The 60,610-nt window shown below is 36.4% G+C and overlaps 1 protein-coding gene across 3 annotated transcripts; it reads left to right on the forward strand.

Annotated features, from left to right (window-relative positions):
* The first annotated feature begins 42,199 nt into the window (after positions 1-42,199).
* Positions 42,200-59,491, forward strand: bnip2 (BCL2 interacting protein 2). Of its 3 annotated transcripts, XM_069190716.1 has the most exons (12): positions 42,200-43,196; positions 48,000-48,098; positions 49,148-49,218; positions 49,660-49,845; positions 52,160-52,342; positions 53,403-53,505; positions 53,773-53,904; positions 54,310-54,396; positions 54,683-54,781; positions 55,166-55,201; positions 57,447-57,495; positions 58,670-59,491. In XM_069190716.1, exons 1-11 carry the CDS (start codon positions 42,862-42,864, stop codon positions 57,457-57,459), a joined length of 1,344 nt encoding a protein of 447 aa, XP_069046817.1. In that variant the 5' UTR covers positions 42,200-42,861; the 3' UTR covers positions 57,460-57,495; positions 58,670-59,491. The 3 variants fall into 3 exon arrangements, with proteins under 3 accessions (XP_069046817.1, XP_069046815.1, XP_069046816.1); XM_069190714.1 differs by lacking the exon at positions 57,447-57,495 and having other exon boundaries at positions 42,201-43,196; XM_069190715.1 differs by lacking the exons at positions 55,166-55,201; positions 57,447-57,495 and having other exon boundaries at positions 42,202-43,196.
* Positions 59,492-60,610: the final 1,119 nt, after the last annotated feature.

Raw genomic sequence — 60,610 nt, forward strand, 5'->3', positions numbered from 1 at the left:
AAGAAAAACTAAACAGCATTTCAGGTTTGAGAATGATTTAAAAGCAAATCAACAGTTGCAAAACAAAATGAACAGTTAATAGTTTTCTATCATTTGAAGTTTATTTGGCTTCCTGATCAATTCAATGTACTTATCTTAAATTGCATCTGACACCATTTTATCCTTCCTTGGGCAAGAACATACAAAAAATTCCAGACTTCTTTTTAAGTTAAAAAAATATTAATAGCTTTCAGATGCCCTTAGTTACTTTCAATTTTGCATCTACTGATAATGACTTTTACTGTACCATGCTTCACCACACCTAAACTGCACAATGAGCATACTGAAACCTCACTTTCTGCATAAGGCAGGAGCTGAAAACTAGTTTTCAACAAAGCCCATCAGAGATACAGAAACCCAGTTCGACTTTCACTGAGGCTCTGTCAACAGCAGACAGCACTCTCCATGACAAAGACATCACACTACTACAGCACAATTTAGGAGTCATTTATCAAAAGAGACACAAGATTAATTAAGCCTGAAGTCTGAATTACCCTCACTCTCCTCTCATCAAGGTGCACCCTCCAGCCCAGGGCTGAGAGGCAGCAGAGAGAAATGCTTGTGGGGAAGTCTAGAGCTTACCTTGCTCTTCCTACACCTTCTCTGAGAACAGTGAGCACATTCATGAGTGAAACTGTCGGCCTTCAAAAAGTCTCCAAAAGTCTCTTAATTTTTAGAAAAAAAATTCTAAATGCTACAGGGGATGCAATCTACCTGTCATTACCCAGATTGCTACGTTTGTACAGAATATATACATAACACCTCACCAGCTCTCTCAACAATACCTGGTATTATGGGACATTTTGACAAAAAATGCACAGCAAAATAGATAATCACTGCACAAATCCTACTGAAAGTAAGGACATTTTCCTGTAATACTAACACTAGTCTATGTGTACTCATGGACAATGGTCCACAAAAAATGATCTGGGTTTGCTAGGGAGAATCAAATCACTCGACTTTTCTCCCACAACAGTGTTTCAGAGTATCAGAATTTTTGGCTGCGAAAATCTGGTTAATCCCCAAAAAATTGATCCAACATTGGCAATGGGGGAATAGCTTGTAGAGAGATCAATAAAAGGTGGTGTATAATATAGAGGACCCTGCAGTTGACAAACTCTGTACAGAATGAGCCCAGCAGCACTGAGCTAAACTGTTCTGTAGGAACCATCAGTCCCCTTAGCCACCCAGTTCATTATTAAAACAAATATATATCTAAAGCTTCTCTCTATATATGTATCTAACACTGTGGCAGCATAATAATGATAAATAAATCATACTCTTATTGGGTCCGTGTTGAGCATTTAAATTCAATGTCAGTTTCCCCTTTGGCACTGATTCATACCTCAACATGTCTGGTGTGGCTTGAGCACAATCCAGCTACGCTACAGGTTTAAAGATCGCTTCTTCACAGCCTGCGATATCTGCTAAGATTGATGTATTGTGACTGAACTTAAAGGTTGGGGTAATGATAGTTTTTTTTTACTGTTTGCTGATTATTTTGCAAAATTAATCCCCTGTACAAAGATATCCCCCTCCCTCTGTCCCACGGCATATTTTTTTTCCTGTAACATATATATTTTTTTAATTTAATGAGTTCATTAGCCTATTGTATCTTCTCCCTCATCTGAACGGGTCACAGCTGTGATGAATGGTTTATCTGGCATGTAGCTCGGGGGTAGGATTTCATAGCTGAGAAGACAGTGTAGGCCCTGAATCAGGAGAAACTAAGAAAAATAAGAGAGGAAAAAAAGGGTATTTGGATCACCAGAGAATTCTCTCTCCTGAGTCCTGTATCTCAGAGACATTAAGAATCTAATGCGCTATTATTCTCCATCACCCCCCTAAGCCTTAAACATCTGTCCTCTGGGCCCCTGTTGTAATAGATCAGGGCTTTAGGACCTGTTTCTCAGAGAAGATACCGGCGCTTAGAAGGGCTCTTGACACAGCACCGACTTAATGCTAGCTGCATCTGCGGCTACTTGGACAAAATTGACATTGCCTAGAGAGTAAAGCAATCACCACCTCTGGTATTACAGAGCATTTATGTTTGAGCTATGCTACCAGACAGCAAATCTTGACCTTTAGGAGCCCTGATATTAGATTCTCTTGCTGCAGCCTTTCTAACACCTATTAAGCATTACTCTGCCATTCAAGGTAGCTTTTCTCCAAGTTACCTGTGGGTTTAATTTATGACAGCAATCAGTTTCTGATAATTCAACAGTGGCCTTGAATAAGAGAAGCAAAAGAAAAAAAAACAGCTTTTGCTCTTGCCTGACACAAACTGATAAATGTTTTGATGGCAGTGTTACCTGAAAGCAAATATGACAGACAGGAACCGCAGTGAAATGGGTATTGACTTTCATTGTCTGGTATCTCTTGTGGTACAAATCGTCAGTTTAAGATAATCATTCATACTGTAGTAACATAAGGAAAGGTTGCCATGAGTATAAGAAGAAAGCATTTTATACTGAACAGATGTACAGAGAGAGGGAGCAGGAGAGTAAAAAAATATATAAATTTTGAAATAGAATAGAAATTGAAAAGCCAAAAAGGATAAATATACTGCAATCCACCTTGCCATTTTACTTTCTAGTGTGGAACTAACATTTACTTCATCCTAGTTAGACAAAAGCTGTGGTCATATACAGGTACATAAAATGGGGTCTAACATGCTGAATCATGCTATAAATTGAAATATGCAGCATATCTTCAACCATTTAATTTCTGTTTAAGAAAACGTTTTCTATATATTACTTCTGAAAATGAGTGGCACCTAGGGACTTAAAAAAAGAAAACCTAAAAAGAATTAGTATCAAAATACAATTATGTTTAGCACTTTTGAAATATTTAAAGAGCAAATTAAATAGCTATGGAACCTGCCCGTTTATGATTAGCTTTATTAAGGTTAACAACATCAAAACAAATGAAATAAAAATGGGTTTAATTTCTAATTTCTAAGAAGGTTGCACACTGCTTTAGAGATAAAACAGAAAAAAGTAGAGGCAGTGAAATGTATAGCACTGCAATGTTTGTGGTTAAACCAAAACTTTATCTAAAGTGTCTACATACCGATCAAAGTCTAAATAATAAAATCAGAATAAAGCCATGTAAAATATATCTGCTCGGTTTACAACAAACTTGAACATGCCAGTCGATTTCCACCTCAAAGATCTTACATTTGCTTTAATTAGGCATAGTAACAAAAAAATATATATATTAATGTGTTATTCTAAGTCATAACAGAAGCTGAAGGAAGAGAAATAATAGAATGGCACCTAATGCAGACACTGGGATTTAAAGTGGATATAATTTAAACTGAAAAAATAATTTATATTGGGATTTTAATTGATTTTTGCTTTTTATGAAGAGGCATAATTAAAACATATTTAAAGTCTAAGGGGAATGCTGTTAGGCATCTGATTAAAATTAAAGGGTGTATGTAAGGATGAGATTTTGAGAATTTTGTAATTCTGATGTAATTTCTACAGGTTTGAAGAAATCACACTTCGCCCAGTAACAAATAAAAATAGCTTAACATGTAGGCCTCCATAGAGCTCATAGAAGGCAGCAGATAGGCCTGCTTTCTATGGAAAAATTTTCAACCAAAGTTCACAGGAATTTCACTTATTTCTTTTATCTGTGTCCACTGTTTGCCAAGGGCAAGCATTCTTGAAAATTATGCATCTTTCTAGATAATCACCCACCAGTAAACTCTCCTTAACACCAGAACAAATGTTAAGCTAAAAACCTGGTTTAGATTTGTCATAGATTATTTATGTAAGGCTGTTTTGAAAACTTTGGTGCCTTAGTGTCCGCACAAAAAGCCCTGTGTTTGTCAATTTAAGTATCTAGAAGAAAGCAAAATATTTCCAGTACAAAATGAGCTTCACAAAATGAATCACAGCAACCTAAATTCTGCAAAATACATGCAAATTTTCACTATCTTTCAGCTGGCTAGACACAGTTTGATAAGTTCTAATTAAGAGTAGAACTTTTAAAATGTTTCCCTTATCACAAAACATCACAAAATCATATTACTTTCAATAGGTTAAGTAGAAATCCAATCTGTTTAATAATTTACCCGAAAAGTAAATTGCAAATAAATCCACTTAATACAGCAGATATTTTTTTCTGTCAGGAAAGCATCTGGAACCTAATTCCTGTTATCTTTCAAAAACTTAGGTTCTGCAAAATGGATTGTTTGCTGTTTCTTTGATCAGTTTTCCAAAAGGTTATAGCTAAAACTTCTCTGGTGCAAATATGTTAGCAAGAGAGGTACAGCAAATAGCACACAGGTACAGCACAGGCTCCCAAAGCATCAGAAAAAAGCTTGATTATCAAAGATGTTAGAAATGCTATAATCAAGCCATTAAATGCAGATAATTATTCTGATTGGGGGAAAAGGAATACACTATTATTACGTCAATATCAAATCTAGTCTTTGTTTTAATTTCAAGTGTACCGCTATCTGGTGTTATGAAATAAGAACACAGCAGGTCCTTTGGTCAAGAGTTTTATTAAATTGCAGGACATTGCTTTTTTTTCCTCTTTTCATCATTTCTCCATACAGCAAAGGCCTCCCACATTGTTTCGGTCTGTATGGAATTACTGCTGAAAATTCCCTCATTTAGTGAGATACATTCTGGCCCCATTGTTGAGCTTTGGAGTGTCATTGTCACTTACATTATAGCAGTCTGAATGCTTCATCGTGTGCTGTAGAACAAGATAAAATGATCACTTGGGAGCCAGAGGAGCAGTGCTGAAAAACCATTCATATTTATAAGTCAAGCAATTACAGTGACAAAGGAGAGAAAGACATTAACATCATCAAAGAAAGCAATTTTCACCAAACAGTCTTAAAAAGATAAATTTACTGCTTTCAGAGTCACTTAACCTTTGATCTAACATGTATTCCATAAATACTTACAGTATAATTTGAAGGTGGTAATGAGAGTTCTCTACTTTGCTTTAAATTATTTTTCATCACCATTATTTCTTAAAAACGCTACAGAAAATGTTATACAAATGATATGTTTTTACTAAAACAATACAGAATTCTGCATTTAAGGAATATGTAATTCCTAATGAAGCAACAATGAAATAGTACTGGGAATGAAATAAGTGACTGGACGCTGTTACTGCAATTTAGTGAAAAGCTTCTTGTGATACTAAAAGGTTCAGAACCAATTGTGCCAATTATCCTGAAACACAAGAACCCTTTTTCATAGACCATTCAATTGCACAGGTTTGGTTTCATACAAGCCGAAATGTGTTTGAATAACAATGATAATGTGTTTCACTAGTCGTTTTAATAACCTTAGTTTTGTGATGTTAACCAGATAACTAGATAAAATGTTGTTTTTCTATTATTCTCAGAAACAAGAAGACCATTAATGCTCAAAATTATTAATGTTTTTGGATTCAATAACGTCATTTTAAAATTTGTACATCTTTTGATAACATTGTGAAACTCTTATTTAATTTTCTAATGTGTTTCCATAAACAAAATGTTCCTGAATAGACTAGACCTCTAAATTTATGCTACTACACACAAGGGATTTGCTGATTAACTGTATAATTATGTGAATACCTCGCATGAAAATAATCAATGGTATTTGTAAAGCATCCTTGCATATATATTGGAATTTTGAAGCTTAGACATTTCCTTACAAAACCACAGATTTTAATTTCAAGCTCAATAAACTTTAAAAAATGGTCAGTTATTCATCAACAGCAAATGCAAAGGATAGCTGGAATAAAAAATGTAAAAACCTTTTCTTTAAAAAGTCAATTAACATACTTTTGTATCTGAAGTTATATTCCTATTAATTGAGATCTGGTACAAGCATAGTTAATACTAACTTAAAGGCTTCACATTCCCTCCAGGCCTAATTAAAAATACAATCCTTTTTAAACAACATTTTGATTCAGCCCATTAAATATTAACTTCGTGAAGCAATTCAGGACTCGTGTCTTGAAATATGTTACAGAAGTCAGGTTCTATGTCCACTGGTTAATATTAAGATGTATATTTTGATTGAAAAGAACGAATAAAAACCATGCGGGAATGGCACAGCATTTAGGAAGACATAATGGAGACACATAGACCACGAAACTTGGAGAATAAAGTTTAAGATTCCCCTTAATGGGTATGCAAGTCAAAAAACAACAACAAAAACAAACACTCCTGCACCCTTTCTTAATTTGCAAGCATCCTTTTCAAGCAGCAAGCAGCTAATCTCCACACAGCTAACAGATGGCTAAAACTATGCCTTTAAGTGCTGTTTCGTTCAGCAATTAAAAGTTTCTGGCTGTCATTTTTCTCCCCAAGTACAGATTGCAAACAACACGAGAGGTCAAATATCTGCAAGGGAAAAGAAGGCAAGCAACTGTTCCAGTGTGCTCACCAAGCATCAGCTGGAGTAGAAGTGGCCAGGGATGCACCTGAAGGAGCATTTTTTAATCACCCTGCACCGAAATGAATAATTAGCCGGAATAATTACCAGCCTTAAGATGAATCTGTGCACAGTTTTTGCCCACAATGCTATCAAGGATAACAGGTGTTGAAAGTGCCTGGAAGGGACAAAGATTAAAGATTATTTCATTATACAGGTTCCTTCAGGCAGAAATGTCTTGTATTTTATCCTGTCATGCACAGCAAGGTCTAAATAGGGGCTCGTTTTCCTCCTGCTTTGCAGTTTTGGAACTGGGCGTTTGACAGAGAGTGAATATTGTTTAATCTGGGAGAATGATCTGTCCTTGAGATTTCTGTAAACTCAGTGCCCACATAACCTCCAAATACCTCTTACCCCCCCCAACACACACCCCTCGGTCTGCCTTCCACACTACCAGTCCAGCTCAATGCAGAGAGAGAGACACACACACACAAGAGAAAGGACAATGTTCGGCTTTGTGCCACACAGAGCATGTCACTGTGTCAGCAACAGGTTTTCTTTAATTAGACGAAGTTATTTAGGCAGTTCTTCTGATGCACTGGCTGGCCAATTAATTGTTTGACTGGGACAGGCAACAAATCTGCATTATTTAGCACGTGCTAAGCAGAAGTTTGTTTTGTAAGCCACTGATTTATCCATATCATAGACTTTTCAAATGAACAAAAAATGATATTTTGCATTATGTGTATGGAAGTGAAAATAAGGGAAGATTGGTATTAAACTGTGAATATTTGCCTCCTCAATAAAATAACATTTATGTTGTGTCTATGTAACTATGGCCCAAAAGAAGTTTAAATTCAATAATAATTTCCCTTATGTTTTACATTTTCAGTTATAAACCCATTTCTTTTTTGGTTAACAGTTTATAACTAAAGCTTGATAAACATAGCTTCAAAGTTTATATTATTTTCTGCAGTTTAAGGATTATATGCTTGAACTACATTTAATAATGAAGCTCACTATATTAAATTTAGACTTGTGGCAAAAATTATATTGTACTTAAAAACGGTTAAACACAAATTGCACGTGTCCAATCCATCTTTAAATAATTAATTTGATAATACTAAAATGAATGTTTTTTTATCATTTCAATGAATTCTGGTCTAGCTGGTTATGTGATCAATCACACATATCAAAATATATCACGAATGAACACTTTTGTAAAATTCAATTTAAAATGTATTTTAAACTATGGTATGGCATTTAATTACAAAAGAGCATGTTAAATATTAAAAAAATATTAAAAAAAACAATTATCATCAGAACAAGGAGTTAATAGTGGAATGCTGCCATTTGTATGGGTGGTTTCAAGTGAAAGCTTCTGGGAGCTGTGCCTGCTTCGCTATGCCCAGGGGAATGTTTTCTTCCAGTTTTCTGACAAAGTGGCTGAGGCACCAGGTGGGGGTGTCATGTGGAGACAACAGAAATCTCAGCGTCCAGAGAAAATTCCCTCATTACCTCAAGAACAGGCCCCTGCCAAAAGACACTGGGGAAAAGAGAACAGTTTTCTTCTGGCACGGGGAACGGGAGGCTTTGAATTTGCCGACTGTGAAACAAAACGTTACCGTCTAGATATGTTTCATACATACCAGCAAGAATTACTAATGAGTGTGCATTAGGGGCACAAACCCAGGTAGTGATTTTCAGTGCTGCAGTATAAAGTAACATCAATGAGTCAATGAGACCTCACAGGGACACATGAGAGACTTAACCCAAATAAAATAAACTCTGAACTTTATCAGGAAAGGCGCTAGATCTTTGATATCCTTTCTAGGAAACATGTAGCCTGAACAGTACCTTTGCATCTAGCTTGCAGGACAAAATATTTTACCCTCTATGAAAGTTTTTTTTTCTTTTTAATGGACACTTTATTGAATGTAGTACTACTCCAGGCTATATAGTTCTTTTCTCTAAGCACACAGGAGAATTCTGTATTGCACTGATGAATCAAATCTGCCTTTTATGGCATTTTTTTATTCTATATATTATATTCTGAAATGAAACATTGGGATGTACTAAAGTGTAAAACGGTTAAAGATGTTTGTTATGATTAAATTAAAGGGCAAAGCAGGTAAAGGTGGAATTACATAAATCACACATTCAGTGTGCTGCATGTGAAAAATTATATAGGCTGATTACAAGAGCAGAGCACAGTTTATCTGTTACTAATTGAGCACTGCAGAGTGTACAACTGTGCACATGACTTCTTAGACAATCTCCTATTCACACACAAACACCATTTTAAAAGAAAGAAACGGAGAAACCAATATGTAAAGACAGCAAGGAATATAAAACTAAATCTGAATGTTTTGCTTGACTACAAATTCTTCTTTGGAGAGCTGTGAACAGGCCTTCTTGCACTACCGTCTTTGATGTTCAAGTCTTACCAATTTAGCAGTAAAGCCAGGATGCCTGAGGCTGTTTGTTCTTCTTGGAATTACTTTAAGACTTGTCAAGATGCCACCATCACTCCTTGCATGCTCAGCATCCTCCTTTGTTTGTTATGGAGACTTGTGTGTTTTTACAATTAGAACAACAGGTGTTAAAGATTTGCATTTCAACTGTAGCTAATGCTGTTTACATTAAACAGGAATTGGCTTCCTTTTATTAATAAAAAAGAATGTTTTCAAGGAAAGGCCAGGCAGTGTTACAGCTGCAAAATGAAGGAACTTTAAGAAAGAGGTTAGTGGGGTTATTGAAGTTAACTCTAAGAACATAGGCCCATATAGTCCATTTGGCATTTAGTGGTGAAGAAGATAAGAGAGCCACCCGGGACGTGAGATAATAATATCATTTTTTTGTTTTTGTAGTTTTTTGCAAACCATGCAGTCGCTTAACGTAGGCTTTGTGCTCAAATACATATAAAGATGCTGCCTGTCCTTGGTCAGTAAGATAAGGGGCATGTATTTGGTAAGCTGGCTGTACGCCCATAATATGAAACGAACTAACTGTTGTCTAGTCTGCAACTTAGATATAATTAATTGGCATTCGTTGCTGTCTTATCATTTGTTTAGAATGTGTCATAGTAACTCTTTTTGTTTTAAGGTATGAAGGACCATCTTCAGCTACTTATTTTTTAAGTCTGGTGGTTGCAAGCCAGACTTCCATCTGCATATGAATAAAGGGACTTCTGCTTCACAGACACCTGAACTTTGTCATTTGTTTGACACTACAGTGGTAAGTAAACCATCTGATACAACATGTATCAGATTTGTTCCAGAATGTAACAAGTCAGAGAAAACAAATTTTTGTATTAGAAACATTTATTGCATGAGGGGTCTTATGAATCTGTCAGACTGGACAATCCCTCACATTCCAACCAACACCATTAGTCATTGGCCACAGATAACAGTGGACGATCGTGAAACGGTTTTAATTGCCCTAAAGAATGACAACAGGCCAGACAACAGGCCAATAAACGACTGCTTTGGCGCAAAATTTGTATAAAGAAAAGATGCGTAAATACTAAATAAAAATAATTACTTCATTGCAATTCACATTAAAACATTTGCCAATTTTCCCATGTTAAACACTGTGTGAGGTCTCCTGCTTAATCAACATAGCTTAAACGTTTTGTGGCATTTGAAATCAAGAGCCTACAGCAAGAAAGCACAGTTCTTTATTCTACTTTTTTCCATTATTCTCTTCAACAAAAAAGTCTATGACATACAATTTAAATAAACTCTGTTATGTCATTTTTGGAAATGTTTTGATAAATTCCTTTAGTCTAAAGCAGAATATGTAAAGATGAATGTCGAATGGGAAATGGTGCTTGATTAAGGAATGAGAGACTGCACTCAATCTTGCATCTTGCTCCCCGTCTATGATATCTTATCATTAGTTTCCTTGACAATGATTTAGCAGTCAGTATTCTATTTCACTGCCTGGTACCGTGCTTAAAAGTAACCTTCTTTCAATAATAATGGCCATTTGTCAATTTTTCACCGACATGTACAAGGGCTTGGAATAAAATTGGAGACCCCATCCATGGCACATGTCAGAAATGCACAGGGACAGTATGTACAAGCAAGAACTAAGCGCCCCGACATTGCATATGGTGGTTTAAATCATCTTGGAAGGTTACAGAGCATTCCTAAAAGATTACCAACTCTAATTTCTTTGGGGAAGATGGGACTACAGTTCTGCAGCCAAGTCTATTCTCAGGGATGTCCCGTAGATGTTAAATAACATTCAGATCGGGGGAGTGGGCAGGCCAGGGGAGAGGGCTGCCTCCTGCTCTTCAGACTGGGAGGCAGTAACTCGTGCAGAAAGTTGTAATCCATCTCTAGCAGGGCGGTGATACTGCATAATGGAAGGACATGGTCAGAGACTGTTTCCAGGTAACTCTTTGCCGCTATCCTGCTGTTAAGAAGAGTGATAATGCTAAGCCTGAGCCAGAGAAATGCCCAAAGACCTGAACAGCACAAAACGTCTACTCTCATCAACAGATAAAGTCAGGATTCAATGCCTCTGCTAACCATTCCAGAGCTCTCATTAATACGATGCCCAAATAGAATGTCACACACAAGCTTTTCAAAGCTTTTTAAAAAAACAATAATACTGTGATGTTATTCTGTCAAATATTGGCAACCTTAATTAAAATGAGTTCTGTAAGGTCTAGTGTGAATCTTCCAGTTCCTATAGGTGTTATTATTGATTTTGACTCTCATAATCAGTTCATTCAGAACATTTAAGTGCATGAAATGTGTTTTCGCAACAGTATTGAGCCTCTGTGGCATTATTTTCAAACCCTTTGTTTCAATATTACTTCTTTTTGTGTTCTTCCATTAACAGGAATGTGTCACGCCCTCTGCAGCCAGAGGGCGCTCCTTCTCTGTCCTGTCCCTAGTTTCCCATCTGCTGTCCTTCCTGTCCCTCTCTTCCTTGGGATATATATTTCCGGGTCTTGCACTCTGTCCTGGCTCAGCATTGACGTTCGGATGTCCTGAGACCCGCCTAGCACCAGGGCGCCCCACATCCGCTCCCTGAGGGCATAGGTTTCTATACGGCATTCCTGAACTCTTTGCACTAATGAGCCCGGGCCTTTTTCCCGTCTCGCCGCTACGCATATGGGTCTTTTTCCGCTCTCCTGCTCCCCACGGCTAGTCCCTTTGGACGTCCGTGACAGAATGTCCAGAATCTGAATATGTCCAATTCAAAGGCCTAGTCTGATTTTATCAAGGCAATAACGAGTGTACAGCAAAAGACTTGAACATGTGTTGCAAAAAAGAAAAGAAACATATTTCTAGATGAAAAGGTTTCAGTAATAAATTGTTAATAATTAAGTAGCTAAGTTTTTTCTGCAGGGTATTCTGAGCATATTTTGGCTTTCGTTTTGAAACCATCTGAAGAAATGCACAACTTATACCTATTGTATATCAGAAGAATATAAGGTCAAATATTATGGTTAATTAATGAAGACAAACATCTCTGAAAAATCCCCCCACCTCGCCTCTGGAAATTATTTTTAAACATTGTCTGCAAGATCGTTGGACAAAATTATGTATCCACATTCTAATTATTTCTCCTGTGCTGCATTGCTTGGTTTCTGTAAGTTTCATCAGACGTCAATAAATTAAAAGTTCTAATTTATATTTAAATAATGAATTATTATAGCAGACAGTGAATTTATCATCAATTACTTTCATGATGTTTTAATTAATGGAGATATTCACATTTATTATGTTAATGTATTTTAGATATTATTTTATTTATATATGATTATGTTGCAGAAGCTGCAATGTATATCCAAAAAGATTGAGATTTAGATAGAATCCAAGATGGGGTGACATGCAGGTAGCAAAACCTAATCTTGAAATATACATTGAGAACCCTGAGACAGATCATTCTTTGTCAGGTGGGGGGCTTGCATATCATTTACAGTATACCAGGGCTGGGCAAAATCCCGGTCCTGCATTGTTTTCTGGTCCAGTGTGTCTGCAGGTCCTCATTCCAACCTGGTTCTTAAGGAGCTATTCCAGCTGGTTACTTAACTGGACCTGGAAAACCTGCAGAGACAGCAGCCCTCCAGGACCAGGAATTGACAGTCTTGTCCTACACAAGTAGAGAAGTAAAAAGTAAATCCCAAAAGCTGGAATATAAAGTTAAAAGTGTGGAGTTTATATCAGGGAAAGATCTTTTTTTTAATACACACTAGGAAGATCTCATCTAGAATATTAGGTACCATCTTGGATTTTGGTCAGCATATCACTCAAAATGTTCTTGCTCTACAATCAATCCAAGGAAGAGCAAACACACCAACTTCATATCCTGCTTTGACAGGCTAAAAAACTAAGCCTTTTTAGAAAAGACTAAAAGTGGACCTGATTTAGCTATTCAAAATTCTCAAAGGATGAGGTTCTCTCTAGACGCTTCATTAAGGTCAATAGCCACAAATGAACCAGAGGACACAGTTGGAAACTAAAGGGAAGCGCAATTAAAACCAAAAATGGGGATGGGCATGTCTTTACACAATGGGTTGTGGGTGTCTGGAACAAGTTACCCTGCCATGGTGTTGAAGCATATACCAGCTGATACCAACTTGCCACCAACATGTGTTCAAGAAATGTCAAGTTGTATTGTGTTCTGTAAGATGTGTTGCTTGTTTTGTTTTTTTAAAAGTTAGTTCCTATTGTTAATGTGCTTTTAAAAAGCTTAAAAATGTGGAAATCTTGACATTGCAATGGATTTGTGTTCTGTTGTGTGCACACTGTTTTTGCATTACAACAAGGCTGGCTTAGCATATTATATCTAAATAATGATATAGATCTGGATGTTGTTTTTCATCGTTAATTGCAATGGATAGCACAGTTGCTAAAACCCCTCACCATCTGACTGATCCTTCAAAGAACTGCTTCTATTCTGTGGCATGTTATTATAACAATTAATGAATGAAGGCACTGCTATAGTACTGTATTGTAACAAAGGTCATATGCTCTGGATATCAATGCCTTTCACACCTCTTGGAAGATTTTTGGAAAACCGACATTAAGTGATTCTTTGGAACGGTTCCATCAGAATACTGTAGCACATTTTTTTGTACATAGTTTTTTTAAAAGCAGGATCCTTCCAAAAGGTTATTTCCAAGAGAATCACTGTCCTTTTGAGGCTTGCCTTACAGCTTTAACTCAGAGCTGAATATGGATGAGAACCCTGAGGGTTTCCCAAAAAGTCTTGTATTCAAACAAACCAGAGTTGGGGAAAAATGCATTTTCAGCACCCAAAATGTAAATGCGATATTTTAAAACTCTCAGTAATGCACATCTTTCCACTAATGCTTTGAGCTGTTCATATGTTAATCTAATAATAATACTACTAATAATATAAAGTTTTACAGGGATGGAAGTTATGCATTTGCCTTTTCAAAATATGTGGAGAATGTTGTATTACGGTAAATATTATCTACCAGTGTGTTCGATCTTGATCACTAATAAAAGATTTATGCTTCGAGTCCCAGCACATGACAAGGTTAATAATTTAGGTTGCTTGACAGCTCTTTAAGAGAGTACTGTATTCTGCAGATAAGTAAGCCCAGTTTAGCTTCGGGTAGATAACTTTATTTAATGTCAGTTTTCTCTTAACTGAGTGGGGTTTAGGAGGAAAAAGATGTAATATGTTTGTCTTTCTATACAATTAGTTTACAATAGACCTTACAAGATGCTAAACTGATGATATCAATATTTTAGACAACTGCTCTTTATATTACATCTATCAAATAGGCAAGACTAAAGCACAAAAACATATCTCAGTTAATTTTAGATTTTATATCCAAACAGGGCTTTGAGCAGAGGAAAAAAATCTTAAACATGATCAGTGTGTAGGAAAAATGTAAAGGCACATGAAAAAGCTCTGCTTACAATGTTGTTTTAAATTACTTCTGATGTATTGTTTCTACTGTCATTTTATAAATTAATTATTTAATGGGTAGTTTACAGTTAATGGATGTTTATGTTAATGAAATTAAGACAATTAAAAGCGCTGATGTGCATGTCATTGTATTTCTTATTTTAATTTGCACTGATGTATTAAGTTATGCAGCGTGTCTTTTGACATAGAGTGAAGATGATATCGCAAATGGCTACGTGGATAAATGAATTCTACTTTCACACAGAACAGCGAAAGATGCACTCCTCATACATCTGCCAGTGCTGCACTTCAAACTGTTTAATTTTAAAAATACATTGATGCAGAACAAAATATTTTGTTTTCCATCACTGCAAATTATGAGCCATAAGAAACTGATTGTCTCTTCAGTTAGCTGTATTCTTCTCGATCACAGAGCAAACGAAACCAGTAATATGTGAAAACAAAACTGACAACCTCAGAACTAGTATGTGATAAGAATTTCACTGTAACCAAATGAAATGGGGGAAAGGAGAATCCTTTTAACAAAACCTTTCTTTAAGATCCTTCCCCAAGCTAAACTTTCCCTAGACTGTATCACAATACACAGGCTAATTGCACTCTATGAGTCAGTAAGCCCTCTAAAAACAGCAGTGCAATGAAATATTTGTATATTAACATATATTATTGTATTCATAATTTTTATAAACCATTATAACAGGTTTCTATGAATATCTACATTTCCAAATTAAATTTGAGAAGATTTTGCTTCAGAATGCAGAATGGAATGTTCAGGTATTAAAAGAACCTAAAAAATCTCAATTGAAAAAGACAAAGAGGAAAGTGATGTTGATGATAATTATATGAACAACTACTTATAAATGAGGTTGAGAAAGTTTCTAAATCAAGTAATGCACTAATCTAACAAGTCCAAACATTACATTAAAAAATAATACTTTAAAATGAAAAGTTGTGCAAATTCAACACATCCTACATAATTCTCAAATAAAATATGTATCTATTTTAAAGAGGTCTGCCTTTTTATGTAAAAAATGACTAACTATGATGAAAATATTTTCGTTCAAAAACATCCATAGCATAAAAATGGAGAGACCCATGATAAAAGCAATTGTATTTATACATTTAGGGAAAGAACGCAGATCATTCAAAAAAAATAACATTATAGAAAGATTATATATGCACACTGTTGCACCTTTGTCACGAGAGCTAACAAACAGCAATTTAATTCAATAGTTACAAACAGGAAGGTTTTGAAGGTTTTCGCAATTGTGGTATTTTGTCAAAAGCAATGAGGCTGCCTTATACAAAGCCATTCATTCTGTCTTTCAGAAATGTCTGAGAGCTGTTAAAGAAAATGCTCCCTGTGCAGACAGACTTGGCAGGAGAGCTTCTTTAGCACAGTAGTAACAGTGTTGAAATGTCACAACAAATGCAAATGATGAATATTCAAATTCAGAATTAACAATGGGCAGACACACCAAGTTTTAAGATGTGAAAGAGTCAAATTTTCCACATTTCCCTGCTTAATGGACCTTTTTGATCCATTTTAATCACAAAAACAGGAATTAAAAGCTTTAAAAATAAACATATGATGAATAAAATATATGTACATGATGCGTTCAGATGCCCCTTCTCATGCTTGATTCTGCAAATTCACTGATTTTCTTTGTAAATAGTCTCACAGATGGAAGAAAAGGCAGGTTTGATTAAAAGTAAGTCCATTATAATAATTGTATTTAAACTTTCTGTTAATATTTATGAGATATGCTCAGTCAAATAAAATTCAAATTAATTTATCTGCATATCAAATGATACATGTAAAAAGATAAAATTATAAGTAGAGAGAAAGCTAAAACAACGATAAATTATTCAAATATGTAGCATCCCTTATTCATTATGTGACCGTGCATCTGTTGTAAATTTCGATACACTGCACCTGTTAAAGTCGTTACAAAATCTGACTATTCTACTTTTATTGCTAAAACATCCCTCTTCCACCATCCATCATCCATCCATCTTCTGACCCTTTATCCAACAAGGGTAAGAGGCATGTTGGAGCCGGGCCCAGCAAGCAGCAGGCCAGTCCCAGGACACACTTAGACACAAACATGCACGCACTCGCACCAGGGCCAGCTTTCCTGGACGCGGGTCAACCTCCCAATCGGACTGTGTACTGTGGGAGGACGCCCGTGAGCCTGCGGAGAGCGCACCAACTCCACCGAGACAGCTCTCAGGAACGGGACCCAGGGCACTGCTGACCTTTGCGCCACCACGCCACCCTTACTGCTCAGACATAAATGGTAAAAATCTATATTTAGCCCAATTTCTTTGGCTAATTTTTGGAAGGAGTTGACAAAAAAAAAATACATTACGTTACTTTATAACAATAAATGATTATTGGCATTTATGCCAAAAGTAGTTCAGGTGGGTCGCTGCGTCAGCACGAGGAGGCTGCAAAGGAACAAGTAATAGGTTTATTCCATGCTGAAAAGAGAAGAGAGAAGACAGAAAACGCAACGTTTCGGGTCCTTTGCTTATACCCGAAGAAGGCTCAAAAGCTGAAACGTTGTGTATTCTTTCTTCTCTTGGATGGAATGGCATGGAATAAACCTATTACTTGTTTATTTATGCCAAAATATAATTATATATATTGTAACTATGAAATGTATAAAATACATTCTTTGAATGCAAACAAGCTGCAGTCGGAGTGTATTATCGCTTAACAGTCAGTGCTAGAAGCTGTTTTCTTCCCTAGTCTAAGACAGAACTGTGATCAGCACATGACTGCACTCAAAAATATAACATGGGGCTTAACGACATTATTAATAAGCATTCAGCTTTAGCCTGTTGCAACCCGGTTTGCTATTTTTACTTATTATGTTTTGCTTTCAGTAATTATACTTCCTTCGTATTATTGAAGCACTCGTTTCAATTGCAATGTTTTTACGATATATTTTGTGGGATGAACGATGGCACAGTGGAGAGCATTGCCGCCTTGCAGCTCTGTGGCCCTGGGCTGAGCTCTGGACCTGGGGTACTGCCTGCTCGGAGTTCGCATGTCCTCCCTGCGTCCGGGGAGACGTGGAAGAGCATTACTCAAAGGCATGGCATGAAAACCTCCTGTACAATTATACACACTCTGATGTGAACTGAAGAAGAGGAGCATTTTCGGCAACTGCCTGCCCGGGCGCTTGCAGGCATGGTGTGGAAGATCAGAAGATTTCGCCGCGGTCGCCTGCTGCCCTTCCTCCTGGGGACTGAGAGGTGCAGCTGCACTGGCGAGACCCGGCCAGCGTCGCTGAGACGGAGCTGCTGGAGCCGAAGGCAGGAGGACGCACCCACGAGCCTGACCTCGCACAGCCCGTCAGGGGAGGGAGGAGAGTCGGACAGAAGCAACGGCTGTGTCAGACCGACAGGAGTTAGACTAGTTTACTGCAGGATGCCGTACGACAACGACAGCACAAAAAAAAAGGTGTTCAGAAGAGAGGACTTACTTTTGATTTGATAACTGATTTTAGTGACAATCACCGGAAACATAAATAAAATGAATGTGACCATTTTTTCCCCCCTGTGATCTCCTGAAGACAGGTTTTAATAAAGCAATTAACATATCAAGTCATTGCAAGGGCAATAATTTGTTTTAAAAAGAGAAGAAGGATGAATAAGGAATAGTATGAAAAGCCTATTTAAATGTGAAAGTTAATGTGAAAAGAAACAACAACTTTCAAGTATACTGTATAATGAATTGTCCTGGAAATATATACACATTTAGCAAACAAATGTATAGAAGGTCACGAGAATATGATTAAAAACATGGTCTTGAAAATAATAAAGTTTTTCAGCAAAAGCACTCCACAAAAGTATAATATTCTTGCATGCCTTTTGAGATCATGTTCATAAGATTATAATGTTCTGTTTTTTTAAACTATGTATTATCTAATTCTGTCTAATTTGGTCAACAACAAAATGGCGAATTATACCATAACAACATTACTGTTAATAAAGCAGACAGATTGACTCAGGGGAACATTTCATTTGCAGTTAATTATGCACAGCAATAGTCACAGACCCACTGTGCGAATTTGTAGCAATAAAACTCTTACGTGTTACATTACACTGTCACGCAGCTGTATTTCAAAACAAAAAAGAAGACCCTTGATCTTTAATTTGTAATTTTTTATCTCTCGCTGGAAGCTATGTTGCAAAATCCCAGCACAAATTGTTAGAGATCCTCTCAGTGCCAGAGATGCAGAATAGTCATTTCTAAAAACATTTTCCAGAGAATAAAGACAGGCAGTATTTGGCCAGAGGTACTGTAGCATTGATAACCCCTTCCCTCTTTTGTAGCAGCTGGAGAACAATGGAAGAATGAGTCAGCTGGAGCCAGAATTCTCTGGAGCAGCAAGCAGAATACTCATGGAAAAGGTCATCTATGGGTCATCAGCAGCAGTCTCCTCAGTTCCTTCTTCTTTTCAGGTCAGCACTGTTTTTTGGCATTTCAAACGACTTCTGGAAATTTTGGTACACCGAAAAAAGCTGAAAGATTTTTGTGCACCAACCTTCCCCCCATTCAAATTAATCAATTTGATGTTGTTTTTTTTCCTTGGGGCTTTACTACTTTCTAAAGAACACACAAAAAAGATTAGGGTTTTCTTTTGCACATTACCACGTAAAATGTCTGCCTTGGTTTTACTTTTTGTCCACAGCTGATTTTATGAGCTACGTCAACCAACATACCAAAACATGTATCGTCTGCAATCAAAAATATTGAATATTGAATCCATCACAGGACTTAAAATCCATTAAAATAGCAAATGTCATTATTCTTAAAATTAGTCTTAAAATATTCATTCAGTAATGAGATTCATATGCTTTTTAAATGAGTGGAAAATTGAATACAATAATATATAAAATAAACGATTGCAATGTATGTTTTTAAGTAAAGCAACAGGAAGTTTCAAGGAGAGTAAGTACAAGACTTGTTTTAGCCCTTAATCTATCACATCAACTTAGTTTCCCACGCCAGGATGTTATAGATGTGACACATATCTTTTTGAATCTCTGTTTCTCCCGAACTGACAACAGACTGTTCCTTATAGAGGCACACACACCACTGTGCCTGAATGAAGCATGTGAGCGTTAGCTGTTGACTTTTGCGATGTGGAATGCCAGGAAGCCTTAAAGAACATCACTTACAATAATAAAGCATCTTGTCCAGATGCTGTACTGCTGACCCCCTTAAGAAGAAAAATGGACCCATAATGAGATCAGCCCCTGCTCATGTGGGAACGCTGACATTTTGTCAATATTCTATTGGCATTCCAGTTAGGCTGAGAAACGAGCAGATTATTTTGTTGTTGCGAGTTAGTAAATGGATTGTTTGTTATGCTGTCTGCCATCAATCAGCAAACAGTACAAACACAGGCTGAGGCTGTCTACTGTAATTTCTCTCAAAAGACTTGCCGCCATCCTCTTAGATTAATCTTGGCAAAGCTGCCTGCGCTAATTTCTTTTCTTAGCTCCGTGTTGACTTTTTATAAAGGAAAAATTCTTGCTGTTCTCAACAACTCAAAGCTTTTCAGCAGCAGTAGGCGCCGAACATCAAACATCTCCGCAAGTTACTCACGTTAGATACTGCATTTTAAATTATCTTAATATTTCTAAATGCAAAACAGTAAGATAGTCTGATATTCTGATAGTTAAAATTGCTGATAGTGGTGACAACTAGGTCACTAGTTGAAATGTTTGCAAAAAAACATTGCATTAAAATTTGATGATTTTCACATCACAGAAACAAAACGTTTTCGATTGCTTTATATGTGGTTCACTTTAATGCTGTGCAGTTTTAAAGTTTTTACTTTATACCCAGTTTGGTACTGGAACGGCAATTATTGTGTAGAAACCAAAAACAGATTACACCTGTTCTCAAAATAATGTAAAACATGCTCCTGTTTCTAGATCATTTAACTCAGTCAGTCACTGGTCTGTTTATTGCAAGGAAAGGGTTAACCGCAATGAGAACTATAGCAAACAGAAATTAAAAAGTCAAAACACATCATTGAAGTAATTCTGAAAGTAAAACTTTTACATCTGTAAATAACGAATACAAATCTTTGATTTGCACTGAGTCACCATTTGAAATGTAACAGTAAATGCTAATGAGAAAGTAGTAATAACATTGATGGATTGTGCAAAAGAATTTCTGTGGCTTTTGCAGTTACCATTTAAATAAGGTTTATGTCTTCAAGATAAATACTCTGTATAAATAATTTAGACTGTAGTGGTAATGAAAGATTTTTCAATTAAGTGGAAACTAGGTTGTAATAAAATATTTCAAAACGTTGGAAAAACTATTAATAAATGATTGTGCTTTTTATATTCTAAATATATAAAACTTTATAGAAATGTGTGTCATTTTAGATGGTGAAAGCAATTTCTTTTCACAGTTTTTGAATTTTCAATTATTTTTCATTCAGTCTACAAACCACCTTAGAAGATGCTCATGTATGATAACAGCTTTAAAAGCAGATTTGAAAGCAAAGAAAGGGAGGGAATGAAGGAGAAACTGCAAGGGATTTGCTTAAAATTTATACCTTACATTTAGCAAAATGTAAAAATTTATAAAAATAAAAGATAGAGATTTAATCAAGAGAAATAATGAATTAAAATGTAGGTTCACACATCAGCCTCTGTGTCACAGAATAAATATTATGAAGCAAAGTAACAGTATTCATGCATCTCAGATCTCTGATCACAGTGTATCACATGATAAAACAGCTCCTAGCACCTCAGAAAAGAAAAAAAACTCTCATCATTTTCTTTTGTAGTAAATGACGCTTGAAAAGCACAGGAACTGCTTAGCATGAACTGTCTGGATCCCAGCAAGAGTGGGCTTGTGTTTCAAAGGGTTAATCGTTCACGTCAAAGACATTGGGAGTTCAGGTATATTAATGACACACTTGATCCACGATTTCTATGGACTTCTGGCAGCATGAAAAATGACAGGGTCTGATGCAGATATGTTAAATAAAGACAAAGTGTCTGACATGTCATTGCTGATGAAATTTTTTCAAGCTAAAGTTCAATGAAACCATTCTTTCAACATGACATCTATTACAAGAGTAGTGGTAGATCGTTATTTCAGAACTGACCGTGATATTAGCCTCCATTTTATTTAAATTATACTGCAACACAGTGGGGGAGAAACTATGAGGCAGGCATGCAGAAGACACGCATAGTCAAACTAACAAAAATCTTTTCTAAAATATCTAGTTCTGAACCTAAAAATGCAACAGATATCCAAGCTTAACACAATACAAAATGTATTGTTTTGGTCATCCAGATCAGAACAGGGTTTTATCAAGATAACTATAAAGTGTGGACTATTTAAAATCCAGGATGTCCATTTCAGACCTAGTGAAGAAATATGTTTAAATTGTGGAGAAAATAAGATTCTAATTAGTTAATTGGCACAGAATACTCTGTCACACTCCAGTGACGGGTGTATGTCTATGTGGGTGGAGGTACCGCAACTTATAAAAACATTAAAAATACATCTCTGCTTGCTGCAAATGATGGACAACTTGTTTTTTGCCAACATTTCACTGCTAACCTTTCACTTGAGTGCAATGACATTTATTGATTACCACTCCCAAAAAACAACAAATTTGCACAACGCCCAGTGGCAAAAATATTTACAGTACATTACTGAATATATACAGTGAAAAAATACACTTAATACAAGGTATCACATATGCTACTCTATGTAGCCTCACTTACACAGATAAAACTGATCTCAAAGTGTAAATAAGTACGCATAAAAAGGCACCGAGTTTAAAGCAAGGAGCCAAACAGAATGGCCAACATTTTACTATTTTTCAAAACTGTAATACAGTTAATTAATCTCTTGTGAGTACTCATGACTGTCAAATTACTTTTCTAGGCTGTATCCAATGACAAGGTACACTGCAACCTGTCCCAACATGTGAAAAAATCTAGAAAGGGGAACAGAACTTGGCTTCTAGACAGACACATTAAAACAAACTTCATGTGAACATCATTCAGTCATTAGATCCAAAGCGTTTGTTGGCCATTTTCAATTGGCTATAGTTCAAACTCAGACAGCAGGGCAAAGCTACATTACCCAGGCACTTCATTAATCTTTGTGCCACTTAACTAAATTCGTAAGGAAAAAAGAAGTATTAAAGCAGATACTGTTGGGTTCACATGATTGATATGTTAAATTACATTCATACAGGAAGCGCTACAAAGGTTGGGCATGTCATGTATCATGAAGGGATTAGGATACTTAATTAAAAAAAGACATTTGCTTACATTTTAAGTTACTTTAATGGAGGCCAGGGGATAGCTCAGCCTTATACCATAAAAGAAAGTTAATATGTGATTTGTCTCGGCTTGTTAGATTTTTCCTCCTATCCTCCCTGTCAACTTTCTATTTAACCCTTTACAAAGACTGTGGAACAGTATAAGGGGAAAAAGGTAGTCTTGAGTAAGAATGAGAAATATTGGCTTTTAACAGGCACATAAAAGAACAGGGATGCTGCAAGCTGTATCTTCTTGTTAAAATCGCCTACAGGGATTACTGTAGTCAGTGCAGTCTCCCAGAGATCTAACTACTCAGCTCCATTCACACACGAGTTAACCAGACAGATAATTACATGGGGAATTGTCAGCAAATAGTTACTATTACCAGCATGTATAACTTTTTTGATTCTGTCAAGCCTCAAAATAATAAAATATTGAAAGATGCATTAAACAGAAATCTGAAACAGTTGCTATGTCTGTCTCTTGCTAATTGAGTTGCTACCAAGAATGTTAGGGCTCTGGAGGATAATTTGTCAGAGCGAAACATGGAATAGTCCAATTTAATACTTGCTGCAGGCTTCAGAGTTCCAACAGTCTTTGATCAACCTTTTTAGGTCAGTTTCACCGAAAGAAAAATCTCAGGAACCAGAGAGAAAATTATTTCCTATTTTTATAAGAGCAAAGGAAAAGTATTTTTGCAGTTTTCCATTGCCACAAGAGAACTAATGAATGCAGTACAAAGCAAGAAACTTAAGAATGAGAAAAACTGCATTTCTATTCATTTGTACTTTTACAAAGTTATTGGTTAAACATTTATAATGAATATGATAGCAAGAACAATTATGAGTTAAGATCTATTTCTATAACCCACCTTGTGAACATCAAAATATTGAAACTCATCAATAAACTTCCAGCACACAAAATCTAACATTGATGGCTTGTGTTTGCATCTGGAGGATTTATTTTTTATGTCTCACAAAAGGAGCTTCAAAGGTTATCATCTGACAGCTTTGTTGTCAAGAAACTGTAAACTGCTGTTACTCTATTTTTTAAACCAGAATCCTCTTCTGTAGGAGATGCTCCAGAACTTCCATGAACAGAAGAGAATAACAAACTCAACTTTACATTCATGTAAGAAATAATAATCAACTATCTTTGTGTAATGTATCTTTTATTTTTAACACAATTTAGAAATCACAATGCTATAAATTATTTACCTGAAATGTCATAACTACATAAATTTAATCATATTCCATCCACCTCGTATTTCTTTCTTCTTTTTTTATGAGCGAAAACATTTCTATTGAACAGTCTAAGGTGATTACGTTATTACATAAAATTTCCTTTGCTTGGTCAATTTCTAATTATTTCATTACTTTTTTTGGTTGGGATTCATTCATTCTTAACTCTTACCATTTCAGTTAAAAAACACCTCAAGTCATTTTTTAGTTAATGTACATTTCCATGCTTAAAAAATAATAACCATGTTTCCTGAAATAGATGTTTTTCTCCATAATAGCTCATTTCTAGCTCCCACAATCATGACTGATACAGATTTGTGGATCCTGAGAAAGCGTAGTTGTGTGGAAGTCTCTAGAATCAGGTATCACGTAAGGAGGAAATATCTAACAGGTCACACAAGACAATGCACTACAGTTTACAGTTAACTACAGCAAATCTAAACTCCAACATTTTCTTCTTCTCCTCCCCAGCCTGTCTCAATCCTGGCATGACCTTGAGAATGTTGTGTCGTGGTTGTGCTTCCTTGGACAGTTGCAGTTGTGTCTACGTTGATTAACTCTTGATCTCATTTATTATCTCTGCAAATGGTCTCAAGGTCACAGGGCTGGAAATTTAATTATGGTCGCAGTATATTAAGTGGCACATTTAAAAATGCTGAATCGGAGTAATTAATTTTTTTGGACGGTCGTCCCAGAGGAGCCAGAATTTTTTCCCCTTCGTCTTTTTTTCCCCTCACACTGGGGTGTCTGGACATTCATCAGAGCCATTGTAGCTGACAGCTGTCTTTTAGCTGTAAACAGCATCGTTATTCTTGTTTTATGACCGCTTTTAAAAACACTGTACGGCAGTCTCCCTTTTTAATATATAATATATGCCCGTCTGTGTCCCTGCGCCATTCTTCACTTTTGTTGTAAAACATGATTTGAGGGTTCCACTCGTCTTAGCCTTTAAATTGAAATCGCATTCACCCTTCACTTCCATCTAATGTCAAAAAATGAGCAATGAGACAGGGCACTTTGCCCACCAGCCCAGAAAAGCCAAGCACAGCACACGGAATCAACCTCCTGGCCCTCAGGACGCTGCAGCACTGGACATAATTAGAAAACACTTGACGTTAACTTGGCACTTGCTGTTGACTTCGCAACAGCTATCAGTGGTTGAGCAAAAGCATTTCCCAGCCTGCATTTACCATCCAGCACTTAGAAAGCTTGTAATGTTTAATGAAGTATTTGTCATTACATTTGCGGTAATTTGCCATTTTAGTATTACGTGTAGGTGAGATATGGTTCATATATATTTAATAAAGACCTGTGAAAGCAGCCTCTGACATGTGCATCCCTCTCATGGACACTTGTCTACTCCCGTTAAAAGCAACCATTTGGATTTATTTCCTGGAAAAACCGCTGGGGGGGGGAGAGAGGCTTAAAAAACAGAAGGCAATGGAAGAGTCTTTTGCTCGGGAGTAAAGTCAAAACCTGCCTGGTAGCTACGGGGAAATTGTCTACTGAGCCCTAAATTTAAGAGAATTTAATTTCCCACACAGTTTTAGGTTTTGTTAATCTTGCTGTAAAAAATAATTGATAAGCTTCTTTTGCCTTTATTAAAATATAGAGAAACAAATAAAAAAGTGAATGTTAACGATTTGCCCGTACCTACTAAATTGCAAGTGTACACGAGCTCTAAAATACATCTTGTACGTTATGACAGCTTCAAAAAGGAATGAAGTTTCATTTAATTTATTTCAAATAACTCAATTAAAATAAGATGCAGACTGTTCAACATCCATAAAAAATGTGCACCTTATTTGCTGCTACCTGTAAGATATTTTTTTATTTTTCAAAAAAGAATTTTATTTTGAGAAGGAAAATTAAATTCCTGTTTTATAAAGTTATACTTTAACTACTAGTGGCCGACAATAATAGAAATTAACAATGATAAATTCTCTTCAGAGTACAAATCAGCACTTGAAAACAACTGCAATCAAAGGCCATTTCTTTTGGAAAGAATCGCATTCAGATTCCCAAACAGAAGAATGGATGAAAGACTCAATTACATTTTTACAATTTAGAAGAACATTTTACTTCACAGAGATGTTACACGTATATTACATTAGAAAAGCTGCAAGGGCACACTAGCAGGGAGCATTGTAAAACTGGTTGATTATAATTACATTCTATAAGATCCTATAAGAGATGAATGAGATATATAGTACTCAAAAATTCACTTCACGTATTTAAAGTCTGGTTCTAATGCTCCAAGCAAAAGTATTAAGACAGTCATTACAAAGTATTTCACTCCATGTGCATAATTTTTCCTATTAGCATGAACAACAGAAATGTTGTTGTTTTAAGGACCGTGCTTGTATTCCTTGCTACAAAAAATAAGGTCCTGCATAATATGCCAAAGCAAAGATCTTATAGTCATTTTGTTACCTTTTGCTAAAAGCCAAATTTTTATCTGTTACTTCTTGCAGTTTTTTGTCGCATAACAGCAGAACAGTACTTGATCTCCTCAGCGTTACCCAGCACGCTGCTCACAATAGCGTTCTCTTAACTTGTGTAACTCCAGATAGCTGTGGTTCAGCCTGGGTTTGTAGGAAAAAATCTGTTGCAAATTGGAATTCTTCCGCTTGGGTACGATCATGCAAACAATCACACAGAATTTATTTAACCTTCAGCCAGCTGCTCAACCAGCCTGAAGTTATTGATAGCCCATCAGCGATGATCAAGATGGAGCAGCTAAATGAAGAGGCACATTTTTACGATAGAGCCATTGAGCTGGTAACAGGACTTGAAAGGTTGTGTCCGCTGAGCTAGCATGGTCAAGGAGCTCAGCTGCAGGAGGGAAATAAAACTGTTAAGTCACGGCTGCCCTCCAATCAGTCACAGGGGTAATGATCTTTGACTTCGGCTGGGTTATATGTCAGCAAATATTCGTCTGTCAGACAGCCACAGCAAAAGCCTCCAGCCCCGACGCATTGTTATCAGAGAGACCAGGTCTGATATATGGAGCTCACAGGCCAGTGAAATAAATTTCACAGCCTTCAGCAGGCATACTGAATTTTAATAGTGAAGAGTTTAATGTGGGTCCCAGAAGAGTATTTTGTTATGTGCCAGTAGTGGAGTTTTGCATCGTATTTCATACCACAAGGATAAAATGGGTTAAGCATACATTTTTGAGTAAATTAAAACAAAAACCTATATGTGATAAAAGGTAAAGGGCCTGAAAATTATTTTTAATTATCAATTAAGAATCATCTTGGACTTAACTATGTAGAATTCTTTTTATATGTGTATGTCCAAGGCTGCGAATACTGCTAGAGTGTAGGAAAGGGGGTATAAGGATAATAAGACATGTGTACTGTAGGTCCTTCAAATCCATCTAAAATAGTGTTTGACCCTAAAGATAATACAGAAAATCTACCCTTTAGGGAAAGTCGGTGAATCAGGCAATAGAAAATGACTTATTTGCAGAAAGAAAGAATAAAGTTTTAAAATTCTTTACATTGATTACAACAAAGCAAAAACCATAACTGTTTAATGGGTACTTGTTATATCAAACTCTAGCATAGTTCTACACTTCTACAGTAGAAGACAGAATAATAGACTATTCAAGAAGCAAGGAAAACACCATCACAACCCTCTTTAGTTTTTTTGGTATGTCTCATTTCAGTTCGTAAAACAAAGCAATTTTCTAAAGAGCAGAGGGGTTGCTGGATAACATTTGCTGTTAAACATTTGCTTGCATGTAATTAAAATTAAAATCTGTTATTTTTCATATAACACCATTTAAACTAATAATTTGACCATACCGTCCAAATAACCTTTCTATTAAATTCTATTTGATTATGTTCTTAGTTCTAAATGAAACCTATCAATTATTTATACAGCTGATTTAAAAAAACTAACAACATAAATTAACATAAAGTACTGATTATTTCATTAATGGCTTTAATTAGAATCAGACACTGGGGTGTTATTTAGGATTATCAGCGTTTGCAAGCTAGCTCCAAATCATTTACCCAAGTGTCATGACACATCGAACCAATTATCTCAATCCTTTTTAATAAGGTGAATTGAACAACTCCAGTATAGGTTGTGTCATGTTCTTCTTTTGTAAATGTGTTGCTCCAGAAATAAAATGACTGAAAAAGGGAAACAGTTCATGAAAGGGTTGGAGTGTCCTGCACTTCCTTTTCCTAATGATTTGAGAGGCATTATTTGTGACGAGGCTTGGTGTACGATGCACTGAGGTGTACATCACATGGCACGGACTAGAAACAGCATTACTGAAGACGTAAAGTAAAGTTGAGGGGGCATGCTTTTCCAAAACAACTGAACTCACTATAGTGGTGCATCAATTATGTGTAGTAAAAACAGCCACAAGCTACAGTACATGTACTGTATGCCCTGTTGGTCTATATTTAAGGTTCAGATGGAAAACGGACTCTACATTTTGGAAAGAGCTAGGAATGTTGAACTTTTAAATAGAAGAGTGGTAGCTGTATTATTCTCTTTAGTTTCACGGAAGACGAACTCACAGTGCACATCAAATTCCCAGAGTTAGTTTTGTAGCATTAGTCTAAATTGCTTTATTCAGATGTAATTATTATGCATTTGTAAATGCGCAGTCATTCATTTTCTAAATCTATATATCAAATACCGTATAAAATTGATATAGACTGTGTCTGAACAGTTATCCAAAACAAAAACAGGCAAGTTATTCTGTGATAGGATTGGATATCTTTAAAAAAATGTTCTGCTAAAGAATAAGAACATATAAAAACCACAATCTGAAATCTCACCATTACTTTTTTTCTTAAGTTATGGATAATAAATATTGTACTACTTGTTAATAATGTATTGGACCTTCTGTAATGGGTGTTCATCAAAAGGCTACATTAATTTTAATCTTACATACTGTATACATACATATATTGTCATCTCATACAACTGTTACCTTATAATATAATAATATAATGTTTCTTTATTAGCCCTATACAATTTATTGCATTAGGAATATAATAGTAACGATGGTATAAGACTAATGAGTGATAGAAAATCTGGCTTTGGGGCATTTTAGGGGCTAACTGTAGCTCTCAGAAATCTGTGATAATAAATAATAATGTGAAAAAAACTAGATAACTGTGAAAAACTACAGTACGTGGCTGACATTGACTACTGTATGTCTTTAAAATTGATGCATGACCAAGGTGTTGCTGGGAAAAGAGTAATTGCACACAACAGCAGTTCCAGGCTAGGCAGTGTGTGGAATCAGTGGGAAGAAGACTGCAAGTGTCTCCTACCCTTCTTGAGGTCAAGGCATTAATTGAAGAAGTAAAAACAGGAGGGCAAGCTGCAGTCTGTGTGCGCAGTTGTGTCCCGTGAACGTGGCGCGGCGGGGAGGGGGAACAGGCCTCCCTGCTCATGGCTGGGTGATGATACAGGGAGAGCTGCTGCCTCTCTCCTGGGGGATTAGCCTCAGAGGAACAATTAGGAGTGGCAATGCCCTTCAGAGGTGGGAGGAAACCAGAGCTCCTAGTGAAAACCTGTGCAAAAACATGGGGAACATGCAAGCCCCACGCAGACAGGTGCCCAGGGTCCCAGGCCAACTCCGAAACTGTGACGCAGCAGTGCTAGCCACCAGGATACCACCCCTCCTTGGAGCAGAAGTAGCTTCACTAAAACTATCTGTTGTCCCGAGTGCTCATTGTTCTGCACGGTTCTTATTTATAATTTTTGTTTTGTAATTGTTCTGTGTGGTGTTGTCTATTGTCCTGCGCACGTCCCAAGAGAATCTCAATGTACATGTGTATTGACGTTAAACTCTTCTCTCTCACTATCTTGTAAAGACAGCTGAACACCGGATCAAAAACAACAACAACAAAAGATTTCAAGGAAGGGGGAAGGGTGAAACTGTGTAATTAGATAGAAGGTCCCATAATTTATTAGATCCAGTATTTTTTTCTGTTCTTGAAAGTAACTTTTCTGTTGATCACAGGTCACTTTAGATGTTAATTATTACTTAAATTTGATTCAGGTTGATGCATCATTATCATAATTAAAATTTCATGAATCTTACCAGATTCTTTTATTTCACTGTTACACTTGCCAATAACTAACGATAGCTTATGCTGCCTTTCTAGGTGTACTTAGAGGCATGTGAATACTAATACAAAGAACAAGCTCTTTGGTGTCATAAAACAAAAAAAAATACTTTAAAATAAAGCAATACTACAGTATGCACACAGGCTCAATATTGGATAGCAGTTGTACATGGGATTAAAGAAACTTCTAAATGCTAAACTGTGTTCAATCTTGCATGGAATTTATTACATTGTATTAATTTTTTACAAACATTACTCTCATCTTACCTTACTGAACATGTGGCTCATTTCTAAGCCAGTCTGAAGTCCCTTAGGGTGGACTCAGAAATAACAAAATGTAATATTGAAATCACACTGCTTGTATGGGTAAATGTGTCTTTTCACATGGTGAATAGTAAAGGTTTTGTGGTACATTTTGACACGGACTAATTATATAGCCCAGTAAGAATAGCACCTCTTCTGACATGCAGTGTTTTGTATGCCACTGTTTTAAATGCTTTGCTCATTTGTTTCCTTTTAATATTTCATCTCTCCTTAAATATTAATTTATTTCCAGTTTTAAATTTTTAATCAGTTCTTTCCTACAACTTTTCTGTTAACTGCTGTATATGCTTATTATTTTAAATAATAATAATCATTTTTGGATCATTAGGAGATGTAAGGCCTAAAATGAAACGTTTCCCATTTTTTATTAATTCCGAATACCACTTAGAGTGATCTAAACACTAATCCCCCATCCCACACATACTCACCCAAACAGACCTAACACAAATTAAAACGAGTTTAAAATATTCTGGGACTCCCATTAGCATACCCAAGAAACAAAATGTCTAGGCTTATAGGAAAACATAAAGATTTCAGAAATAAGAAAATTCAGTATCTTACTTGCCTACACTGAATATTTGCACTAGAATATGAACACATAAATGGGTTAAAAACAAAATTTAAAGTTTACAGGAGTGTATATGAATATTAGCTTCAAAAGAGTTTGGTTCTCTTTAATGTATTCACTGAAAACAACTTCACCTCAACTTACTGTATATCTAGAAAGGGCTCATCTGACTTTCTTATTCATTTCAACTGAGAAAAATGGAATATATTCAAATGAGAAATGTATTGCTTTCCCTTCCATTCAGAGATAATGTCACTACAGCTTAAAAGTATAAATGCAATCTTTTTTATACAATCTGCACATGCTTTTTACTTTTAGATGTCAAAGATTTGTAGACATTTTAGCTATTAACTTATATACCAGACCACTGTTTTTTTCACTTTCCTTTATAGTCTGAAGTAAGAAAACGTGTTTGCTTAATTGCATGCTTGGTAAGACCTCAAAATTATGGGAAGTACTCTTTTCATTTTATTCTAGATAATAGAACAGAAAAATACCAGAGCTAAATGTGTCTGGAAGGCAGTTTTAGTAGAAAACATTGTATCTGGACACATTTGGGATAAACATCCTTCAATTTACAACAAAGCCGTTACTCAGTGTGTATATACTATTGATTCGCCTTTGCTTCAGATTCCTTAATGCACAAACGAAAGCTGAATAAGCTTTTCAATTTCTAGTTCTCTAATAGTTTGTATCCTCTGATAAACCTCAGTAAGCCTTCCCTACCGAGACGTGACAGAGTTGCTAGGGACAGAGGGATTGACAGGAAAAGTAGAACGACAAAATACTTAAGTCAAGCATGTAAGACCGTTCCATCTCCTCTCTTTACGTGCAATTTTCTTCTAGTACAAATAAAATATTTCTGCCTGTTCAGAGTCTTATCCAGTAAATTTAGTTAAATTGTTTTGTTTTAATCATGCTTTCTCTTCCGGCAAACATTTTTTATAGTTGCATTTAGTGCCAGATAGGTTTGTGACTGTAGTTCTGAAAAAATCTAAAAAATGTTATACTTAAATGAAAAATATTTCAACATCTTGGTTGCATTTTTAACCTGTTATGTTCATCCCTCGCAGACACCTCTGACAATGAAATGATTTGCACATTCATGGTGGCAATTGATATTTTAAAAATAATAATATGTTTCACTCCTTTTGCACAAACTAAGTACTGGTTACAAGATTTAAAGATTACTGATAAAGATATTTCTTGATAAAGATATATCACATTTTAAAATGTGTAAGCATATATATTAATATAATACCATATTTATCTACCATATTTCTTCTGTGTAATTCACTTACCTTTGCTTAAGAGTTGTCAATTCACGTTCATTAGAGTTTCACCTAATGTCATTTTATTTACCTTACTTACATTAACATACATACATGAACCCAGGCTTTTTTACTTTGTCTTCTATTGTTGGGATGGCAACAATATGGATAACCCATTTAATTTTATTTTTAAAAAAAAAAGATGTACCATGAAGATGACACTTTTGTAAATCATACATTTTGAGAATCATAACTGCAAATGAGATACTGCAATTCTATATTCTGATCTAAGATTATGTCCAAAACAAAGTTCACCTGTGGTAAGAACTTAAATCTAAGAATTACAATGGAAACACAATCTTATGAAAACTTTGTAAAATGCACATCTCAGAAACAAAAGAAAAAAAGTCTTATAATCTATTATGCATTTGTATACGGAACAAGTAATTATGATCAATTATAGAATCCTCAGACATGTTTGCAGCTTCTGTATGATTGTAATTATTTTGCAAAGTTTTATCGGAAATGTTAATTTGCTTTAGTTAATGAGGAGATGTCACTCTCAATTGTGAGTTTTCTCTGTCAGTGGGAATCGTGTCCAAACAGTTCATCATGACTTCAAAAGGAAACACTGACTGGTTTTTGTAGGTACACATCAATAAAGCCTTTGCAAACACAACTGCCTGTTAAAATAAAGCACCATAATAAACACCTTATTTCACTGGATCATCTTTAACTTAATAAGGCCTACTGATCTGTCAGTGTAAATAGTAATGTGTTAATTAGTAATTCCAGAGTCTAATCCAGTGTAAACAGGAGAGAGTTAGAGTATTAGAGAGGAGGAATGGAAAGTGTGATCGGAAAAGGTTTAGCATTGTTATCTGCATGTTCATTTGTTAGACTCATCTTGGATTTGTGCTGCTTTCTTGCTACAGATGCAGTAATTATTAGGCTGTAATAAAGCAACGATTTATGAAAGTAAATCCTTATATTCTGCCCAACCAAGGAATTCACATTATCTTATTCTTATCCGTCTTAAAAGTTGTGTGAATCATTTGTATCAAATTTCCAAATTAATTTGAAAATGACGTGATGTCTCCTAGATTAGTCAAAAGATTCAATCTTATCGACATTGTTTAGAATATCCTGAGTGCTATATCAAGTAAACACAGCAAGACATTCTGAAGCTCCCACAACCACTGTAAGCACTGATATACTGTAGGATAAATTGTGGTATATATACTGCACTTTGGGATGACTTCAAAATTTTAGCATTTTCCAGTTAGTTTCCTGCTTTTTGTCTGTCTTTATGCCACTTTTATGGTGGTGCTCCTTTTTCTTAGTTTCCATTTGCACTGTATCATCAACCAAATAATTGCTTGATTATTGATCATGTTCTAAGAACTCGGCTGATACAGATTAGTGGCCAGTGGTCATCAGGGATGAATGTCTTTTCTGCAGCGTTCCGAAGCCCACTGTACAACAGAAGAAGATAGGAAAGGTACAAAGGAGAGGAGACCTTCTAACCCATTTAGCAGTTAGTAGTGAATTGATCCAATAACTGTACTGAGAACGGGAGGCAGTTCTTCACCCTGAGTGGTTGGATGAGATTCTGGATCCTCTTGTCTGCACCTTTTTTATGTTCTTATGTTCTAAATGCACTGAAGCAGTTGGCACTGTCTCCAGAGCCTTATGGAAACACAGGACCTCCCATTTCTCACTATTCCTAATTCACCACCAGCACAAATCGTTGCATCAACTGTTTGGCCTCAATAGTTAGCCAGCATACATTCCATTATACAGAATTAAACACAATCCACATACTCTGATAATAAACAAGAAGTGTGGTATAACAGCAAATTTCAAACCTTGTGATGCACTCCTCCAATATTGTTTTGAGGAACAATTAACTTAATTGTGTCCATCGGAAGTTATTTTTGAAGCTACAGTTTTTAAGTATCAAAAATTGAAATCAATATTTTGAACTTCATCGTTGTAGTTATATCACCTGTAGGTATAAAACACAGTACTGACATATGGCAATAAAAGGTGTATATAATTATAAACAATTGTATAAAATGAAGACAAAGCCATACTTTTTTCTTAAGTTTCATTCTCGCTTAATGTCAAAAAGTGGTTATTACTGCACAATTGTGAGAAATCAATAATAATAATAATAATAATAATAATAATAATAATGCAAATAATATCGAGTATTTTAAAATTAATATACCAAAGCAATAGGAGAAATAAAATATTTGCAGAATCTAGGAATATTGCATTTCCAGGAATATAATTTGAATACCATTCCGTCATTTTTCTGAAAAGGTGGTTAGAGCATGAACGTTTCCTCGTAAGCAAAATTCTAGACGTTTGAGATACAAGAAAAAAAAACATCAGAAAGTGGACCTTTGACTTTACACACCTATTGTGTACAATAATCTAAAATATATTCCTAACATATTTTGAAAATAATTTAAGACATATTCCCAAACGAAAAATCTTTAATGGTTAAGATGTTTAATCTCAGATCTCCAATCCTCTCTTTAACTGGCAGCATCAGACAAATTATTAAAACATATGATTTTCTCAAAAACCTATTTTGTCATATTTGATTCTTACATTGCATAAAAGAGTCCGACACTGCTCTCTTTGATCAAGCTGCAGAAACAGAAAACGTCCTACTGTGATTAGACATTACTATATCTTGTGCATGCCAGCAAAGACTTTCAAACACTGAAATCCCACTAGTGATTTCTAACCACAGAAACAAGGGAATTAACTGGGGGCGAACGTGTTGCTCACACCTTAGCCAAAAAAAAACATTTGAGCCTAATTAATAGAACATTCACAGCAAGTGATCATTAGGGTTTACTTGAGGAAAAGAAGACAAAAACAGGTTTTGTAATTAGAAGCAATATTTTCAAAGCTTGCTCTTTTCTTTCTAAGCATCCATCTAGATAAATATAATTAGTTAAGGTATGATGGGTTGTTAGCATTTATTAGCTCTGTTTGCATGGGCATTAAGAATAATTACCCCCAGAAAGCCTGAACAAAGTCATGGTCCTAGGAGTTTCAGCTTGAACGTGATTTCTGAAAATCATCGGCAGCCTTCTCTGAAAATATGGATTTGTTCATCAAACAAGCCCATGACATACAGTATGTTTCTAGATTTATACGTCTAGAATTCTAGAATCCGTATTTAATCTACACTGATTTGCATACACTAATTGCCAGTTCCCATTATCCAGTGTGTGGTCACCTTTGCTGATGATAAAAAAAGAATCATAAATTACCACTTTTATCAGTTCAATTATTCAAACGCAGCAGGACACAGTCAAGACCACTTTAAACTTGGTTTTAGAAATGGGACTGGCTGATTCTTTCATTTGTCACTTTTAATGCTCTACAGGGTGTTAAAATAAGGATGCAGACTGTTAATGTTTAAATAATTTCTTTTATAAAAAACAGCTTCTTTCCAGAATCATAATGCTCCAACCAGGGAAATAAAAAAGCTAAAATAAAAAATCCATATGTTTAATTGGGAGTTCTTCATATCTAAAGTATTTTTAAATGACCCTATTCCTCACATCAGGAGATTTTGTACTATGAATACTAGAAACTGACATTATCCGCATAGCTTTCCAGCTCTGTAGACAGCATTCCTCAAGCTAGCCTTTAGGGATCATTTTTGTGGGAAAGTACAATGGGGAGTTTGTTATCACCCGATCCATTTTTATATATCTCTTAGAAATTGCTGACATTAGTGTGTTTTACAGCAGGAGACAAAAGACAGCTTTGATAATGGATTTTAGATTGATACTACGTCAACTAATATGATTTTGAGCAACACACAAAATCTAAACAACAGATCAAAAGCTCAAGAAATATTAAAAAAAAAACAGAAAAGTTATTTCCTTTATAGAGTATGGGAAAGGCAATAACTTTGTGTCAGTTTAAAAATTAGCAAAATTTCATCTTGCCACTTTTATGTGTAAATTTAAGCAAGTTTCCATTAAGACTTGGTGAAGATCTAGGACAGGCTGTTCTCACAGTAAACACACATTTGTAAATATGAACTTCTATTTTCAAAAGGAGAGTGATATAATAACAGCTCCACTTCCGTTCAGTGCCGGTACATATTTAAGAATACCCTTTTGTTGCAGGCATTAAAACACTTGTTTCTGCCTCTGATGTTCTCCTGTTAATGATCATGCTTGTTGGAGCCACTGAGTCTCTGCATGACAACAAGGTTCTCAGTTCAGTGAGATTTCTGTCTAGTTGATTACACAATATAGTTTCTATGCATTAAGCCATCTTCCTAGGAATTTAAGCATTGCTATAAAAATAAACCCAAAATTGCACCTTATACTAAGAAAAACATCTAAATATTTAAATTCACATAACCCTTCCATTTTCACTGCATTCATTAATGCCTTCACTATCTTGAGAAACTGCGATGTGACGAATTAGGGCAAGGTACTTTTTAATTGAGGGAAAAAGTATTCATAAAGTGTTTTTTCACTTTACTATCATGCCTTAACTATTTGTTCTAGTATAACTGAAAGTATGGGGTTACGTAGGTTTCAATACATGTATAATTCCTCAATGTGGTATTCATACATTTTATCAGTTATTGGTATTTATTCTAATTTAATTTATGCACTATTGCTAAGACAAGTGAGAGAATTCTTTCACAATTCATGTAAGTGACATAATTGCATGTAAGCACATTAACATTGATGGATTTCTGGTTCCTGAATATTTGAGAAAAAATCTGTTTAACCTCAAAATACCAGAACATGGCATTCTCACATTCCTGCACTCAAATCAAGTAGCAATACTTTACAAGCTCTTCGCAAATACATCAGCTTTGTGAGCATGTTTTTGTTTAGGCCTTAAATATGTCAAAAAAGACAATTTGTCTACTGGGGATGTTGCACATATAATATACCTAGACTTTCTGGGGAAATTGCTTACTGAGTTATATATACTGGATCAATAACTTACAGTAAATACGTGTCTTTATATTATTACCCTGGCTTGTGTAAAGGCAAGCACAAGGGAAAGAAGCTACATTTTTTTCTACTTCAGCCCACAGAACTAACTAATGAGCTCCATAGCTCAAGCAATTATTCCAGAATAACATCTACAAATGAAGGTTATGCTGTTCAGTAGAGGGGGATGTAATGGAAATGTAAAACCACAAATGCTGATAACTATCTGTGATGTCAAACACTGCGGTGCTGCACTGTACATAAACTCTATTCACCAGTTCATCCGTGTTTGTAGATCTCTGAAGCAATTCAGTTGGACACAGTAATTAAATAAAGGAAGCAGCTCCCATTTCCTGTGCATTTTCACCATTAATCATCATCTACATCTCCATATCCCTTCATAATAATAAATAAAATTGTAAAGAGGGATAAGTTAAATGAACGCAATTACTTTTTACAGGGGGAAACTGAATTCATAGATCAATTTTTAATAGTTTGGTTTGTGTTCAGCTCATAGTCCTTCAGAGTGTCCAAATAATTGCATTCTGTGGAGTTTTTTTTATATTTACAGTGCCACTTCTTCTGTTTGCACTCGTCTCTATAAAATGAAAAAGATAGTAAACCTTGTCACTTTAAATCTAGTTCCTAACAGTTCCATTCATTATCAAACAACAATTTATTATATTGAAGCATATGTAAGTAGTTTACAAAAGTCTTGTTAAACAATGATTTATCAACATTTTTACACATGTAAATGCTTATTGCAGCATCTATAGGCATAGACATTTTTCAGAATAAAGGAGAACTAATGAATAACTCTGTACTTTCATCCTTAGCCTTGACACTGTATTCTAGCATACTAAAAGAGACTATTTTTCATATTCACATATATACAGTTAGTACTATTGTCCCAGATGTCCATTAATACTGGACTCTACCAAAGAGTGATGAATTACATAACTAAACGTTCTATCTCTTAAGGCATCATATCAAGTAAAAATTAAATATTTAGGAAAACGTAAATGTTTTGTGTTTTAGACAGTTTAGTAACTATTGAAAATCTATCAAGGTATTTAACTTTGCTCTGAATGCTTTCTGATATACATTTATATTTATATTTATATCTATAGTTACATCTATATTTATATTCATATGTGTGATACGATTGTCTGTGTAATGTTCTGTTCTAGTTTGTTCTTGTGTGTCCAGACTGTGAGTAACTCTTGTATTGTATTGTATGTATTGTACTATTAGTATATAATTCGTTACACTGTGGCTGTGTTGTCTGTGTTAAGCTGCTGTTGCACTGCAATTTCCCTCACGGGATCAATAAAGTATCAATCTATATGATATGACCTTGTATGTTCAGGCAGTATAGAAGAAAGGGAGGAATACAGGTTACCAGTCAAAACAAAATAAAAACCAAGACAATACTGAGTAATAATCTAATCGTAATAATACATAAATAGTTTAGGTAGATTAAATCATGTTTGCTTCAGATACATTTGGTCTTTTGGACTCTCAGGTTAATCTTGTTAATGATATAATCAAGATTTTTTGGGAGATACATTTTCCAAAGACAATGAAAGTAAAAAAAACGTAGGTTTTAAAAATGATCAATAAAGATGAGTACATTTAATTGGTTTAAATTAACAAGAATTTCCGTTTTCTTTCTTGAGTGAATTATTTTCTGTGACTGTATAGATATACATTCAAACTTTAATGTCTTATCTGAAAAGATTTGATAAACTAATATCTACTCAAATCTATTTTGTCTCAATATATAACTAGCCACAGGACAAGTCTGAATATGAATACTTTTATAGACGTACATTTTTGAAGTAGTAAATATTTAGAATCAAGAACATAATTCAGCTTGTCCCTTGGCGGATAGCAGAAGACAAATGATTTTAACCTGGTTGTCTCCTACCACCTAGTGGGCATTTCAAGAAGACTGCTTCAACAGTTGAATTTGCATTTTTGTGGAAAAATCAGTTAATTATGGCGAGACTTTCTAAACCATAAATATCACGTCAACATTGAAAAATATGTAGTAATTTATTTTCATTAATCTATCTACTAGTTTATAACTGCCACAGACGAATCATTTTTCAACTATTAATTTCTGGAAGCTCTCAAAAATACCAACCGCCGTATTTTCATCTAAATAACAGTAACAAAATGGCCAATTTCATATTTCATTTAATTGGCTTTCCTCGTGGCAATGCAAAAGAAGGTGTAATATTTTCCAAAATAAAAACAAGCAAATACAGTCCAGGAACGTTTTTACGTTGCGTTTAAGTTAAAACTAGAACACCCACATAAAATGTTAAAGGCTCATATGTTTAGACGTCACCTTTGGCCTCTCACCTTTCGGGGGGTGCATTCTTGAGACATGTGTACAGTCACCATGTTTCTGTACACCGCAACGAAAGTACACGTGTGAGGGCCACCTTGAAGATTAAGTGAATTAGGTACAGCTAGGAAGTCCCCGAACATCTGGCAGTGCAGTTAGTGTACAATATATCTATCAATGAATTGGTAGGAGGAATGAAGTGTGGTGCACTCACAGAAATACACCAGGAGGTGGAGTCTCACTCACACGAGCAGGGTGAAACGCGGGCTCCCTCTGTGCTTGGCCTGAGCCGTGCGCCCTGTCCAGGTCGTCAAAGCAAAGCTACTGTTGTGATGTTACGAAGGCTAAGGAAGGAACGTGGCAGACGAAATTCAGATCAGAAAAGAAAACATATAACTGTCCCACTATTCAGTCAGGAACACGCTGCGTGGAACTGGGCTGCTTGCGTTATCCGTATCAAAATCAGTTTTGCTAAATTAATTTGGCTACTTTATGACACATTTTGAGGGCGTAACTGCCAAATATGACCGATTTCAACTAATAATTGAAACTATAAAGTGCCTCAACGACAGAAATTAAAGATTAGCATACTATGAATACTATGTCTAATTGTAAAGCACATACTCCTATATACGAGGAAATTCATAATTTGTGAGGTGTATCAATTATTACAGTATTATTACACAAACTTAAAGCTTTATGGACTGTGCCAGTAGAGGGAAATTCAATGTCGTAATGATTTCGGATACAGTGCCAGAGGCGTTAAATAAAGTCTGCAATATATTGTTAAATATCGAATTACAACAATATTCTTTGTTAAATGCCCAACTGGTTACAATTCTGATAACAATTATGGGCAAAATGCTCACCATTTCTGTAAAACATGTTTACGATGAAGCATTGTACACTTACCTGTAGCATGTTTCATTGGAGCTCGTTTGTCACCTATTTTTCAGAATACCGTTTTGTCTGTAATACTGCATATCTGATGAAGTTTTGAAAGAAATGTTCATTCAGGAAATATAGCAAAGGAGAGAGACGATTCGTGACGCGACTATGGTTAAGGGTGAGCAGACGTCCTCTTAATCCCGGACATACGATTTTCATTTTTCTTGATGCCAAATTTCTGGAAACTTTCCTATTCATAACTTTTACAGACGCTTTTACATTCAGACACTGCCTAAACCTACAGTTCCAGTTATACATTTAGTAGTAATAGATTCACACAGTTCAGCAGGTTATTTAATCAGTTTTGCACCTGTTCATCTGTATAATAAACTTGGACCCATAGTCATTGATATGCGAGTCCAAAGCTCTAACAGAAAGGGAACATTCATGACTGTAAAGACATTTCAAATACAATTCAACTGAAAGAAAACTAAACAGCAAATTGGTAGCTGATCTGCTAGTACTATTGGAACTGGTTATAGACTTGTGTGTTCTGTATATAGTAAGTGCACCTGTATAACAAAACTGTTCTTTATGTACTGTATATGGAAGGACTCTGCAACATCCTATAGAAAACATCTCGGTACAATTGTAAATTAGAGTACAGATTGGCGGAGAAGAATTTCTGATATGTTTACATGCAATCTAAGACATTAGTCCTCTTTTTGAGATCTAAATATCGGTCAGACAGGGATTGATAAAGTTCCAAAAATTATCCGTGATTTTGTTTTGCTCGGTACTCAGACGGTGTGAACAAACATAGGCCTACATATTTTCGCACGGTCCCGGCATTACTGGTAGATGTTTTGAATTTACACGCAGCATAGCTTGAAAAGGGTTTGAGTGCGTATGTGGCTGTTTTTATGGCCATTAGAAATAACAATGTTTTAACTTGTTTCATCATTTTTCAAAATTAAATCATCGTTAAAATTGATCATTTTTGCAACCAATGAGGACTTCTCCTAAATTATGATGTCTTCATTTTTTCCTCAGATGTTAAGACTTTTGATGTGTTAAAATGGGAAAAAAACTAAGTTTAAAATATTTTTTTTCCTTGTTTGCTATTATGGAAGAGAATTAGTAACCCTGCAACTGTTTAAAAGTTTACTAAGAAGTTGAATAAAAACTAGAGAGTTTAAATTGATTTACTCATGTGGATTTACTGTCTGAAAAAAATGTTCTTCAAGATATTCTCTCACCTTGTTTGTCTAGGATACAACTTCCTAATGCCTCTGGTGACTTGTGTTTGCGGGGGATTTGCCACGACGCATACTGCAGGCCAAGGTGAAGACAACAGATACTCACAGGTATTTCAAGAATCATTTCCGTTATCCAGGTGCGTGGTTTCTGTGTCAAGCTTACAAGCCGGAGATTAGGCGACATGTGAAGATGGAAAATTCAAAGGACGAAATAGTGAAATAGTTGTGCGTTCTGAGTAACCACATCAGAGGCGGATGATACAGCTTCCCTTGGGCTTTTTTAAAAAAAAAACCAACACCTTCATCATTATTTTATGTTTATTTTACTTTATTCACATAAAAGAAATACTATCCTATTACAGGGCGTTCTATAAAAGCCCCATCCTGCAAACACATTTAATACTGGTTGCTGAAGGGAATCAGAATAGGCAAGTTTTTGGCCGTTTTCGCAGCTTTCATTTTTTTTTTGGTGAACTTTTAGGTGTTCCTTCCTTGCACCATAGAGGGCAGTACCGCAGAAATGTGGCCGTCAAGGGGAGGAGAGAAGCGCAGGGCTTCCCGAGTAACGGGGTAGGCAGCGAGCAGGCTGACGGACTTGACCAGCAGCCGGTCAGATCCACTGGATGGGGAAGCGAGGTGCAAAAATGAACGGTCGGTTTTTCGCTTCCTTAAATGCGGCTGCAGGACCTAGGCGGTGTTAAAAAAAAAAAAGATCGCTTTCCGGCGTCCGCGATTCACCATGGGGAGGACTTAGCGAGAAGTCGGCTTGGTGCTGGTAGTTTCGCCCTGTTGCAGACTTTTCCAGGACAGGAAGGAAGGAAGAGGGGAGGGGAAGCGGACTTGAGCACAGGAGCTGCTGGGCCATACAACAGGCTCGCAAGTCAACCAAAACAGAAAGGTCCTCTCTTTTCCCGCACGTCAGCCCGCCGGAGCCACCAGAACCGTGGCGTAGGGAAATCGGGAGTACACTTTCATAACGGTTTCAGGTTTAGCATTAATTAACTATCGGGTTTTTTTTTTGCTGTTGTGAAAGAAACGGGGAGGGGGTGGGGGTGGAGGAGAACTTGACACGCGTTGCGCTGCGCGGCGTCGGCGACAGTTTTTCGGCTCTTGAAGTTTCGGGGCTTTCAGCTGAAGGGAGACTTGAAAAGACGGTGCCGCCCTCATGGCAGCAGAAGTTACTGAGACTGAAGCAGGGGCAACCGGCGATACGGGCTTCAACGCAAGCAGCTCAGGCGCAGACACACCCAGGTTAGTGGAGAAGGTGGAGAACAGGCCGGCGGCTCCGGCTCCGGCTCCGGGGGAAGACGCGCCGCAGAGCGGGTCGGCACCTCCATCGGAGACTGCCGAGGGCGCAGCTCCGCGGACTCCAACCAAAACAGGAGGTCCGACACAGGAAGCCGGGACTCCAGACAATGGACGAAAACAAGAGCCGGCGGGGGTGCGAACTTCGACTCCAGTTAGTCACAGCCTGCCATCTCCAACAGCACACAATGGAAGGTGAGGGTGAGGGGAACAGCTTAGTTGTTTTTTTTTTTTTTGGGTGCGCCAGGTTTTACAATTTAAAAGGGGGGAGAGGGGAGTTGATTTTCAGTGTCTAGTCGGATTATTCACATTGACGTTAGTTTTAACGAAAGCTTAACGTGTTTCAGTTGGGTCTTATAACAGTGGGTTTAAATGCATAAAATTCTCTAATGCAAAACGTGTCGTGTACAGTTATACAAACGATGCAAAAAATGCAAGCCATGTACATTATAGGGTTTCACCTGTGTTTGTTGCAGGACGTGTCACTTGATGCCTACAGGCGCTAGGCTCTTTATCTCTGCTTTACCATGATATTTCGTATCAGCAAATACACTTAAAGATGCACCATGCTGGTAAGGTTGGTTGCATTGAAACATCCAAGTTTTACTGGATTCATTGCTGTTGAATCCGTATCAAAGTTAACTAAAAGTTTTTTTTTCCTGTGACGTTTGCGCGATAAAGTCCACACGATCAAGAGAAAAGAACGATGAAAACACCTGAGAAGAACCTGAAATACCGCAGAGCAATAACACTGATTTTTAGCACTAGGCTATATATATATTTTCTGCAGCATTTTACCACTGTTACGACTTTGGACATACCAATCAGTAAGAGAGGATTTCTAATAAAGTGGCAGTGTTAAAGCAGTTCGTTCACACACCTGCTGTTCTGTTCTTTCAGAATTCCTTTCAAAGACTCCTTTTTCTTCACAGATGAGCCTATGCAAGACTTGGCTAAGACAGTAAAAGAAATGGGTTTTTACTTCCTGCAGCTGTACATCAGAAATATGTGGAGGCCTGTGTTCTATAGGACAGCTGAAAGTGGCCTGTGATGATAAAGAGACCTTTTATTGCATCCAACAGAGTGCTGTTTTCCTGGTCAAGTTTTTCATTGTTCTTTGCTACAGCTGAAAATGGTTCCAAAAGTTCTTAAATTTGGAGATGCACATAAATAAGTTTTAAAAAGTTTGTTCCGAAAGCTTCAGTCTTTTAACATGGATTAATCTTCCTAATTTGTGAAGCCTGTAGGCTGCCAGGTCCGTGTGTCTTTGGGAGAGGACAGATTTGCTGAGGATAAACATTTCACATGAGTCCATTTGGTAAAAATAACCTGAAGGACCATTTCAAGTGCTTGAATGGTCCCCCACAGTTAAAACCTTATCAGCAGCTACATTTAAACTCTTGAAAATAGCCTTAGATAGTATCAGTTACGAATATTATTATTGTGGCATGTTGCCCCCAAAGCATGACAGTCCGCCCTTTAGAGTTGCCTTAAAAATAAAACCAATCAGGTTACTAGAAGAACAGCAATGGTTGGGTGAAGAGCAGACAATTTTGTGAATGCTATTTTGCAATATCTACAAGAACATATCCCGTTTTGCAGTTTACTGGTTTAATGGAGTAATTGTGGTTGACTTATACTGCAGTTATCAAATAATGGCACTTGTTACATTTGTAGCATTTAATTATTTTATAGGATGCTTATTCAGTGCAGAGTGCCAAACGGGCAGCTATCTTCAGACGACCAGCTGAATGCTGACAATAGGGTGAGACATCCCTCCCTCCTCTTTAGGAAAGAATGCGCAATCACCATATGGTTAGTGATGAGCTGCTTTATATCGGAGAGCATGTTCCTCCTCTCCAGTCCAGGAGCTGAGCATACGATCACTGCTTATGACCAGGGCCCAGTATAAAGCAAGCTTTGACCCATTCACCAATCACAAATGAGAGGCAGAGTAATTGATGCCAGGCTGCGTGATGTAAAAAGGCAAACTCTCTGGCAAACAAAGCCTGTCATGTACTTACTGCTGGCTATGACATTTGTGTTTGGTGTGGTATGTGGGGCAAAGTTTCATTTAATCCTTAACCCGTAAAATTTGTCATGTTCAATTCTTCTGTTTTCTGCAGTAGTGAAATATATAAATACCTAAAACGTGTAACCTTATTTATTTACTTTCCCCCAATATTCAGCAGGCTTTACTCTTAAATACATGTAGTTGACACAGAGTTTTTTAAAACTCATTTTATATATGCTGCTTCATCAAACACATCCAAAGAATAACTCAGCTGACTTCTTAAGCTTTCTCCCTACAATAACGCTGACTCTGGACGTTCTTTGCAGGGTGAGCTAAAAGTCACTTGAAGAATCATTCTTGACATAACACACTAATTTATACAGATTTTGGCTGATGTTCAAAAGAAGCAAAATCTGGTAAACTGCACCTAGACCATTATTAACCAAAACACTTTTTTGTTACACATTTCAATAAAATATGCACTAACTGTTGGTGGATGCTGATTTAATTCCAGTACCAGTTTATAGCATTTGTTCAAGTGACATGCATTAATTTTGTGTCAGTTAGAAGTGATTCATTCAGCAGTCAGGATAATGGATAAAGCAAAACCAGCAGATTTAATTTTCTAAAAAGTGTTCTTTATAGTGCATAATTAGCAGATATCTAAATGCAATGCATGAAACATGCAACCTTCAATTATGCAAGCATTTGTGCCTCCTTTCTATCTACATAACTGGTTCTGATACCTTGTTTTTTTTTCTCTTTAGCTGAGTGTCTTCAAGGATAGATCTCAGGCCACCAAACTCTTCATATTTTAGCCTAGGTATGATTTGCATGCATCAGTTGTAGAGGGGAAAGCCTAAACAATGTTTGGGTTGCCCGACCCCTCCGGTGGTAGCTCTCCTGTGATGTGAACTCATCAGGAGAGGCATGCACGGGCTCAAACTCAGTGTGCACCAGTAGCTTAAATGAGCCTGCCTGAGTGCTTGAAGAATAGCACACAGGCTCCAGAACCATATTTGTGCCCATGTGCTAAAACCCCTGAAACAAATACTTTCATTTCAAAGGACTTATTCAACCTGCATTTCAACCGCACAGAGAGACCCTTAATTCTGCTTTTGATCCCGAATAAGCGTAATCGAATGTTATGGAATGCTCTCACCCTCTCCTTAATGTTACTTCCTTGCTTGCTTTACACAAATTGCCTAAATTGCACAGATCAATAAGAACATCACATTATTGTCAAAGGAAAAATAAAAATTATGGGTTTTTCCTCTCACCCTTTACTGATGATCATTTTCAAAACACCCAGAGAATCTCTGCAAGAGCTTTCTGTTTTCTGACTAGTTCATAATGTTAAAAATGTATTTAATATCTTGATTTTTACTTTATTAATGCTTTTTAGCTAAATGGTTATGAGAGCCCCGCAGCTCTGATCTGAGGAGCTTTGTTCTTCTTTGAATAGAGCTCTGTGTTTTGCAGCATTGTTGACAATATTTTAGCTTCATAAAAATGAGTGTATTAAATTGAATGCATATGCTTCCATCTTTGGAATTTGCGGTCTTAATCTTGACAGTTTTTTTTCTCTTTTACGTAAGAGGAAGGGTGTTCTTTACAGCATTCAATGACATGCAATTTTGACACAGTTTTAATTCCTAAAGGTTCTTGTGCAATTCCTTAAGTGTGCTTAATGGATAACTCACACAGAGGCTTCAGTCTACAGAAGCGATTTGGAACAGATAAATTGTGCCAGCCTGAACCAGTTTTATTTTTTGCCATGAGTGTTTTATAATCCATTTTGGATTATACAGATTATAATAAAGGTTGAATGATTTGCCTTAAAATATTTCTATGTTTTAATCAGCATTTTGGAAATCTGTGTTGTAGCTTTTCAGTGAGGTCAGAGACTAATGTACAAAATACTCAATAGGCTAAAAAATATTTTAAATATTAAGATATCTTAAATACATGAATACAAACCTCCTCATATTGTGCCAGCAGTGGAAATCTGCAGGGCTTGTTACATCAAGAGTGGGTGTGTGGGAGGCTTTGGCGACGGTGCTACTCAGTAGCTGGAAAAATATATCGACAATATGAACATTAGGTAAAATACAGTTTAAATAGATGGAAGTACTTCATGGTCAAAGGATTAGTTATCTTTAAAATACTTTATTTTGTGTGTGTGTTTTTAAGTATCGCATCCACAAAGCCCTGTATTCCAAGATGGATAAATGTCTGGCAATATGCATGAAGGGATTGTTAGTTTCTAGAACCCAGTAGTCTATGGCTAATAAGTGACTCCAAAGCAACCTCTTCCTTGAAATGTCACTTGAAGCAAAGTCCGAATTGTGCAGCTGAGTGTCTGATGAAGTTCAGTGGTGGATTTAAAATGGATCACATAGAAGAGTGAAACGTGTATTGATAGGCTGTTGAACACCAGCACTGGAGCACACAGCTTCAACTGAGAGCAGAGAAGAGGAAAAATCTGTTATGAAATATGAAAAGATTTTACAAAAATGAAAGAAAGTGAAATTACCTTTAACTTTACCTCTGTTGATAAAGTAATAGGGTATAATTTAATCAAATATGTTTTGTTTAGAATGTCTAAATTTCTAAGTTTCCTAACTTCTTAATTATGTGCACAGTAGTAGACAATATATGCTTAAATGTGGTCATGTACCTAAAGGAATATAAAATAGTCCATCTTAGTAAATTACTATTAACAAAACTACAGCCTTTGCAGCTTAACTATTGCACCAACATATGAAAAACACAACTGAGGTATAATTTTTTTTCTGTGTGCAGACAGGCAGAGCCGCATTCGTTCTCTTTTCCCTCCGTCATTAAAGTCGTATTCTAGTTGTAAAAATGTTCTGTCACTAGGGGCTCACGAGCTGGAGAAACAGCTGTTGGTATGCAAACACCTCCAGAAGCCCCCGCCAGTCAACATCCGCTCATTCTTCCTCTCTCTCCCTGTATTGCAGCCTCTTGGAGAGACAGGAGTCAGTGGCCACCACAGAGGCCCGTCTGAGGATGGAGGGCGTGGAGCTGAAGGAGGAGTGGCAGGACGAGGATTTTCCCAGGTACTCGGACACCGAGGCCCTAGTTTCTCCTCGGTACCCATCTGTTCTTCACACAGCTGTACGGCGCTGCGTGACAATGGTGCCTTTTCAGTCACACGAGCGGTTTATATTTAACCCCTTTCGAGGGAAACGAGCTGCACAAAGTGCGCTCCATTACATTAATATTCAATAGAAACAATTAACACTCACATGATGATAATAATAATAATATTTTATATCATTAAAAAGTTTTTTATGCTCCAAAGTTGGGAACCTTCCATACATGACAGTATGGAAAATGTCATGCAAGTATTGTAATACAATATACAATACAAAACCTATCCTAATCCATTAGCCTGTCGTTTAACCAAATATTTAGGAAAAGGCCACCAACCAAAAAGTGAATTTTTAACTTTGATGGGGGGGGGGGGGGAAGGGTAGGAGCACTTTCTCTGGTAAGACAATGCATGTCTCTGAACTTTATTACAGTAAAATACCCTTTATTGTAGTCAGAATGGCTACAATAATGGCCAGTTTTAAAAATTTGACCCTCATAATTTATTTTTATAATAGAAATATCCTCAATCCCTTTATTAGGCTATTTCACTAGTGGGCATCAATCATTCTTTATTCTTTTTAGTAAATTCTATTTTGTGCCATGTCCCTCAAATGATGATGCAAGTTTGTAACTCATTTAAGAGAAGTGAAAACAGGCTCAATATAGCAAGTGCTGTTGAGTGAGCAGTGAAGGAGGCTCTCCTAATGACCGCTGTTTCCAGTATTGCTTCAGAGCCGCACCGAAAGCAGAGTGGGGTAGAGACTCTGGACAGTAACGTAGTCTTTACTTCACTTTCTAGAATAACAGAATAAGAAAAAATAGCAGAGTATTGAAAGAGCATTGTTAACCATTTGTTGTTTTCTTCGGACCAACTTAAATCTTTGTGTTCGTAACTGAGAAATTTGAAAGAGAAAAACCTAAAACTTTTTTTTAAGTTGACAAAATCCTCCAGGGATGGGGTAGTTGACACCTCTAGTAGACTAACTGCTGGTTACATGCCTTTTGTGCTTAGGCCACTTCCAGAAGAAGAAGAGGACATGCAGATGGATGAGGAGCTCTTCACTGGGAGAGAGGGTAACTCTGGTAGGTCATAAGAGATCTCTGGAGGTGGAACATTTTTTTGCTGGGTAGCTATATATATTTTTTTTGTTTCTTCACATGTAATATAAACAATAATCTACACTTTACAGTAAAACAAAATTGCCCAAGAATTTGACTCTAAACACAAAAACAAGTGATTATCTTTTGTTTTTCATTTTTCTTGGTCTAAATGTAAGCTAGCGTCTGTATCAGCCTCCTGTTTTTAGCCAGTGCAACAAGCCAACCTAGACTACTAAAATGTTAAGTTTTATTTTAAAGAATGTCACCTTTATGTTCTACCTGAATCTCCCTAACCTCTCTTATCAATACTGCATCATGTGGTAGGATCTGCCACTTGGTATTGAACCAGTTATAAAGGTTTGTCATGAAATGCTTCTGTGATTCATTTCTGTAAGATGACCCTTTTACATTTTGATTCTTTAGCCACACAGTCCTATGAGCTAAATAGTGACAAAAAAGCCAAAAAAAAGCTGATGGCCCCTTATATCAGCCTGACACTGGACCGCACTGAGGGGTCTGTTCTGTCGGATGAGATGGAGGAGAGTGGGGAATTGGATCTGGACGACATTGATACCCCCTCTGATAACAGCAATGAATTTGAATGGGAAGGTAAGAACATGTTTTGTTCTTGGCCAGAATCATGGCCAGACATGTATGACTAAATTTAAACCTTACGTGTTAATTCATTGTTACTGTAGAAGTGTAGAAAATTACTAAATGCTTAATTGTGTTAAATTTGCCAGAGTCTCAAAGACAAGGGATAAACGCTTGTACTGAAATATTCATAAGTAAGCAACAGAGCTCTGTTATTACAAAGTTATTTGCTTATAAATTACATTCTGAACTGAGATAGAATGAACATTGATGCATACTTTTGTAGATTGTGCAAACCTCCTACACAATAAAAAAGGTTTTCATTCATTCCTAATACTTATCCTGTCTTGTCCTGCCTTTGACCTCAAAATTGCATTAAAATAATAACAGTGAGGTACAAGTATTTGCATGCGTTAAATGGTATTTTTAAAGCTCCAGTTTTATATAAAGTTGTATTTAGAATATTCTTTCTTTCTAACCAAGTGATTTATTTCTCTAACCACAACGTTAATAAACTCCTGAACTTTAGTTATATTCACGTCAATTTGTCCAGTTAAAATACGTTTTTGTTAAATCAATCAAAGTCATGACATAAGGTAAAACTAACACGTCTTGGAGTTATCTAAATACTTACTTCTCTGTTCAGCTGGGGATTATTTCAGGTATGGACATGAAGCAGATTTCATGGTTTCTGAGAGAGGGCCTGCTGCTTAAAAGGATAATATTTGGAACAGAGTTCCAGCTTCGTTCAGTACATGGCTGAAGACATCCAGGAAGTCTTCAGAAGTAGAATAGAGATGATTCTCCAGTCTGTCCTGCAGTAACCTGGGATCACTTGGTTAAAGTGAATTTAATCTGTTCAATGAAATGGCTGCATACAGTGATGAGTGTGGAGTGGTGGCAGGGAGAGCAGGAAAAACTGAACTGGAATTCCAAGTGTGTGCGGTGATACATTTTATAAAACCCTAGGTTAATCTGTAATAGCAATTCATTGTGTTAGCTTCATCAGTATTTACCCCCTCCTTGCCATTTTATCACTTATATTGTGACATCCTCAAACCTGAGTGGAAAAAGGCACAGTAACATCTGAGTGGTTCATAAATGTGTTAAAATAGTGTCTTATTTTTCTGTCTCCACTGCTGCTTTCTGCTTTCTGTCCTGGAAGGATTGTTTCCATTCATTGCTTGGAAACAGGCCACTGGCCAGCATCATGTTTCTCTTCCCTCTGTGGTAAGGTTTCCTAGCTAGAGATGGCAAGTGTCTCTCTCATGTATCTGAAAAATCAGATGAAGTCCTGAGGTTTTGATTCTCTTCAGCCCAATGCAGCGAATGCGTCTTGTGTAACAAATCAAGTTATTTTTTAACATTTTTTGTTTTCTTTTTAACACGGATGTTTTGCATGTTTCTTTTCGCCTCAGTCTCATTTCATTTAAAATTAATTTTGAACAAATCACACCCCAGACTTGTAATCATAGAGATGATCATTCAGCATGATTTTTTTTTATTCTTTGCACAAGAATTTTATTACAACATAATATTTGGGCAAATTACCTTCACCCCAAGTCGTATCAGGTAATACCTAAGATAGAATAATGTCTACACTGTCTAATAAAAAGTTAAACTGATTTGGATTAATGTTTTTTTACCTTTTCTTTGTTTTGAAATTATAGAATTTTACATGTTTCAGTAGGAGTGGAAAAGAATCTCTCTAAAATATAAACAGATGAGCTTTAATTGTACGTTCATTTACATTGCATTCTCTGTATGCTTAGCTCATGTCTGATCTAACAAAGGAAACGAGCTTGAGGAGACTTGTTTAGTCAAGCACAGACTGTCAAAAAAATGAACTAATTTAGAGCAGCTTGGGGGTCATGGAACTGTGAACCTACATTGTCCATGTGTCCATTCATTGTCCACGGAACTATGCACCTTCATAGTTCTCTTGGAGGGGAAATACATTTAATCAAAAGACCCCTATTATGTACTAGAAATCATTGATCAGTCTTGAAATTAATACTCTAACCAATTGATTTGTATATGGCAAGACATTACTTTTATTTCTACTTTTGTTTCTAGTACTTTCCATTGTAAAACCTTTGATATGGTTTGGCTTTTTCTTATTACTTTGAAGATCATCCAAGTTGAATGTACTGTATGGAAATTTCTCTCCTTTCAAGTATTGGTGATTAAGTGCTGGGTACGTCACACCGACATGCCGGAATCGATTCTGAGGTGTGGTGCATCTTTGGGGGGAAGTGAGGAAAAAAACGTCTCATGAGTCTCGTCAGGCTCTGAAGAGATCTGGAATAAATACTTTGGCTTTTCCCAGATGACCTTCCAAAGCCGAAGACGACGGAACTTCTGAGGAAGGGTGTGGACTCCATCCAGGAATATTCAGCCTCGGATGAAAAGGAAGAAGGGAGACACTGGCGCGTGTTCAGGATCGGGGAGCAGGAGCACAGGGTGGACATGAAGGCCATAGAGCCCTACAAGAGAGTCATCAGCCACGGAGGTCAGTCTCTATTGATCTGCCATGAAGATGAATTGGTATTATGCATTTGTCTAGTTCATTACATTACCCCATGAGTGGTACGATTTAGGACAGACTTCAGGGGTATAGATGAGTCAAAGAAAGAGAATTGCAACACGTGCACTGAAAGGAGAGATGGTGAATTTTGTTTTTTTGTTTAGCGTCTTTGTACTGAAAACACGCCTTCCAGTGTCTGCTACGTCCAAAGCGCTTGACTATGTTTGGGAGACCATGTAATAGGCGTCGGATCTGTGAGCACACTGGAAGATCCATGCCCAGCTGGTGAAATAAGTAGGGCAGATATAAAGAACCAGATGTGAAGCTTTCATGATTTGTCCCTCATAATCACTTTGTAACATTCTCCCAACTAAGCCACCACAGCCATGCAGAGTTCCTGCAGAGGCTTCTACACTGCTCCACATTCATCCACCCTACCCCCTGAGTGATTTAGATCATTAGACATTGGCTGATTAATGGAGAGGACAGTTAATAGCTGCCCTGGACATCCTTCAATGTGACTGGCTCACCATCTGTTTCCTTCATTCAGGACATTGTTTCTTGCTCCCAACAGCTGTTTTCAAAGCCTGTTTGGCATTCTGCATATAATTACTAATTAGATTGAGATTGGAAGTACTTGTTTAATTTTGAGGCGTCTGTTCTTGAGAACAGCCTGAAGAAAGGTGTTAATTTGTATTTAGGATATAATAAAATGTTTAATTTATTGATGGCGCAAATAGGTGTTTAACATTTTTTTGTATAAATTAATATTGGTGAGAAACTTGTTTTGTAATAGACATTAATTAGTCTTGACTTTTACGGCACTTTAAAGATCAAGACCTACGTTACTTAATACTATACCTGGATGTTTGACGATGGGTTTGTATTGCTGCTCTTTGCAGTGGATTTTAATAGTTTTTTTTTCAGTGTAGTCATTAACCAATAAGCTGAATGGACACCCCAGGAGCTATTACTTTATGTATAGCTTCTTTTACCTTGTTGAGTGAAAGAAGAGACATAAGAACATGTGTCCTTTCTGTTTTAGGTTATTATGGAGACGGTTTGAATGCTATCATCGTATTTGCTGTGTGCTTTATGCCTGAGAGCAATCAACCAAACTACCGATATATTATGGACAATCTCTTCAAGTAAGTGGGCCTAATTATAATTGTAGTTTGTTGAGTTCCATCATTTGCAAGTGATTTTAATATACAACTAAATACAGCAGGACAAAATAAAACTCTGCGTTTAACATCCATGGTCACCTCGTGCTCCAATATCTAAAGGCTCTTTTAGGGCTTTGATTTACTAGAACAATTAACGTCAGGTGTCCAAGCAGGTGTATCTCAGTCTCATGATGTAAGATTCAAATTAATTTAAAACAAAAATCACGTTCTGGTATGTTCTCTCCTCAGGTATGTAATTGGCACTCTAGAGCTTCTAGTAGCTGAAAACTACATGATCGTTTATTTGAATGGTGCAACGACGCGCAGGAAAATGCCCAGTGTGGGCTGGCTCAGGAAGTGTTATCAGCAGATTGACAGAAGGTAAGGCCAGCGAATGTAAGGGCTAGTCCACCTTCAGTTCCCCATCTTACCTTGAAGGATAAGAAACACTGGGCTGTGAAGCAGAATTGTATTCTATTCATCTGAACATGCAGTAATTCAACTCAGAACTCTATAATAATCATAACAACAATGAACTACAGGTATCTTGCTGTTATTGTGCTCCAGTTTTGGGGAATCTAAAAAAAGCGTGTATGGGGTTAGACCCACTAGAATGTGAAGAAGCATCGTTGTCTACGGTTTTGGTTCCAAATCAATCCTTGATCCCACCGATCCACCTGCTTCTACACAGAGGGAAAAGTACAGGGCAATGAATACGCATCTGTCTATGGTAGAGCTTTTGATTTGATTATGGCCCTCAGCTGTTGCTTTTATTTATCAATCTAGGTTACGGAAGAACTTGAAGTCTTTGATAATTGTACACCCGTCCTGGTTTATCCGGACACTACTTGCCATCACAAGGCCCTTCATAAGGTGAGTCACTACTGAAGTGTGTGTGTGTGTGTGTGTGTGTCTTCTCATAGATCAGAGCCTGATGAAATGATGAAATATAGTTCAGGTGGGTAGCTGCGTCAGCATGCGTAGGCTGCAAAGGAACAAGTTATAGGTTTATTCCATGCTGAAAAAAAGAAGAAAGAGAACACAACGTTTCGGCCGTGGAGCCTTCTTCAGGTGTGCGAATCATATAGATCGATTCAGTCCTATCTATATGATGAAATATAGATAGGACTGAATCTAACCTGTTCTCCCTTTTCCATAGCTCAAAGTTTAGCCAAAAAATCAAGTATGTTTTCAGCCTGGTGGAACTGGCTGAGCTCGTCCCAATGGAGTATGTTTCAATACCAGAGTGCATCAAGCAGTAAGTACGATGACTTCTCTTTTGTTACACATCACTCCTCAAGAGCAAATTGTGGTTTTACATGTTAGGGTAAAACACTCTGTGTAGAAAAACAATTTGTAGAGTGCTATGTGTAGTATTCAGATTCTCAGTGTTGCGTTCTTCATCAGAAACTGTTGATCTGGTAGATACCTCTTTGTTTCCATTCTCTTCTTTGTTTCGCATTAGTGCTTTAACATAACAAAAGAACTTGCATTTGACTAAGGTCTAGGTAATAACTTTCTTTTAGACTGCTATTGAACATTTGCAATTATAGTATGTTCTTTCAGATGTTTGTATGTCTGTTGGCTGTTGAACCTTCATTTTTTCTAAATTGCTTAACCACTTTTCCCTACCCCTTCAAAGGTATGAAGAAGAAAAAAATAGAAAAAGGCGTAAAAGGTATCTGTACCCTTTATTTTAGGGATTAAACCTAGGCCTCTAGGTATTTTGCATTGCACGGAACTAACAATTAATCTATTGGTTGGCTCTGAGGATTGGGACATGACTTGTAATGTTAAAACCACCAGGGATTGAATCAAACATGAGAATTGGTGAATTAGTGTAACTCAGTGCTTTGAACTGCATTTTCAAATATGGCAAATCTTTTTCACTTTGATCTTCTCAAATTCACAGCTTGCCAGGGCTTGCATCTGGTCTTGAAAGTGCTGGAGCGTTTATTTAGTGACTTATTAAGCAGTTCTCTTTGAGAAAGTAGTTTTATGCGGTATTCATGCAATATATATTTAATGTTTTTGATGATTAAGAAGACAGAATATGAAAGTATCGTGGTTTCTTAAAGCTGTCTTGTGTACTTCATTATTACAAGTTATGCTAATTACAAATGCATATGAATAATAGTAATTATAAAGTGCTATTACAAGAATGTGAATAAAAGTGTTATGCTGTGAAAAATGGACATAGTGCTCCCTCTAATTATTTAGGAAAATTATATGAACCCAATATCTTTTATCTTTCTCTTGCTTTAAGTGTTGAGTGCAGATTATTGAAATAAGTAATTAATGTTAAGCATTGCTCTGTAAAAAGAACCTTTATAATTTTCAAATGTTTAAAGTGGGAACATTAGTTCTTTTTATTTCTGTGTGAAATGTGTAGACTTCTTATAGCTATGGTACACTAGGAACATGAAAAGCTTAAAATGTGTGGTTGGCATTGCCAGATAATACTGAAAATAACTAATTGCAATTAATTTTTCACATCAAGCATCAGTTGTCCAGGGAACTTAGAAGTTCTTTTTTTTTTTAGCAAAACAGTTGTCTCCGTCCCTGAGCTTACCAATGCAATACTTTGATTTTAACATACTGCTTACTAAGTTTTAAAGATTTAGGTAAAAAAAAAACTGTGCAAAAATAATTTATACCAAATCAAAGACTCACCCACATCAAGTAAAATAAACCAAACTGCCACATTTTTAAGAAGAATGCAGGGTTGTGATTCTTCATGAACTAGTTATTTTCATTTGCTTTGTGCTGTGCATTATAATTGCGCCAGAAGAATTTACATTTTTGTGGTCCCAGCTCTCCAGCCTGTCTTCCTTTTTGAAAGTTTTGGGATATACGATCAGTGATGGACCTCATTAAAACTACTATTCTAAGCCACTTTGGTGCTGTGAATTGTGCAAGTCTCCCATATTTTACCGGCATCAAAATGTACCACCATTGCTGTTCATCAGGACTCCCCAGTCCTTGTCTTTATTAAAACACTAGCACCTGAAGAGCTTGGGGATTATTCCTTCTCTTCATCAAGTCTTTTTTTAACGTAGTATTGAATCTCCAAAAGAATGTGGAAAAGGTTTGGCATTATGAATGGAATGATGTCTTGATATGTCCATTTATTATTATTATTATTATTATTATTATTATTATAGACTCTGCTATATGTATAATAAAACAAATAGTAATAAATTCAGTAGTCCACATCTTGCGTTGTAATAGCTTTTCTAGTATGTAGTGATGACGTGCAAGACGATCAGGTACAATGGTTCTTTCAAATCTGTTTCTTATCTGGAAGTAATCAATTGCAAATGACTTGGTAACTCAGAAATGGAGTTTTTATAAACCTTGCAAAATGTAAAAAGGCTGGAGGTCAGTGGACTGAATGTAACTAATGAAATATAAATCGCATTAATGCATTTTCATGATTAAGTTTAAAATTCTGAAGCATCTATGTGGAATAAGCTGTACATCATGCCGTATAAACCCTTTATTTTGACATACTGAAGCAACCTTTTGAATGAATGTTAGCTGCCTTTTATATTATATCTCATGATACTGACAATGTTTTAGAGATGGCTGGCAACAAAGCTTTTGAATTGGTTGTGATAGCAGTTCCAATCATCTTCTTTATGAATTAAAACTATGAAGTGCTAAATCCTAACCTCTTAATCTCGAGTAAATGGGAAGAGAGCTCACCAGTCTCATGTTAAATTCTTCTATTGTGCTTACGGACACCAGAACAGAGACCTGGGCTGCTTATATGGAATCACTGAATGACAGTAAACCAGCTTCCAGTGCTCATTATGTGGTTCATGATTCAGTGCATGGCCAAGGCTGCACACCTACAAAGATAATCAGATGATATATTACGCATAAGAATACAACGAATGCTTACTTTTTTGTGAAAATAGGTCTGAGCGCTGAAAGCCTGACGTGGATACTTAGCCTCTTTGTTGCTTGGTAATAAAGACGTCTGTGCTTTGTGTGATTGTCACAGAGGTTAGAGGAGTGTGCATGTCGCAGTCTGGTAACAATCCGGTGTCCCTTTTCTGAAACAGCGCACGGTTTGGGTGCCTCAAGTATTGCATCACGCGTTCATGTCGTCACCCATCACCTCTGCCTGCATGATCCTCACGGGGCTGTTTGATTACACTGCCTTGAGTTCACACCTCTTTCAGTTCATCTTATGCTGCAACGCTGATGAAATGGCATGCATGCAGATGCATTATTATATTACTTTAATGCACGTAACACCACAGGCGCATGAATATTTGATAAGCAGACTCCAATAAGGTGAGAGTGTAATGCTACATATCTATTGTGAAAAGTGTGAATCAGTATTGTGTTGCCGGGGATAAGCAGTGTATTCATTATAAATTATTTCTACCTGATACACTGTAAGACTTAAGAATATCCTGAAGAGATGTACAGTGTTGCTGTGAGAAATTGTTTACCGTATCCGATACCAAGAGGTCACACTCATGTCCTTTTATCAATTCTTCATTTTAATTATATTAGAAATATGGAAACCATTTAAAGAAGATCGCAATGGTATGGTAGTCAATAAACTGGTATAAGAGCGATATTTCTCCCTGCAGGGATGTGAAGAATATTTTCACAGTTCAGCTAGTTCTTCAGAAACCAACAGAAGCGCCAAGGGTCAGAGATATGGTGTTTATGTAACTGCAAAACTCAGTTGACATAAGAATCGATTTTTTCACTTGATAAGCATAGAGGAGTAAGAGGCAATGAAAGAACAGTTAATCACTCGATGCTTGCACTTACAAAATGATAGCAATAAAAACACATTGGCATATTATACTACATTTTTTTAAGGAAACACAGAAGCCTGTAGGTATTATAAAAAATGATCTTGCAGCAACTTCTATGACTTGCAATAAAATAATCAGATGTAATGTGAACTTTTAAAGGGTTGTGTTTCGTGGAGCCTGATTGAATAGAAAGAAAACAACTGAACAAGAGTTTAAAGTGAAGTTGCATTATAATGACATCCAAGAGATTCACTATAGTTTGGCATGTGAACAGGAAAGATCAGGGTAGGAAAGCTCTGAAATTAGCATGTCTTTGAAGAAGCTCCGGCTACATTGGGTTTGCTTGTGTTCGTACCCCACAGAATCGACCGAGATATGCAAGGGAAACAGGAGCCAGCTGCACCAGCAACAGAGCAGTGAAGAAGAGCTGCCAAATTGCTTCATGAAAAGAGACAGACTGAAGAATGTGCTTAACGGCATTGGCCTTGTATGTATTCTACAGTGCGTCTTTCAGCCTCTATGCTTAGATGTTACTGTTGAAGAATAAGTGCCTTTATTTTTAAAGTCGTGGTAGCCTGTTACATTGTGGATTCATTTACTGCTGTATGTGTATGCCAAGCACTTGAACTATGATTGGTAGCACAACGCGTTACTACATGCATTTTTATATCTTTTATGTATCAAGCCAAACTTTAAGGAACCACGTTTTGTTGTTTTTTGTTTCTTACATCTGTACTTAAGGCACTATGTTTTGACTGATTGATGCATGTTCTTCAGTACATATAAAAATATATATTTATATTCATAAGTGGTAAAGGCCAGAGATTAATATATTTTTATGGTGGTGATGATTTCAGCAATATGTTTTTAGTTCTGTGAAACTGCGGGACGTATTTGTTGTATGTCTTGAGCAGGTTCCAGATGATGGTTTACTGCTGAGGTCCTACACGAACTTTGCATGGAAAGGTTGGCACTGTGTTTATTCTACCTGCCTGCCTGCAAAAGAAGACGCATTCAAAAACATATCTGATAACCAGCTTAAAAAGGCGGGGATAAATTGCATTGAGGTTGGAAAGTTTCTCACTTGACTCTGTTGTATAGTCTGTTACTGTCGATTAAAACTTGGGAAAGTGTATCTTATTGTACATTTATTTACTGCAAGTAAACGGCCAATTGCGAAGAAATGTCATTGTTTTATGTTTTGGTTTTCTGACTGAATTGTTATACATTTTTAATGAGGTGATGAATACTCAAGTAAATAAAGAATTCACACAAACATCAGGTTTCCTGGAGGCATTAAAATGATCTTGAGCAGTACATGGAAAATATTAATAATACAGATTTTCAGTGTATTGGTGTTGGAACATACTCTGCACAAAATACTATGAGATTTGTTTTTTATATTAAATTGTATTGATATTAAAAGGCTTTAGCATGTGCAGGATGGATTTTAAATGTTTTCCTATATCGTAGTTTTGATCTGTTTTATCTCTTAACCCCCACATGAGATCCAGATCTTTGTTTTCAAACTTGTTTTTGGGGGGAAAAACGCATTTGATTTCTATTTTCCATACATCTGCTGCCTCCTGAAAGACATATAATTAAGGGTTCAAATTTCATTCCAAAGAAAAAAGCTTTGAGAAGGACTTAAGTTTTTCAGAACAGGATTGCTGTAGAAATGTATGTCCTACACTGTCCTGTAGATGGAGACATAATCAAAACTAAACAAGCAGTTCGTAAAAGGTCATAAACTATTATGCTGATTGATTTGTGTGCCCCTTAGCAGTTTTGAAAAATTAGTTTGTGATCAAAACATTACCACACATATGTTGTCAAAACTGCTACATCTCACGCAGTAAAAAAATGCTCCTGTAGATGCATCACATATGTATGAACTTGACTTTCTGACAAGTCTGGGGATCATTTATTTTTAGTAGTTTGCTATTCCATTTTACATACCTGTGGTGCCACTGTGCTTTGGAATATTCATGAAAACTGTCTTGACAAAATATTTCATTAAACATGAATTTGATTCATGCAATTGAAATTCCTTAAAGATATTAACACCCCGAAGGAGGGTCTTAAAATCAGCAATGAAACAATAGACCAGGGTCATTGCTGGTCTAAGGTGATGTATTAAGAAACTGAAACGAGGAGGTACTGTATGTCTTTACATGCAGAGCTGGTGCACCATCTAGAACAGACTACTCCTTTGCAAGAAAAGATGCAAGAAATGCCTAGATAAATGCTGGGATAGGGTTACTAATAGATCCGTTTTCAGTTTGCTTGTCCTAAAGTCATGG

Source organism: Lepisosteus oculatus, chromosome 5 (assembly GCF_040954835.1).
Source record: "Lepisosteus oculatus isolate fLepOcu1 chromosome 5, fLepOcu1.hap2, whole genome shotgun sequence".
In the NCBI taxonomy this organism is placed as follows: Eukaryota; Metazoa; Chordata; class Actinopteri; order Semionotiformes; family Lepisosteidae; genus Lepisosteus; species Lepisosteus oculatus.

Bases quoted from the DNA above. Each gene is read 5' to 3' on its own strand.
- bnip2 (XM_069190714.1), top strand. From the start codon at position 42,862: ATGGCAGCAGAAGTTACTGAGACTGAAGCAGGGGCAACCGGCGATACG. The intron at 49,846-52,159 runs GTAAGAACATGT...GGCTTTTCCCAG, and splicing joins CAATGAATTTGAATGGGAAG to ATGACCTTCCAAAGCCGAAG. The intron at 53,506-53,772 runs GTAAGTGGGCCT...TTCTCTCCTCAG, and splicing joins ATTATGGACAATCTCTTCAA to GTATGTAATTGGCACTCTAG.